The following is a 72,089-nucleotide window of genomic DNA, read 5'->3' on the forward strand; positions in this document are numbered from 1 at the left end:
AATGATCTCATGAGCTGCCTTACATGATTGAGATTCATATGAGTTTTGTATCACTATTCATCTATGTGCTACTCTAGTGATGTTATTAAAGTACTCTATTCCTCCTCCATGATGTAATGGTAACAGTGTGTGCATCATGTAGTACTTGGCGTAGTTTGTGATTATGATCTCTTGTAGATTATGAAGTTAACTATTACTATGATGGTATTGATGTGATCTATTCCTCCTTTCATAGTATGAAGGTGACAGTGTTCATGCTATGTTAGTACTTGGTATAGTTGCAATGATCTATCATGCACTCTAAGGTTATTTAAATATGAATATCGAATATTGTGGAGCTTGTTAACTCCGGCATTGAGGTGCTCTTGTAGCCCTACACAATTAGTGGTGTTCATCATCCAACAATAGAGTGTAGAGTATAGCATTTATCTATTCAGTTATGTGATCAATGTTGAGAGTGTCCACTAGTGAAAGTATGATCCCTAGGCCTTGTTCCCAAAGACTGCAATCATCGCTTGTTTACTATTTTACTGCATCTCTACTTCCTGCAATATTCCCACCATCAACCACACGCCAGTTGTAGCATCAAGCTATTTTCTGGTGCCGTTACTACTGCTCATATACATTCATACCACTTGTATTTCACTATCTCTTCGCCGAAATAGTGCACCTATACATCTGACAAGTGTATTAGGTGTGTTGGGGACACAAGAGACTTCTTGCTTTGTGGTTGCAGGGTTGCATGAGAGGGATATCTTTGACCTCTTCCTCCCTGAATTCGATAAACCTTGGGTGATCCACTTAAGGGAAAACTTGCTGCTGTTCTACAAACCTCTGCTCTTGGAGGCCCAACACTGTCTACAGGAAAAGAAGCGTGAGTAGACATCAATTTCCAAAGCCTACAAGATGAGGCTTTTGTTGCTGCGGTAGACGATCACTTGCCGCTTGCAAAAGCGCGTAGAAGATCTTGATCATGGTGCCACAATCGGGCAGCACCTCCGTACTCGGTCACACGTTCGGTGTTGATGAAGACGACGTCCTTCTCCCCGTTCCAGCGGGCAGCGGAAGTAGTAGCTCCTCCTTGAATCCGGCAGCACGACGGCGTGGTGGCGGTGGTGATGGAGAACTCCGGCGGAGCTTCGCTAAGCGTTGCGGGAGAGGTGGAGGAGAGGGGGGCGGCTAGGGTTTGGGAGAGGGGATGTCCGACCTCCTTGGGTGCGGCCAAGGTGGTGTGGTTGTGGTGGCCGGCCCCCTCCCCTATGCCCCTCATTATATAGGTGGAACCCCCAAGTGTTGGAATACAAGTCTTCGAATAAGACCCCAACCCAAAACCTTCCATGTAGTAGGGAAACCTACCCAAGGTGGGACTCCCACCCAAGTGGGATTCCCACCCTTCCATGAGGGGGGTGGCCGGCCCCCTTAGGTGGAGTCCACCTTGGACTCCCCCCTCTAGGGTTGGCCGGCCATGGGAGGTGGAGTCCCTCCAGGACTCCTTCTTCCTTAGTGATTTCTTCCGGACTTTTCTAGAACCTTCTAGAACCTTCCATAAAATCACCGGATCATTTTCAAACTTATAAAATGACTTCCTATATATGAATCTTATTCTCCGGACCATTCCGGAACTCCTCGTGATGTCCGGGATCCCACCCGAGACTTCGAACAATACTTCGAACTCCATTCCATATTCAAGTTCTACTATTACAACATCAAACTTTAAGTGTGTCACCCTACGGTTCGCGAACTATGTGGACATGGGTGAGAACTCTCTCCGGCCAATAACCAATAGCGGGATCTGGAGATCCATAATGGCTCCCACATATTCAACAATGACTTAGTGATCGAATGAACCATTCACATACGATACCAATTCCCTTTGTCACGCGATATTTTACTTGTCCGAGGTTTGATCATCGGTATCACTCTATACCTTGTTCAACCTCGTCTCCTGACAAGTACTCTTTACTCGTACTGTGGTATGTGGTCTCTTATGAACTTATTCATATGCTTGCAAGACATTAGACGACATTCCACCGAGAGGGCCCAGAGTATATCTATCCGTCATCGGGATGGACAAATCCCACTGTTGATCCATATGCCTCAACTCATACTTTCCAGATACTTAATCCCACCTTTATAACCACCCATTTACGCAGTGGAGTTTGATGTAATCAAAGTACCTTTCCGGTATAAGTGATTTATATGATCTCATGGTAGAAAAGGACTAGGTAACTATGTATCGAAAGGTTATAGCAAATAACTTAATGACGTGATCTTATGCTACGCTTAATTGGGTGTGTCCATTACATCATTCATACAATGATATAACCTTGTTATTAATAACATCCAATGTTCATGATTATGAAACTAATCATCCATTAATCAACAAGCTAGTTAAGAGGCATACTAGGGACTCTTTGTTGTTTACATATCACACATGTATCAATGTTTCGGTTAACACAATTATAGCATGGTATATAAACATTTATCATAAACATAAAGATATATAATAACCACTTTTATTATTGCCTCTTGGGCATAGCTCCAACAAGAAGGAGAGAATAAATATTTTGTTTTAGAAACCCTTCTTAAAGAATTTGGTGATGTAGCTAGAGAAGCTAGAAAAGTCTTTATTCAACATAAGATGCTTGGCTTTTGTACTAATTTTTCAAGTACCCTTGAAAAGATGGAAAAATATAGGCTAAAGTACACTAATGAAGCCAATTGTGAGAGGAAGACTAAAGTACCAATACCTTATAAGCTCATAGGAATGCATGAGGCACTAGAAAAGAATTTTGATTGGATTGTTCCTGAAAATTTATTTGAGGAGGAGAGTAAGCCTAAAAGTAACGAAAGAGGAGCTTCTGAAACTTACATAGATAAGATACAATGCATTGTTGAGAAAACCCCCAACTCCTCTGTTGATGCTTCTTCTCTTGATGTTACTTGATTTACACTTTCTGCGCCTAGCTGAAAGGCGTTAAAGAAAAGCGCTTATGGGAGACAACCCATTATTTTATTTCTGCAATTTTTGTTTTATATTAGAGTCAAGGTGCTTGTTACTACTGTAGCAATACCTTTGTATCTTTACTTTATTGCATTGTTCTGCCAAGTAAAGTCTTTGATAGAGAGTTGATACTAGATTTGAATTTCTGCGCAGAAACAGATTTTTAGCCGTCACGAATTTGAGCTTTTCTCTTTGTAGGAGAATCTAAAAATGATGTAAAATTTCATGAGTAATCCTCAGATATGTACGCAACTTTCATTCAATTTGAGCTTCTTCATCTGAGCATGTTAAGTGCCTCGAAAAAATTCGTCTTTACGGACTGTTCTGTTTTGACAGATTCTGCCTTTTATTTCACATTGCCTCCTTTACTGTGTTTGAGTGGATTCTTTGCTCCATTAAATTTCAGTAGCCTTGGGTAATGTCCAGAAGTGTTGGGAATGATTGTGTCCTCTCTGAACATGTGAATTTTTGATTATGCACTAACCCTCTAATGAGATTGTTTTGAGTCTGATATGGAGGAAGTTTTCAAGGATCAAGAGAGGAGGATGATATAATAAGATCAAGAAGAGTGAAAAGTCTAAGCTTGGGGATGCCCCCATGGTTCATCCCTGCATATTTCAAGAAGACTCAAGCATCTAAGCTTGGGGATGCCCAAGGCATCCCCTTCTTCATCAACAACTTATCAGGTCACCTCTAGTGAAACTATATTTTTATTCCGTCACATCTTATGTGCTTTACTTGGAGCGTTTGTGTGCTTTTATTTTTGTTTATGTTTGAATAAATTCGGATCCTAGCATTCCTTGTGTGGGAGAAAGACACGCTCCGCTGTTTCATATGAACACTAGTGTTCTTAGTTTTACTTTTAATGTTCATGGCGAAGGTTGAAAGCCGCTTCATTGCTATTTGGTTGGAAACAGAAAATGCTTCATGTGGTAATTGGTATATTGTCTTTAATAATTTGATACTTAGCAATTGTTTTGAGTTCTCAAGTAGATCATGTTTAAGCTCTTGCATCATGTAGTTTAAACCTATTAGTGGAGAACTACCGTAGAGCTTGTTGAAATTTGGTTTGCATGATTGGTCTCTCTAAAGTCTAGATATTTTCTGGTAAAAGTGTTTGAGCAACAAGGAAGACAGTGTAGAGTCTTATAATGCTTGCAATATGTTCTTATGTAAGTTTTGCTGTACCGGTTCATACTTGTGTTTGCTTCAAACAACCTTGCTAACCAAAGCCTTGTACTGAGAGGGAATGCTTCTCGTGCATCCAAAACCTTGAGCCAAAACCTATGCCATTTGTGTCCACCATAACTACCTACTATGTGGTATTTTTCTGCCATTAATTCCAAAGTAAATTTCTTGCGTGCTACCTTTAAAAATTTCATTCCTTGTCTTTGCAATACATAGCTCATGGGAAAGTAGCCTAATAAACTATTGTGGTAATGAATATGTCGCTTATGTATCTTATTTCTTATAAGTTGCTTGTTGAGCGGTAACCATGTTTCTGGGGACGCCATCAACCTGTTACACCTTTGTAGAATATAATGTGAGTTGCTATGCATGTTCGTCTTGTCTGAAGTAAAGGAGATTTGCCATGAGTTAAATGGTTTGAGTATGCATATTGTTAGAGAAGAACTTTGGGCCGCCAACCAAAGCCATGTATCATGGTGGAAGTTTCAGCTTGGACATTAATCATCAAATCTCTTATGAGAATATTATCTGTTGTTGAATGCTTAAAGCATTAAGGAGGAGTCCATTATCTGTTTTCTATGTTGTCCCGGTATGGATGTCCTCAAGTTGAGACCTATCAAAATCGAGAAATCAAATGCGATTTATCTCCTTGGGCCTTTGTACAGGTGGCATAGAGGTACCCCTTTGTGACACTTGGTTGAAACATATGTAATGCAATGATAATCCATGGAAATCCGAGCTAATTAGGACAAGGAGCGGGCACTATTAGTATTCGATGCATGAGGCTTGCAACTTATAGGAGGTTTTATGCATAACACATATGAATTATTACTACCGTTGACAAAATTGTTTCCATGTTTTCAAAATAAAAAGCTCTAGCACATGAGTAATCCCTGCTTCCCTCTACGAATGGCCTTTCTTTTACTTTATGTTGAGTCAGTTTACCTACTTCTTTCTATCTTAGAAGCAAACACTTGTGTCAACTGTGTGCATTGATTCTTACATACTTGCTTATCTGCACTCATCATATTACTTTGTGTTGACAATTATCCATGAGATATACATTTTGAAAGTTGAAAGCAACTGCTGAAACTTAAATCTTCCTTTGTGTTGTTTCAAAACCTTCTATTAAGAATCTATTGCTTTATGAGTTAACTCTTATGCAAGACTTGTTGATGCTTGTCTTGGAAGTACTATTCATGAAAAGTCTTTGCTATATGATTCAGTTATTTAGTCATTATCTTTACCATTGCTTTGAATCACTTCATTCATCTCATATGCTTTACAATAGTATTGATCAAGATTATGATAGTAGCATGTCACTTCAGAAATTATCCTTGTTATCGTTTATCTACTCGAGGGCGAGTAGGAACTAAGCTTGGGGATTCTTGATACATCTCAAACGTATCTATAATTTCTTATGTTCCATGCTAGTTTTATGACAATACTCACATGTTTTATATACATTTTATATCATTTTGATGCATTTTCCGGCACTAACCTATTAACAAGATGCCGAAGCGCCAGTTCCTGTTTTCTGCTATTTTTGGTTTCAGAAAACCTACACAGAAAATATTCTCAGAATTGGACGAAACAAAAGCCCACGGTCTTATTTTCCATGGAGCCTTCCAGAACACCAAAGAGGAGAAGAAGAGGGGCGACGAGGCGGCCACACCATAGGGGGGCGCGGTCCCACCCCTGGCCGCGCCGCCTTATGGGGTGGGCCCCTCGAGCGTCCCCCGACTCTGCCCCTTCGCCTATATAATCCTTCCGTCGCAAAAACCCTAGTACCGAGAGCCACGATATGAGAAAAGTTCCAGAGACGCCGCCGTCGTCAACCCCATCTCGGGGGGTTCTGAAGATCGCCTCCGGCACCCTTCCGTAGAGGGGAATCATCACCGGAGGGCTCTACATCACCATGCCCGCCTCCGGACTGATGCGTGAGTAGTTCATCCTTGGACTATGGGTCCATAGCAATAGCTAGATGGTTGTCTTCTCCTCTTGTGCTATCATGTTTAGATCTTGTGAGCTGCCTATCATGATCAAGATCATCTATTTGTAATGCTACATGTTGTGTTTGTTGGGATCCGATGAATATGGAATACTATGTCAAGTTGATTATGGATCTATCATATATGTGTTGTTTATGATCTTGCATGCTCTCCGTTGCTAGTAGAGGCTCTGGCCAAGTTGATACTTGTAACTCCAAGAGGGAGTATTTATGCTCGATAGTGGGTTCATATCTCCATTGAATCTGGGACAGTGACAGAAAGTTCTAAGGTTATGGATGTGATGTTGCCACTAGGGATAAAACATCAATGCTTTGTCTAAGGATATTTGTATTGTTTACATTACGCACAGTACTTAATGCAATTGTCTGTTGTTTGCAACTTAATACTGGAAGGGGTGCGGATGCTAACCCGAAGGTGGACTTTTTAGGCATAGATGCATGCTGGATAGCGGTCTATGTTCTTTGTCGTAATATCCTAAGTAAAACTCATAGTAGTCATCATGATATGTATGTGCATTGTTATGCCCTCTTTATTTGTCAATTGCCCAACTGTAATTTGTTCACCCAACATGCTATTTATCTTATTGGAGAGACACCACTAGTGAACTGTGGACCCCGGTCCATTCTTTTACATCTGAAATACAACCTAATGCAATCATTGTTCTCTGTTGTTCTTTGCAAGCAAACATCATTCTCCACACCATACGTTTAATCCTTTGTTTACAGCAAGCCGGTGAGATTGACAACCTCACTGTTAAGTTGGGGCAAAGTAGTTTGATTGTGTTGTGCAGGTTCCACGTTGGCATCGGAATCCCTGGTGTTGCGCCGCACTACACTCCTTCACCAACAACCTTCACGTGGCCTTCATCTCCTACTGGTTCGATAACCTTGGTTTCTTACTGAGGTAAAAACTTTCTGCTGTGCGCATCACACCTTCCTCTTGGGGTTCCCAACGGACGTGTGCATCACGCGCCATCAGAGGTCGGCAGACGGCAGCGGAGGGCGATCTCTAGATCGAGGGGATCCTGTCGCGCATGACCGAAAACATCTGCATGTGCGGCTTTGAGGAGTTGCGTTGCGAAGCCCCGCTTCGTTGACCTTGGCACCATCCATCATAATACCGAGATGACAAAGCTAGGAATATCCATGAGGTTATGTTTGGAAGGCTCGAAGGTTTTGATGGCTCATGTTGAGTTCGAGACATGGTGGAGGAGGGGTTTTGGATGCGATGAAGAAATTTCTTCACAGCTATTCTGCGATTATGGTTTCTCTTGCGGGGCAATGTTCACATAAAAAATTTGCACCTGATGGTGCTGAGCCTAATGATTGGTGATTTGCAACAGTATCCTTATTGGGTCTACTGATGTGAGTGCTTGATCACTTGGCGGGATCTTTTTTCTTTATCTTTTTTTTGTTCTGTGCATCTTGATGTATCAGCTACTTCTTTGCATTATGATGACGAGGTGGCAGGTTGTAATTAATATTTTCCAGATATAAATATATTCACTTCATCAATAAAAAACCTAGCATGCTCGTTGAGGGCTTGAGGCAGACGCATATGAAGTAGATGTAGTCAATCTAGAGAACCTCTCAATCCCCTCCGGCCTCACCTGCACTAGCGTAGAATGGCAATGGTGAGGCTTGGTCTTCCCATTGATTTAGCACACACTCGGATTGGACTAGGTTTTCGGGGACTCTTATAGGAAGCTATATGAATCGTTTGTGAACGCATCATGGTAGGTAACTACGCCCTGCACTTTACGTGTGCTCGTTGGAAACGAGGGACCAAAACTATCCCACCAATCAGGGGTTCTGTTAGGATTGAAGGTCACGAATATTGGCTAATGCCCCCTTCCACTTAATGCTACATTTTATACGATCAATGCCGAGATGAACCTACCATAATTACTCCTTTCGATCCATAATAAAATTTTAAATGAGAGGCCTTATCCTGGATTTATATATAAGGCCCCGATCGGCAACACAAAGGTTCTCATATAACTCGAACACACACCAAACAACATCAGTTTGATCACCCTGGTCAACGATAAGATAAGCCACGTCCGACAGAGGTAGCTAAGCGTACATCACAACACACACCCACACACACAGAGAGTAGCCAGATAGACTCTCAAGATGAAGTTGAAGCTCTAGTATGTGTGGGAAACCTCCTCACCGCGCTCAGTGCCTCGTCCAGCCGGTCCATGTCCCTCGATTCGATCAGAACCCTAAAATACTTCATATGAATCAACATTTGATAGAAAGTTTATTCACCAGCTTCCCCTCACCAGTCGGCTTATTGTGAATATTCCACAGTAACCAGCACTGGGACGCTAAAGTGAACCAAACTATCCTATGGAGAGCTTCCGAAAGATCTTGTGCCAGCGCAATGAAACCCCCAATCCTAGAAGGGTTCCTGATGTGAGCATTACCCTTCGGGTACTCGACATTGGCCTACCTCATCTGGCCCAACAGGGGCCCATCTAGAGTGTCGCAGCCCAAGGAGGTCCAAGACGTCAGTTGCACGGTGATTAGATGGAAAGTAACGATTTCTTGAAGCACGAGATGAGGAAACGTTCGAGTATGGAAGGATTAGATAGAATATGTTTGTATTGTAACTGAATCCGGGCAGGACTCTCGGGACCTAGCCTCTTATATAAAGGCTAGGAGAGGGCTGCCGGATCTCTCTCTCTCAACCTTTCACGGATACAACAAACTCTAGCCACCTTGGCTCTCGGTGAGAACACATCCACACAGTCTATCGTCTGCCCCATTGTAATCATTTCTAAACCATAATCAAGATCAGATAGGCAGGACGTATGGGTAGTAACTCTACGAGGGTCCCGAACCTGGGTAAATCTCGCCTCCCGTTTGTTTGGTATCTGACGTTTAGTGCTAACATGCAGGCCTCCACTAACCCTAAGCCTCTCATGGTGGGCATTACCGAGGAGCCATCTCATCAGTTCCAATCGCACTTTAAGATCTTCCTAGCTCCCACCAGAGAAAATCTAGCAAGGGGGCACATGAAAAACATGTGGTTACAATCTTAAATTTCCCCACAAAACGAGCAAGCACCCGTACAAGGTCCATGCCATATTGCCACCTGCTCACTAGATGGTAGTTGGCCCCTAATCAGCTGCCAGATGGATAACTTAATATTGGGAGCTACTCTAGAGCACCACGCATCCCTAATGTGTGTGGTTGTCCCCCCTTGCAAGTGCGGTAAATTGACTGCGTAGAGAAAGAGCCAGATGCCTCGAGGGCCCAAGACACAACGTCCTTGCTCAAGTCATCCGGAAGAGGATGTACTTCATAGGATATAAAAGGTTCTAAAACAAAAATGTCCACGATTTTTTAGAAAAATCATTGAAAAATCACGGTTTTGAAAAATAAAAGAAAAAAGAAGGAAAAAATGAAAAGATGAAAAATATGAAAATATGAAGAAAAAAAAGGAAAACGAAGAAAATCATGCTGACGTTCGCGTCAACCACAAAGAAAATCAAGAAACCAAAAAAAAAACAAATGCGTTCCTGCTAATACTTCCCGTCAGCGGAAAAAAAAATGAAACCAGGGGTTAACGACTGGAAGCGCGCAAACAAGAGCGGCCCATCAAAGAACTTTACGCAGGCGACCAGTATAACAGGGCGGCCCTAGCTGGCGCTCGACCGCAAAGGGCTTAGGGAGCGATCTGTTTCTGACAACCTGATTTTGGAAAAACGCGTTTTCCCTTTCCTGGTAAGCTACGTGCGGGAAATCATTAGCATGTTGTGGACCACGCGCAGGTTACGTCTCGTACGTCTCCATGCATGCATGTAAAAATGAACAAATCTGATGACGTGAACGAGTATCTTTCCAAAATTCGAAAATTCAAAATGTTTTATCTCACAAACGATAACTCCGATTTAAGATTTGTTTTCACCAATAAATCCGTCTCGACGAGATCTTCAAAACTAGCACCCATGTTGATATATTTCGAGAAACTTTTTTTCGGGCTAAAAGTTATCAACCCTCTCTATCTGAATAATCAACCCCTCCGTACTTGAGTGATCAACGGTAAATGTATAAAATTATCAACCTGGTGCAGGCTATTGAGGGAAAGTTCTGCATGCATGCACAAATAGACGAATCTGCTGATGTCAGCAGAATCTTTACCAAATTTGTAAATTCAAAACGTTTTAACTTTCAAACGACAACTCCAAATTAAGATTCGCTTTCACCAATAAATCCGTCTCGACGAGATCTTCAAAACTAGCACCCATGTTGATATGTTTCGAGAAACTTTTTTCGGGCAAAAAGTTATCAACCCTCTCTATCTGAATAATCAACCCCTCCGTACTTGAGTGATCAACGGTAAATGTATAAAATTATCAACCTGATGCAGGCTATTTAGAAAAAGTTCTACAAAATAGACGAATTTGCTGATGTGAGCGGAATCTTTTCCAAATTTGAGAATTCAATACGTTTTAACTTTCAAACGACAACTCCAAATTAAGATCCGCTTTCACCAATAAATTCGTCTCGACGAGATCTTCAAAACTAGCACTCATGTTAATATGTTTCGACAAACTTTTTTTGTGCCTAAAAGTTATCAACCATTTCTATTTGAATAATCAATCCCTCCGTATTTGAGTGATCAACGGTAAATGTATAAAATTATCAACCTGGTGCAGACTATTGAAAAAAAGTTATGCATGCATGCACAAAATAGACGAATTTGCTGATGTCAGTGGAATCTTTTCCAAATTCGAAAATTCAAAATGTTTTATCTCACAAACGACAACTCCGATTTAAGATCTGTTTTCACCAATAAATCCGTCTCGATGAGATCTTCAAAACTAGCACCCATGTTGATATGTTTCGAGAAACTTCTTTTCGGGCTAAAAGTTATCAAGCCTCTCTATTTGAATAATCAACCCCTCCGTACTTGAGTGATCAACGGTAAATGTATAAAATTATCAACCTGGTGCAGCGTATTAAGGAAAAGTTCTGCATGAATGCACAAATAGACGAATCTGCTGATGTCAGCGAAATTTTTTCCAAACTTGAAAATTTAAAACGTTTTAACTTTCAAACAACAATTCCAAATTAACATTCGCTTTCACCAATAAATTGAGATGGGCTTAGAGGATATACACGTAAAATATTTCTGAATCGGCCTTGTACGAGAGTTTGGGCTAGATTGCCCGTGTATCTGTACATTATGGTAGATCACGTTTAAGTTTAGAATAAAGAGATAGAGTTCAGCTCGTACACAGTTAGGTTTATTTCTAAAGATAGAAAGTCCACGGACTATAAATATGTACCTAGGGTTATTGAGAAAGGAGGACGATCACGTTCACAACAAACCAATCTAGGCGCATCGCCACCCCTTGTTTCGAGGGTTTCTTCCGGGTAAGCGCCATGCTGCCCAGATCGCATCTTGCGATCTGAGCAGTATCTGTTTACTCGTTGTTTTGTGTGTTGCTCGTACTGAAGCCTTGTTGATGGCGAGTAGCACTGTTATCATAGGTGTTTGGGGTTAGCATCGATGCTTTCTTGATATGTTTACCTAGTTATGCTACCCCTAGATATCTAGCTGCCCTTGCACCTATTTTAGGTGTAAGGGCAGCACCTTGCTTAGTCTTTATTTAGTAGATTTGATCTGTTATGGTTGTTCCTTGTTCTTCAAGGATTAGTTTGATATCCGCATGGTTAGGCCTTGCAAACGGGTTGAACGTTCCAGTAGTGCGTGAGGTAGGGTTTGCCGATCCTAGAGGAGTTGTTCCGGGAATCAACCCCATGTTGATTTTTAGGCCTTTTCTAGGACTAGCTTTCCGTTGTCTTTCGTATCTGCCAGGCTCAATTACGTGTAAGATGTTCCAGTTATGCGGTGAAAACCCTAGATCATCGTAGATCATTTTAACTTAATATTGATCAAGCAGGACCACCATGTTATCGTAGATCCAATACGAGCCATGGGTGGATCGGCTCCTTGAGCCGATTCACAGGATAACCTGAGAGCCGATCGAGGCTCGTATTTAATGTTTACGTGTCTGCCATGCAGGAAACTAATCGAAGCAATCCATCACCTTCCTGACCAGGTATAGGTCAGGTGGCACGCCCTCGCACCAGCCAGGACGTGTGCCGGAGTTTTGCGGGCCGTCGCCCGAGGGACCAGGGCCCACCAGCAGTTCTGGGAGCCTCCCGGCTCTTCGTGTTGCTCGTCGCTGCTCGCCGGTGGGTTTTGGCAGGCAACAGTTGTAGCCTTCACTTGCAAACCTCTGCCGCGAATCCCAAAACACCAAGCAAGTTCTTCATCGCTGCAAAGATTCATACCACCATTACTAGTCCTCATATCTCGGTTTTCATGCCATTTTCCGACTCTGACTTCACCATGGAATGAAAAAAACATGGTCCATGATGACAATATATAGCAGAGCTTCGCGCCGCTCTCTTCAGAAACCAAACGGTCGAAAACAACATGTGTGCGCATGACTGAAAAAACGTGGGTCGAAAAAAATATCCAGCAATCTTCAGGCATGATCGCCCAAGGGAGTTTGCCGACGGAGCAACAGTCATCCTCGGCCGCCCGACCTACCAAAAAAGACCAGCAGATCGATGGCGGCACGCGTACCAGATCTTCACCGCCGGAGATCGATGTGGGATCTGTTATCACCAGAATTTAACCGGATCAGAGGTGGGCCGTGATTAAGATGGGCTTGGAGAATATACACGGAAAATATGCATGGATCGGCCTTGTAAAAGAAGTTTGGGCTAGTTTGCCCGTGTATCTGTAATTATTGTAGGATACGTGTCGGTTAGGAGTAAAGGAGTTTAGCTCGTGCACGGTTGGGATTATTCCCATGTTAGAAAGTCTACGGACTATAAATATGTATCTAGGGTTATTGAGAAAGAGGAAAACCACGTTCACAACAAATCAATCTAGGCGCATCGCCACCCCTTGTTTCGAGGGTTTCTTCCGGGTAAGCATCATGCTGCCTAGATCGCGTCTCGCGATCTAGGCAGTATCGAGTTTATTCGTTGTACATGCGTTGCTCGTGCTGAAACCTTGATGATGGCGAGCAACGTAGTTATCATAGATATGTTAGGGTTAGCATCAGTACTTTCTTGATGTATTTGTCTAGCCATGCTACCTCTAGATATCTAGCCACCCTTGTACCGATCTGAGGTGCAAGGGTGGCACCTTGCTTAATCATTGTTCAGTAGATCCGATCCGTTACGATCGCTCCTTGTTCTTCAAGGATTAGTTTAATACTCCCTCTGTTCCATTCTATAGTGCCTATTGTTTTTTGGCACGGAAATTAGCGCAAGAGTATTTTTTACACAAGACCCCTAGCTGAACGATTTGAGATCAACGTAAAATTTGGGAAATCCATATCTTCCTAACTTACCATAACAATTTTGGGAGCTGAACGATTTGGAAGCTGAATGGGGAGGGGGTAATTGAAAAAAAGCTAAGCTAAAACCTTATATTCTGAAACAAATGCCAAAAATCTATAGGCACTATAGAAAGAAACGGAGGGAGTATCTACATAGTTAGGCCTTGCAAACGGGTTGAAGGATCCAGTAGTACGTAGGGTGTAGTTTGCTAGCACTAGACAAGATGTTCCGGGAATCAACTCCATGTTGGTTTTTTGGCCTTATCTAGGGCTGGTTTATTATCATCTTGCGTGGCTGCCAGGCTCAATTACGTGTAGGACATTCCGGTTATGTGGTGAAAACCCTAGATCATCGTAGATCGTTTTAAATTAATATTGATCAAGCAGGATCACCATGTTATCGTAGACCTCATACGAATCATGGGTGATTCGGCTCCTTGAGCCGATTCACAGGACAACCTGAGAGCCGATCGAGGCTCGTATTTAATGTTTACGTGTATGCCATGCAGGAAACTAAGCGAAGCGAATCATCACCTTCCTGACCAGGTATAGGTCAGGTGGCACGCCCTTGCACCAGCATCGGACGTGCGTGCCGGAGCTTTGCGGGCCGTCGCTCGAGGGACCAGGGCCAGCCGCAGTCCTGGGAGCCTCCCGGCTCTACATGTTGCCCGTCGCTACTCGCCGGTGGGTTTTGGTGGCCAACACATTCTGGCACGCCCGGTGGGACCATCTTCGACATCAACTGCATCATCATCCGCATCAGAGATGGCGGAAGATCCAGTCACGTACGAGGTTGGGCACGATCTCAGCATCGGACCCATTACGTGTGAGGTTCTTCGCACAGTCCCTCACAGGATCAGCTTTCGGGTGGTACACCTCGCTGCCACCAGATTCAATCCGGACTTGGAAGCAGATGGAAGAGCAGTTCCACATGCAGTATCACTCAGAGGCTTCCGAGGCTGGCATTGCCGATCTATTACAAGTACGGCAGAAGCGCGGAGAAACAGTGTCAGAATACATTCAGCGCTTCAGGACCATCAGGAACCGATGCTATTCGGCTCGTTTGACTGAAAAAGAAGCAGTCGAGCTAGCGGTGGTGGGTCTCGCATCGCCGATCAAGGATATGGCTTCCCAAGCAGAGTACGCTTCACTGGCGCATATGGTTCAGAAACTGTCATTATATGAACAGCGCCACCCAGAGTTGTACCAGGACAAGTTCAAGCGCGCAGTAGTCCTGGTTGAGACAGAGGAAGGTGAAGACTCTGCTGGAGATCAGGAGGTAGCAGTAGCTGAATGGGCTCGGGGGACAAGCCCCGTGTCCTGCAAGTGGGTTAAGCCACAAGGTCCTCCAAGAGGGTTTGACTTCGACGTAAGCAAAGCTGAGCAGATTTTTGACCTCTTGCTCAAGGAGAAGAACCTGAAGTTACCCGAAGGCCATAAAATCCCTACGGCGCAAGAGCTGAACGGAAAGCCATATTGCAAGTGGCATAACACGTTCACCCATACCACCAACGACTGCAGGGTGTGGCGTCAGCAGGTCCAAATGGCGATAGAACAAGGGCGTCTAATTTTCAGCCAGTACGCCATGAAAGTCGACACGCACCCCTTTCCCGCCGTTAACATGGTGGAGTGCACTTACCCCGGGAGGTGCCAGCCAGGTTTCTCGTTCAGTATTAACATGGTCGGGCCTGTGCACCACCCTGGTAAGGACAGAGACGAGGGCAGCCGCTCTCGTGACAAGGACAAGGAGGAGGCCGTTCCGCGCGACCGGCCCCGACACGATGGCAAGCGCTACATCACAGAGGGGGAAGTGAAGAATGTGCGATATCAGCGACCTCTCTCTGATCATCTCCTCAACAAATATGAGCGTCAGTACGACCAACGCCGGCGGTACAACGACGACGACGAAAGAGATCGTCGGGCTAGCAGGGACGCCAGGAAATATCGTCAGCGTGATTAGGACGATGAAAGATATGAGCGCCATGCCAAGGAAAAGTCAAGAGAGCAGGATGACGTGGACAGGCACTGGGATTGTCCCTTCTTCAAACACTGCTGGGATTCAGGAATGAGCCGATTGCCCACAATCGGCAACTGCCCAGAATGTAGACAGAAGAAGAAGGGCACAGGAGACGTGTCAGTGTTCAAGCGTCTAGGACCTCTCCCATCTCGGAACAAGCAAGCTGAGTCCTCTCGAGTGGAAGATCTCGAGGAGTTAGAAGACAAAGAAGAAGAAGAAGAAGAAGAAGAAGATAAATACCACCGTCCAAGGTGGTGCCCTGATGGACTCTGCCACACCCAAAAACGTAGGGTTCAGCGACTACGTTGCTTGGAGGAAGCCGAAAGGTTATACCTGCATACGTTGAGGAAAGCGCGGCCTGATCTAGCCGCGAAAATTCAGCGAACTCTGGACGAGGAGGGTCGACCACAGAAGAAAGAGTGGCGCCCCAAACACAAGAAAGCCGATGATGAGACATCGGCTGGCACCAACATGGTGTTCATTCTTCCGGCAGAGTTTTGTGCTCCTGGAACCGAAGAGGCACCTGTGGCACAACTTGACTGCGGCCCAAGGCCGGTTATCTTTGAGAAGCCACGAGAAAGAAGTTACAGACACCTGAAGGCCCTGTACTTACGAGGTTATATCAATGGGCAGCCGGTCAACAAGATGCTGGTCGACACAGGAGCGGCAGTCAACATCATGCCATACTCCATGCCACGTCATCTGGGACGCTCTAGCCCGGATCTGATCAAGACCAATGTCACATTGAGCGATTTCAACGGCCAAGCATCAGAAGCACAAGGTGTTCTGAACGTGGATCTGACCGTAGGAAGGAAGACCATCCCTACGACATTCTTCATTGTCGATAGCAAGAGCACCTACGCTGTCCTGCTAGGGAGAGATTGGATTCACGCCAACTGCTGCATTCCATCCACGATGCATCAATGCTTAATACAGTGGGATGGAGATGAAGTAGAGGTCGTCCACGCAGATGACTCAGCCGAGATCTCAACGGCTGGCATGAACGTTTGGGAGACGGCAGGCCAAGAGCCACTCTCCGGAATCACTTTGGACGACTGTGAGCGCATTGACGTGACAAAAAACGGGGTGAGGCTGGTCTTATCCACCGGCCTGACCGTGTAACAAGAGCAAAGACTATGGACGTACGTGGCAAGGCCGATCCATGCGATCGGCCCCAAAAAATAAAAAGTGATGATCTTGTCTCAAGCATGTCACGTAGTCGTAATGAAGCACGAACAAGATGTAAACCTTCATTGAGCAATGCAATCAAAGTGGGGGCCGATTCCAGCAATCGGCCCATATTATCCTCGCCATACGTTTTGCCTGTGTTGAGAATCGATCTAACAGGAGACGGAAAGCTAGGGTATAGGTTTACATCGGCTGATGAGCTAGAAGAGGTTGATATCGGTCCTGGGGATAAGCCACGACCAACTTTTATCAGCAAAAAGTTGGATCCACATCTCAGGAGCCAGATGATAGCTCTGTTGAAAGAATACCCAGATTGCTTTGCATGGGATTACACAGAGATGCCTGGGTTAGACAGGAGCATTATTGAGCATCGGCTCCCGCTCAAGAAAGGATTTCGGCCATTCCAACAACGTGCACGTCAGATGAAGGCCGAAATTCTCGAAGAAGTCAAGAAAGAGATCGAGAAATGTTGGCCGCCGGGTTCATCAGGCCATGCAGGTATGCTGAATGGATTTCCAGTATCGTACCGGTAGAGACAAAGGACGGCCGATGGCGTGTGGCCATAGATTTCCGAGATCTCAACAGAGCCACTCCAAAGGATGAATATCCAATGCCTGTGGCAGAAACATTGATCAATGCAGCTGCTGGCCACAAGGTGTTAAGTTTCATGGATGGCAATGCCGGCTACAACCAAATTTTCATGGCTCCAGAAGATATACACAAGACTGCATTCAGAGTACCAGGATCAGTAGGCTTGTTTGAATATGTGGTCATGACTTTTGGGCTGAAGAATGCCAGTGCAACATACCAAAGAGCCATGAATTACATTTTTCATGATCTGATTGGCAAATTGGTAGAAATTTACATCGATGATGTGGTGGTCAAGTCTGTCTCCGTAGAAGGGCACTTGGATGATTTGTGACGTGTCAACACCCGGATTTTTAAGTCCGAATGCCTATTATGTCATACATCGCAATCCCGGGAATATTGTTGTTGCGAGGCATAATAGTTAAGTATCACAGTCATCATTCATTACAAACCATAAGTCTTACAAATTGGAATCACATGATCCATATTACACGAATAGTTGATCTATTGATCAACGAACAAACACAAGTTCATAGTTCAACATAGCGGAAGCGTAAGATACAAGGACTCTCTAGTCCACAGGCCAACGCTTGACGTCGGAAGGCGCTTAGTTGTCGTAGGCGTCCTGCTGGTCATCTCCTTGGTCATCTTCATACTCTGGCCATTTGAATAGCCAGGGACAAAGCCGTGAGTACGTTGAGTACTCGCAAACTAATACTAATGTAAGTGCTAGACATTCTAGTATGGTTTGCTAAGCTCTAGTTTATTTGCATAAAGCTAGTTTTAGTTCACAAAGTTTTGAGAAAAACTTATTCAAGTGCTAACTAACTCAAGTGGGAACATTAGTGTCATTCCCACCATTCAAGTGGTGATTTCAATTCAGTTCACCACAAGTCATTTCACCATCATCACTCAACATCATTTTCAAAGATATGACATTGGAAACTGTATGGCCTTTCCAACCGTCCGTAACCGTGGACGCGGCTATTCGAATAGGTTTACACTCTGCAGAGGTTGCACACTTGTGCCATAACATTTGATTTCATCCGTCGGGATTACCCCGAATCATCGTAACACAGTACGCGGATCATCAACCATAACCTTTCACTTACAAATCCTAGTATGAGCACCTCTCCCCATGAGCTTGGCCTCCCAGTGAAGACCAACTGTCAACCTGGGAACTGCACAGGGCTTGGGCCGGACATTCACCTCATTTCGCATCATATCATATCATTTCTTTTGTGGTAGAGGCAGCTTTCGGCCTAACCCCGATGACGCTTGTTTAGAGGGAACCCATACTAAGACGCATAAACTTCCAGTTAAGCCCTACCCATAATCAGGTATTGTGGGGGTACTTAATAATTGGAAAGGTATCGCATTCAAACCAACACCATTGTTTTGTCAAAAATCACCATCTTCTCTTGTTCATTTTCACCTTCAAAAATCATTCAATGGAATGCATCTTCATTCCAAGGTTTCAAAATCACTTCAAATTCACATTGTTCCCATCTAGAGTAGTCAAGTTTTAATTCATTAGCACTAGCTCTAATTCATGAGGGGTGCTATCTTGCTTTGCTTGGAGAGACTAACTCACTACTCTAGAAATCAACTTGTACTTTGACCAAAGTTAACTATAAAAGTAACTCATTTAGAAAACAAGTAAAAACTTGTAAAGTAAAAAACTTGGGATGGGTTCATATAAGAAAAGATAAGAAACATGGTGCTTTGCCCCAAGGGGCTTTGCACTTTGAAAGAATATTAGCTTGCATTGGTAGTAGCTTGCCTTGGTAGTTCTCAAACTGTTCCTCCTCCTCCTCTTGGTAGCAACCTTCTTCTTCGGCGTACTCTCCGGTGCTACCGTCTAAATTTGAATACGAGTATAATTACTCACTAATTCAATGGCTATTCCATACATCACATATAACACACAAACTACTCTATGCACACAAATAAATTAACTAGGGTGCATGGGTTGTGGGGTTTAAATAGAATTCACTTCTTTGTGTTTAATATGTAAATGATAGTTTCCATAGAGTTCTTGAGAAATAATTTCCTCTCATTGAAATCTTCTTAAGATTTAATTTCTCACACAATCATGCATGAACTCATATTGACCTAAGTCAAATGTTCATCATCATCATTGGTGAAAATGATTTAAATGAGGTAGGTCACCTCATACCATTTAAATAACACTACATTTGATTTAAATCTCAAGTAATTCATATAAGAGAGTTTGGAACCAGGGGTCCAAACATCCCATGAATTCATGTGAGACAAGTTTTAAATGGAGTGTAAGACTCCACATAATTTACTTTAATAGTTTTGGACAATATCAACTAGTTAAACTAGCCATAATATCCATTCCTTAAACTATGGCATGATCATACAAAGTGACCACACCATTTTATTGCATAAACAATTAGTGTAAGTCAAATGTGAGCTATTAGAGTTGGAATTAACTTAATATCTTTTTTGGTTGATTTTTAAGAATTATTTGAATAGGGAAAAGTCCCTGTCTTGTTATTTTTATCACATTTATTCTACAAAGAATCTGGCCATGAGGCCAGTGGCATTGGCTAGATAATTTCAGTAGCTTTCCAACCATATAAAGTTCACTAAATTTGGTTTAGCCAATTTGAATCTATTGATTTTCAAAGTGGAGGCAGTATTGAAATTCATTTGTAAATATTTAAATCAGATTTGAATAAAAGGGCCGGCGGGAAAACTAAACGGGCCAGATTCCATTTGAACGGCCCAAGGCCAGCCCAGCCACGGTCCAGTGCCGCGCGGGCTGCCTGACAGGGTGGGGTCCGCCTGTCAGCGAGTCTTAAAACCCGAAGCGGTATGGATGAATAAGATGTGTTGGATTAGATGGCAGATCGACGGTCGTGGTTCATCGTCGTCTCCGACGAGAACCCGACGTGTTGGCGGCGAGCCTAGGGGGTCGGAGGGCTTACGGCGGCTCCAGCTAGGGTTGGCAAGGTGCACGATGAAGGTGTGGACGACGGCGGAGCTCCAGGTACTGGCGGCTCGTCCTGAGGTGGCTCCAATCGATGGCGGCGTCCACCAGGTACTGGCGGCTCCGAGCTTCAAATTGGGGCGGCTCCGGCGACGATCGAGTGGGTGGAGTGGTGGTGGAGAAGCAGTGAGAGGTGGGGAGTGAGCTGGTGTCGTTGGTTTGGTCCAGGGAACCTCCTATTTATAGAATCGAGAGAGGGTTGCGGGGCAGTGAGGTGGGCGACATGGGCGCGGCTGTTCCGGCGAGCTATCGAGCTAGGCGAGGGCGCAGGTGTGTTCGTGGCGTCGCCACGGTCCTCTGAGTGGCGACAGCTTGGTCGGGGAGGGCCTGGCGGTGTCGCGTTTCTTCCATGTCCGTCGCGTCCGCGGCGGACCAGGGTTGGCTTCTCCGGCGACGGTGGGTGCGGGTCGTGGTCGAGAGCGTGTCCAACGGCGTCGCGGTGTCGAGTGCGTGCTCAAGGTGAAGAAAGGGGGGCCCAGGGCGTGGGCGAGGTGGCTACACGGCGCGTGGCCAGTGCGCGTCCATGGCGCGCATGGTCGCGACGCGAGCGGCATGCCGGGCGATTTTGGGCGCGCGATCTCCGGCGAGCTACAGCGTCTACCTCGACCATGGCCGGTGCTAGGTGGCGTAGGGGATGCGGTGGCACACGGTGGCGAGGTGGCCAGGGCAGGGGTGCAAGGATGAGAGGGAGAGAAGAACATGGCCGGCATGGGGTGTGCATGGCCATGGCTTGGTCTCCCTAGGGTTCTTCCTAGGTTTACTATGATGGTGTTAGTGAGAGAGGGAACCAGGGGACCAATTGGGGTAGGTTGGGGTAGATTAGTTAGGGTAGAACCACTATTTGCAATAGTGTGCAAATAGTGCCATATTTGGAAATTGTGAAAAATGTTTAAATTTGAAATAATTCAAAAGGTGAATGTGTTTGAGAAGTGAGTGTTGATATTAGTTGTAATTGACCAGAGGTGATTTGAGGTGGTGGTGGAATTGCTAGAATTCAAAAATTTGCAAAATTGGCTAAGTGGGGAATGTTGCATATGTTAAAAAGTTGGGATTTTGGGTGAGCCTTGCTCTTGATCCAAGATGATTTTGGCAGGGTGATCTTCATCAAAGTTGTTCACCTTGATGTTGACTTTGAAATGGTGCAAAGAGTTAGCAAGAATTGGTTTGGGAAAAATGAATGGCAAGGGCTCAAAGTGGTGATCAGACTATAAATTTCAGTTTTGACCATTATCATATGTGAGTGGGATTTGTGTTTGGATTTCATTTGAATTGTGAAACTTTGATTCCAAAAGTTGTAATAAGTGTTTAATAACATTACTCAACTAATGGTGAAGACCAAATAGGTCTAGGGTCAAAATTTATAAAAAATGCCATAGGGCATATGTGAGGGTTTTTAGGGTTTTGCATTTTATGGAATTTCTTCCTCTTTGATTTATTTGATTGGTGATCTTCATATGATCACTCTAGGGTTTTAGAGCATATCCAATACAAGTAATAACAATCATCATGGCATATCACTCAAATGCACAAGTCCTATGCATGGTACTATATGCAAACAGAAAAGTTTTTGTTGGTTTGAAATTTTGTTTTCTGGAATTCTCTAACTTTCTTTTTATTGAAATTTGGGGTGTTACAAACCCTTCCCCCTTACAAAAGATCTCGTCCCGAGATCGAAAAGAAAGTTAGGTACTAAAGAGATCTGGGTACTCCTTCTTCATGAAGTCTTCGCGTTCCCATGTGGCTTCATCCTCGGTATGATTGCTCCATTGTATCTTCAGAAACTTGATGCTTCGGGTGCGGGTGGTTCGGTAAGCTTCTTCCAAGATGCGAATCGGCACTTCGCGGTAAGTCAGATCCTTGTTGATATCCACCGATCTGTGATCGATGTTCTTAAACACTTCGGTCTTCTCCGGGACTTCAAGGCACTTCCGGAGAAGTGAGATGTGAAACACGTCGTGCACAGCCGACATTTCTTCAGGCAACTCCAGTTGATAAGATACTTCACCTCGGCGACTGAGGACTTGGAAAGGTCCGACATAGCGGGGTGCAAGCTTTCCTTTCAGTTGGAACCTTTGCATTCCTTTCAAGGGGGATACCTTGAGATAGACGAAGTCTCCGATCTCAAAGGTCATCTCCCGACGTCTCTTGTCGGCGTAGCTCTTCTGTCTGGATTGCGCAGTCTTGAGGTACTCGCGGATCTTGTGGACTTCCTCTTCGGCTTCACGAAGAACGTCTGGGCCGAAAACTTGGCTCTCTCCGACTTCTGACCAGTTCAGGGGGGTACGGCACTTCCTTCCGTATAAGGCTTCAAAGGGGGCCATCTGTAGGCTGGCTTGATAGCTATTGTTGTATGAGAATTCTGCGTAAGGTAGGCAGTCTTCCCACTTGGATCCGTATTCCAGTACGCATGCTCTAAGCATGTCTTCCAATATCTGGTTTACTCTCTCAGTCTGTCCGTCGGTCTGAGGGTGATAGGCGGTGCTGAAATTTAGGCGAGTGCCTAGTCCTTCATGCACTTTCTGCCAGAACCTTGAGGTGAACTGTGATCCTCTATCTGACACTATCGATTTGGGGGTTCCGTGCAGAGCAACTATTCTGGAGATATAAAGTTCAGCTAACTTGGGGCCTTGATAGGTGGTTTTGACGGCGATGAAATGGGCGACTTTGGTCAATCTATCGACAACTACCCATATTGAATCATTGCCTTTGCTAGATTTGGGCAGTCCGGTGATAAAGTCCATTCCTACGGAGTCCCATTTCCATTCTGGAATCTGGAGGGGTTGTAACAGTCCGGCGGGTCGTTGATGTTCTGCCTTGACTCTCTGACAGATGTCACACTTAGCGATATAGCTACCGATCTCTCTCTTCATTCCGTGCCACCAAAATTGTTCTTTTAGGTCCTGGTACATCTTGGTACCTCCGGGGTGGATTGAATAAAGGGTGTCATGGGCTTCTTGCAGAATGACTTGTTTCAAGTCAGAGTCCGATGGTACGCAGAGACGTTCTTTGTACCAAAGAACTCCGGCTTCGTCTACGGTGAATCCGGGGGCTTTTCCTGCGGCTATCTGTTTCTTGATTCCGTCAATGCTAGCGTTGTCCTTCTGGGCTTCCTTGATCTGACTAACCAAGGTGGGTTGCAGTTCTATGCTGGCTAGGAAACCTTCACTAACAAGTTCAAGTCTGAACTGTTCAAACTCTTGATGCAAGCTGGGCTGTTCGGTTGCGAGCATGGAGTTCAACTGGCACGGCAGTCGACTCAAAGCATCCGCTACCACATTGGCCTTGCCGGGGTGGTAGTGAATCTCCATGTCGTAATCCTTGATCAATTCGATCCATCAGCGTTGTCTCATGTTTAGCTCTTTCTGGGTGAAAATGTATTTGAGGCTTTTGTGGTCGGAGTAGATCTCGCATCGATTACCCATGAGGTAATGACGCCAAACTTTCAAGGCTAAGACCACGGCTGCAAGCTCGAGGTCATGGGTTGGGTAGTTCTGTTCATGTTGCTTGAGTTGTCTTGAAAGGTAGGACACAACCTTGCCTTCTTGCATAAGCACGCATCCAAGTCCAGTCTTGGAGGCGTCGCAATATACGTCAAAGGGCTTGGCGATATCTGGCATGATCAGGATTGGGGCTGTTGTCAGTCTACTCTTGAGCTGTTGAAAGCTCTCTTCGCATTTGTCGGTCCACTCAAACTTTCTGTCCTTTTTCAGCAGTCGGGTCATTGGTCGAGCGATGCTCGAAAAACCTTCTACAAATCTGCGGTAGTATCCGGCTAATCCAAGAAAAGCGTGAACCTCGGTTTGTGTGGTTGGGGCTTGCCATTCCATAACAGTTTTGATTTTGGCGGGATCTACGGCAATTCCTCCTGCAGACAAGATGTGTCCCAGGAATCCAACTTCTTCCAGCCAAAACTCACACTTGCTAAACTTGGCATATAACTTGTGTTGTCTAAGGGTTTCTAGAACAATCTCCAAATGCTGTTCATGTTCCTCTTCGGACTTGGAGTAGACGAGGATGTCGTCGATGAAAACAACGACAAATTTGTCCAAAAAGTTCATGAAGATCTTATTCATGAGGTTCATGAAATAAGCGGGGGCATTGGTCAGTCCAAACGACATGACGTTGTACTCATATAACCCATATCTGGTGGTAAAGGCAGTTTTTGGAATGTCGGTGGCTCGGATCTTCAGTTGATGGTATCCAGTTCTAAGGTCAATCTTGGAGAAATCTCGGGATCCAGTGAGTTGGTCAAACAAGTCTTCGATCTTGGGTAAGGGGTATTTGTTTTTGATGGTGACATCGTTAAGCTTACGATAGTCCGTGCATAAACGATTTGCACCATCCTTCTTGTCGACAAACAAGATGGGGGATCTCCAGGGGGATGCACTTGGTCTAATCAAACCTTTGGCGAGCATGTCATCTATTTGCTTCTTCAGCTCCACAAGCTCGGCTGCGTTCATGCTGTAGGCTCTCTGGGCTATGGGTCCAGTTCCGGGGATTAACTCGATGATAAACTCGATATCCCGATCCGGGGGCATACCGGGTAGATCATCCGGAAACACATCAGGGTAGCGACAAACGACCCTGATTTGATCCAGAGTTGGCTTGGATACACTTTGGTTGCAGGTAAATTTTCTGGGTAGTTTTTCAGAGACGTGCTCAACTACGATACCGGTGCTGCTAGTCATGGTTATGGCTTTCTTGGCGCAGTCTATCAATCCATTGTGCTTGGACATCCAGTCCATTCCTAGGACAACTTCCAAACCTTTGGTTCCAAGTATGATTAGATTTGCAAAGAAATCTACATCATGGATTTTGATTGGCACATTTTTGCAAAATTTTCTGGCTTTGGTGGTTGATCCGGGGATTTGGACTATCATAACATGTTTCAAACTGAGAGGTTGAATTTTACTTGTTGATGCAAAGTCTTCGGTGACAAAGGAATGAGATGCTCCGGAATCAAACAACACTCTGGCAGGGATGTGGTTGACAGAAAACATACCCAGTACAACATCTGGTGCTTCCTGGGCTTCTTCGGCGTTCATGTGGTAGAGGCGGCCGTTGCGGTTGTTGGGGTTGTTGGGGGCGAACTTCTTGCCGGTGGAGACACGGCGTTGTTGCTGAGCAGGTGCAGCGGTGTTGCCGGCGAGCTTAGCAAGACGCTTGGGACACTCGTTGGAGTAGTGCCCCACTACACCACACTCATAACAAGTGATAGTGGTCTTGTCCTGCTTGTTCGCAACGGGAACGGCATTGCTTCCGGTTCTGGGAGCGGTGTTGGTGTTGGTGTTGTTGTTGTTAGGGGCTCGGGGTGGAGCGCGGTTGTAGTTGTTGTTGTTGTAGTTGTTGTTGTAGCCTCCTGGCTTGGAGTTTCCTCCACTCCGGTTCTGATAACCGGGGCGAGAGTTCTGCATCTGTGGCTTGTTGTTTCTCGGAGTGAAACCTCCGTTTGAGCTAGGGCGAAACTTTTGGGGGTGGCTTGATCCACTTTGATTTGCCATGCGGTGCTTGCGGTTCTCATTGGCTTGGTTTAACTTGCCCTCCATCTGGATGGCGGAGTCAACAAGGGCTTCGAGGTCGGCGAAGGGGATGTTGACGAGGACAGTCTGCATCTCATCATGCAGTCCGTTCAGGAATCTCTCCTTCCTCTTCTCAACAGTGTCGGTCTCATCAGGGGCATACCTCGACAAAGTGAGAAACTTGTCGCGGTATTCAACCACCGTCATGCGACCCTGTTTCAGCTCACGGAATTCATCCCTCATCTTCTTGATAAGACCCGGGGGTACATGGTACTTGTTGAACTTGAGTTTGAAATCCTCCCAAGTCATGAATTGACCTCCATTCATGGCACGGGTGCTTGTCCACCAAGCGCGGGCTGGTCCAGCGAGATAGTGAGTGGCGAACAGGACTTTCTCGTTGGCTTCTACTCCGGCTACCTCCAGATTGTTCTCCATAGTCTGGAGCCAATCGTCGGCATCGAGGGGCTCCTCGGTCTTGCTAAACACCGGAGGGTTGGTGTTTTGGAAGTTCTTGAGCTTGGATCCGGGGTGGTCATGATTTCCATGGCCTTGGTTGGCGATGTTCTGCAAGGCGATGAGGTTGGCTTGGCGTTCGGCTCTTTCGGTTTCCCGGTCTGCAAGCATGGTTTGCAGCAGTTGCAGCATCGCGTCGTTGGTGCGATTCGGAGGGGCCATCTGAAGATGTAGAAGATTATGAGATAAGAGGGAACATTCTATGGTTCATTTTGGTTAAGTTTGAAAAACATTTGGAAACTTGTAATCTTTTCATGACAAACATAACATTCATTCATGCAACACATAGTACAAACTACACACATTCTCCAATGGTTTTAAGAACCATTCTCATGCTACGATACAAGGGACGGGATACAACTCACACCTACTATAAGTGAACTAGTGCAACTACTCCTCATCATTGACATCGATCGGGACGTAGTCGTCGGGTCCTGCCTCCAGGAACTCGTAGTCCTCCTCCTCTGTGTTCTCATCCTCCTCAAAGTCGTCGTCGTCGCTCAGAAAGGCGTCTCCTCCCTGAATGTTTATGCCTCCATCATCATCCTCCAGCTGACGAATCTGATCCTCCTGGGCCTTGACAGTGGCCTCAAGTGACGCGATCCGGGCGCGAAGGCGACGAATCGTAGCGTCCTTCTTGGCACGCTGCTGGCGAAGGCTCTTGCGGTCGTTGTTGAGTAGCTTGATCGCCTCACCCTGCTCGGTGATGTGAGCATGGGTCTGGTTCGCGTAAGCGCGAGTGGCGTCGAGGTCCCTCTGAGTCTGGTAGAGCATGAAGTCCAGGTGCTCAGCATGGTGCCTCAACTCCGGGTGCGGTTGCAGCTCCATGGGCACTCCCGCGGCATCACGCCTCACAAGGTGGGCGTAGCGAGAGGCAAGGATGCTCACCACGTTCTGTCCACAGAGGCGCGCAAGTGCCTCCTGAAGGCCACGTGCGAGTCCGTCGAGCCAGTTGCTCTCGCGGAAGGAGAAGAGGATCCTCTCAGAAGTGGGAGGCTCCATCTTGCCCCTCAGGTCGGCCGTGATCACCCACTGCAACTCTCCTCCGGGCGTGTCGTCCAGCTGAACCCCGTGAAACTCGGGGTGTGGGCGCCCAAGGAAGTCAGAGAGGGCGTTGAGGTCGTGCTCGAAGATCAAGCTTCCTCCGTTCCCAAGCTGGTAAAACTTGGTGTTGATGGCTTCATTCAGCGCCATCTGAAAGAGAATTGGATGAGTAAGTTAGAGAGTGCAAAGTGTGGCAAAGTTTTAAGTTGATTCAAATAAGATAGAACATGATTCATCAAATTTTGGCAAAGTCTCAAAGACAAGAATGTAGTAAATTTTCACAAATAGTTTCTTTCATTTGTTTTCAAAGTTAAGTTTTTCAGAACGCCCATTCTAACTAAGGTCTTCTAAGGTCAAACAATGGCTCTGATACCAACTTGTCAACACCCGGATTTTTAAGTCCAAATGCCTATTATGTCATACATCGCAATCCCAGGAATATTGTTGTTGCGAGGCATAATAGTTAAGTATCACAGTCATCATTCATTACAAACCATAAGTCTTACAAATTGGAATCACATGATCCATATTACACGAATAGTTGATCTATTGATCAACAAACAAACACAAGTTCATAGTTCAACATAGCGGAAGCGTAAGATACAAGGACTCTCTAGTCCACAGGCCAACGCTTGACGTCGGAAGGCGCTTAGTTGTCGTAGGCGTCCTGCTGGTCATCTCCTTGGTCATCTTCATACTCTGGCCATTTGAATAGCCAGGGACAAAGCCGTGAGTACGTTGAGTACTCGCAAACTAATACTAATGTAAGTGCTAGACATTCTAGTATGGTTTGCTAAGCTCTAGTTTATTTGCATAAAGCTAGTTTTAGTTCACAAAGTTTTGAGAAAAACTTATTCAAGTGCTAACTAACTCAAGTGGGAACATTAGTGTCATTCCCACCATTCAAGTGGTGATTTCAATTCAGTTCACCACAAGTCATTTCACCATCATCACTCAACATCATTTTCAAAGATATGACATTGGAAACTGTATGGCCTTTCCAACCGTCCGTAACCGTGGACGCGGCTATTCGAATAGGTTTACACTCTGCAGAGGTTGCACACTTGTGCCACAACATTTGATTTCATCCGTCGGGATTACCCCGAATCATCGTAACACAGTACGCGGATCATCAACCATAACCTTTCACTTACAAATCCTAGTATGAGCACCTCTCCCCATGAGCTTGGCCTCCCAGTGAAGACCAACTGTCAACACAGGGAATCGCCTGACAGGCTTGGGCCGGACATTCACCTCATTTCGCATCATATCATATCATTTCTTTTGTGGTAGAGGCAGCTTTCGGCCTAACCCCGATGACGCTTGTTTAGAGGGAACCCATACTAAGACGCATAAACTTCCAGTTAAGCCCTACCCATAATCAGGTATTGTGGGGGTACTTAATAATTGGAAAGGTATCGCATTCAAACCAACACCATTGTTTTGTCAAAAATCACCATCTTATCTTGTTCATTTTCACCTTCAAAAATCATTCAATGGAATGCATCTTCATTCCAAGGTTTCAAAATCACTTCAAATTCACATTGTTCCCATCTAGAGTAGTCAAGTTTTAATTCATTAGCACTAGCTGTAATTCATGAGGGGTGCTATCTTGCTTTGCTTGGAGAGACTAACTCACTACTCTAGAAATCAACTTGTACTTTGACCAAAGTTAACTATAAAAGTAACTCATTTAGAAAACAAGTAAAAACTTGTAAAGTAAAAACTTGGGATGGGTTCATATAAGAAAAGATAAGAAACATGGTGCTTTGCCCCAAGGGGCTTTGCACTTTGAAAGAATATTAGCTTGCATTGGTAGTAGCTTGCCTTGGTAGTTCTCAAACTGTTCCTCCTCCTCCTCTTGGTAGCAACCTTCTTCTTCGGCGTACTCTCCGGTGCTACCGTCTAAATTTGAATACGAGTATAATTACTCACTAATTCAATGGCTATTCCATACATCACATATAACACACAAACTACTCTATGCACACAAATAAATTAACTAGGGTGCATGGGTTGTGGGGTTTAAATAGAATTCACTTCTTTGTGTTTAATATGTAAATGATAGTTTCCATAGAGTTCTTGAGAAATAATTTCCTCTCATTGAAATCTTCTTAAGATTTAATTTCTCACACAATCATGCATGAACTCATATTGACCTAAGTCAAATGTTCATCATCATCATTGGTGAAAATGATTTAAATGAGGTAGGTCACCTCATACCATTTAAATAACACTACATTTGATTTAAATCTCAAGTAATTCATATAAGAGAGTTTGGAACCAGGGGTCCAAACATCCCATGAATTCATGTGAGACAAGTTTTAAATGGAGTGTAAGACTCCACATAATTTACTTTAATAGTTTTGGACAATATCAACTAGTTAAACTAGCCATAATATCCATTCCTTAAACTATGGCATGATCATACAAAGTGACCACACCATTTTATTGCATAAACAATTAGTGTAAGTCAAATGTGAGCTATTAGAGTTGGAATTAACTTAATATCTATTTTGGTTGATTTTTAAGAATTATTTGAATAGGGAAAAGTCCCTGTCTTGTTATTTTTATCACATTTATTCTACAAAGAATCTGGCCATGAGGCCACTGGCATTGGCTAGATAATTTCAGTAGCTTTCCAACCATATAAAGTTCACTAAATTTGGTTTAGCCAATTTGAATCTATTGATTTTCAAAGTGGAGGCAGTATTGAAATTCATTTGTAAATATTTAAATCAGATTTGAATAAAAGGGCCGGCGGGAAAACTAAACGGGCCAGATTCCATTTGAACGGCCCAAGGCCAGCCCAGCCACGGTCCAGTGCCGCGCGGGCTGCCTGACAGGGTGGGGTCCGCCTGTCAGCGAGTCTTAAAACCCGAAGCGGTATGGATGAATAAGATGCGTTGGATTAGATGGCAGATCGACGGTCGTGGTTCATCGTCGTCTCCGACGAGAACCCGACGTGCTGGCGGCGAGCCTAGGGGGTCGGAGGGCTTACGGCGGCTCCAGCTAGGGTTGGCAAGGTGCGCGATGAAGGTGTGGACGACGGCGGAGCTCCAGGTACTGGCGGCTCGTCCTGAGGTGGCTCCAATCGACGGCGGCGTCCACCAGGTACTGGCGGCTCCGAGCTTCAAATTGGGGCGGCTCCGGCGACGATCGAGTGGGTGGAGTGGTGGTGGCGAAGCAGTGAGAGGTGGGGAGTGAGCTGGTGTCGTTGGTTTGGTCCAGGGAACCTCCTATTTATAGAATCGAGAGAGGGTTGCGGGGCAGTGAGGTGGGCGACATTGGCGCGGCTGTTCCGGCGAGCTATCGAGCTAGGCGAGGGCGCAGGTGTGTTCGTGGCATCGCCACGGTCCTCTGAGTGGCGACAGCTTGGTCGGGGAGGGCCTGGCGGTGTCGCATTTCTTCCATGTCCGTCGCGTCCGCGGTGGACCAGGGTTGGCTTCTCCAGCGACGGCGGGTGCGGGTCGTGGTCGAGAGCGTGTCCAACGGTGTCGCGGTGTCGAGTGCGTGCTCAAGGTGAAGAAAGGGGGGCCCAGGGCGTGGGCGAGGTGGCTACACGGCGCGTGGCCAGTGCGCGTCCATGGCGCGCATGGTCGCGACGCGAGCGGCATGCCGGGCGATTTTGGGCGCGCGATCTCCGGCGAGCTACGGCGTCTACCTCGACCATGGCCGGTGCTAGGTGGCGTAGGGGATGCGGTGGCACACGGTGGCGAGGTGGCCAGGGCAGGGGTGCAAGGATGAGAGGGGGAGAAGAACATGGCCGGCATGGGGTGTGCATGGCCATGGCTTGGTCTCCCTAGGGTTCTTCCTAGGTTTACTATGATGGTGTTAGTGAGAGAGGGAACCAGGGGACCAATTGGTGTAGGTTGGGGTAGATTAGTTAGGGTAGAACCACTATTTGCAATAGTGTGCAAATAGTGCCATATTTGGAAATTGTGAAAAATGTTTAAATTTGAAATAATTCAAAAGGTGAATGTGTTTGAGAAGTGAGTGTTGATATTAGTTGTAATTGACCAGAGGTGATTTGAGGTGGTGGTGGAATTGTTAGAATTCAAAATTTTGCAAAATTGGCTAAGTGGGGAATGTTGCATATGTTAAAAAGTTGGGATTTTGGGTGAGCCTTGCTCTTGATCCAAGATGATTTTGGCAGGGTGATCTTCATCAAAGTTGTTCACCTTGATGTTGACTTTGAAATGGTGCAAAGAGTTAGCAAGAATTGGTTTGGGAAAAATGAATGGCAAGGGCTCAAAGTGGTGATCAGACTATAAATTTCAGTTTTGACCATTATCATATGTGAGTGGGATTTGTGTTTGCATTTCATTTGAATTGTGAAACTTTGATTCCAAAAGTTGTAATAAGTGTTTAATAACATTACTCAACTAATGGTGAAGACCAAATAGGTCTAGGGTCAAAATTTATAAAAAATGACATAGGGCATATGTGAGGGTTTTTAGGGTTTTGCATTTTATGGAATTTCTTCCTCTTTGATTTATTTGATTGGTGATCTTCATATGATCACTCTAGGGTTTTAGAGCATATCCAATACAAGTAATAACAATCATCATGGCATATCACTCAAATGCACAAGTCCTATGCATGGTACTATATGCAAACAGAAAAGTTTTTGTTGGTTTGAAATTTTATTTTCTGGAATTCTCTAACTTTCTTTTTATTGAAATTTGGGGTGTTACACGACGCATCCTAGACCGAACTAGAAAATTCGGGCTGAGAATGAATCCAAAGAAGTGTGCCTTTGGTGTGACGGCCGGTCAGTTCCTAGGTTTTTTGGTTCATGAACGTGGAATTGAGATCGGCCTGAAAAGTCAGGAGGCAGTACGTACCATGCAGCCACCTACCACGAAGAAGGAACTCCAATGTCTTATCGGCAAGATCAACTTCGTCCGACGGTTCATCTCTAATCTGTCAGGGCGAATTGAGCCATTTATGGCATTAGTAAAGATTAAATCTGATGACGAGTTTCACTGGGGGGCAGAGCAGCAGCGAGCGTTTGACGAAATTAAACAGTACCTCATGACGCCACCTGTGTTAGTTCCACCTCAGCAAGACAGGCCGTTCTATATCTACTTATCAGTAGCTGACACGTCCATTGCTTCAGTAGTGGTGCAACTTTATGAGGGTGTAGAAAGAGTCGCATTCTACCTCAGCAGAAGGATGCTGGATGCAGAGACAAGGTATCCTGAGATCGAGAAGTTATGCCTCTGCCTATTCTTCACCTGCACCAAGCTTCGTCACATCTTTTTGACGGCAGAAATCATCATCATATGCAAGTCAGACGTTGTCAAGCACATGCTGTCGGCTCCTGTTTTGAAAGGCCGACTTGGTAAGTGGATGTTTGCGTTATCGGAATTCGATCTCCGGTATCAGCCTGCGAAAGCAGTCAAGGGACAAGCGTTGGCCGATCTTATAGCTGAACGGATCAATACTAATATAGCAGCACTATCCGTAGGTGCATGGGCTATGTTCTTCAATGGATCGGCTTGTGACGATGGTTGTGGCATCGGCATTCTGCTCGTGTCGCCTCGGGGGGCAACATATTCCTTCTCCATCAGGCTATCTACCCCTTGCACCAACAATGTCGCTGAGTATGAGGCAATACGCAAGGGAATGGAGTTGCTTTTGGAAGCCGGGGCAGAGGCGGTGGAGCTTTTTGGAGACTCGAAGTTGGTGATCTCCCAGCTCACGGATGAATACAAGTGCGAGAGTGAGTCACTCTTCCCATATTGGATGGAATGCCGCGAGCTGATGGCACAATTTCGGTACATCAACTTCAATTGGGTCCCAAGATCTCAAAATACCGAGGCCAACGATCTCGCACAAATGGCGTCAGGCTACAAGGACATACCAGACGGGTCAGAAGTTCAGGTGCAGTTCCTGGAACAGGATGACTGGAGAGCCGATATCTTCAATTACTTGAAGGATCTGGCTCGGGGGGCACCTAAACGGATAAGGTACAAGGCCATGAAATATGTCCTTATAGGAGATGACATGTTCTACAGGACGTTGGAAGGGTTACTGCTCAAGTGCCTGGGACCAACTGAGTAAAATCGGCTCTTACACGAGGTGCATGAAGGCGCCTGTGGAACTCACCAATCGGCTCATAAGATGAAGTGGCTGATCAGGCGATCAGGGTTTTACTGGCCCACCATGCTTGAGGACTGCTCCAACTACTACAAAGGGTGCCAAGCGTGTCAGATGTTCGGGAAGATTCAGATGGTACCCGCATCGGCAATGAATCCCATCATCAAGCCTTGGCCATTTCAAGGTTGGGGCATGGATATGATCGGTAAAATCCATCCTGCATCGAGCAAAGGCCACGAGTGGATCTTGGCCATTACCGATTACTTCACTAAATGGGTGGAGGCCATCCCTATGAATAAGGTAAAATCGGAAGATGTTATCAAATTTGTGAAAGAGCACGTCATTCATAGATTCGGGATTCCCCAAACCATCACGACCGATGGAGGTTCGGTCTTCACTTCTAAAGAATTCAGAAAGTTCTGCGATGACATGGGAATTAAGCTGATCCGATCATCTCCATATTATGCTCAAGCCAACGGGCAAGCTGAAGCGTCCAACCAGAGCCTTATCAAGCTGATTAAGAGGAAAATTGACGAGAACCCTAGGGGTTGGCATGAGGTTTTGTCGGAAGCTTTGTGGGCCTATCGCATGTCATGCCATGGAACTATAAAGACTTCGCCATATCAGCTGGTCTATGGGCAGGAAGCCGTATTACCTTGGGAAATTACGGCTGGATCGAGACGTGTCACGTTTCAGAACGATCTAACAGCTGAAGAATATGCAGCCCTGATGAGTGATACTATTGAGGATGCAACGGAACTCAGACTTTGGTCGTTGGAAAAGATTAAAGAGAACAAGGCCAAGGTAGCTCGCGCATACAATAAGAAGGTGAGACCAAAGGAGTTTCAGGTTGGTGATCTAGTATGGGAAGCTGTGTTGCCATTAGGAACTAAGGATAAAGCATATGGCAAATGGTCTCCTAATTGGCACGGTCCGTACAAAGTTGACCAGGTATTGAAGGGCAATGCATACATGCTCGAGCAGCTGGACGGTGTTAAATTCCCAGTAGCCGTCAATGGTCAACACCTCAAGAAATATTTCCCAAGCATGTGGGATGACGGACAGTGAAACATGGGGGCCGATGCATAAAATCGGCCAGTAAAAAAAAAATTATATGCAAACCACAGCCGATGCACAGACATCGACTTTAGAAACATGGATACCAGTACAGCCGATGCTCGGACATCGACTTTAGAATAATAAAAAGCCGATGCCTAGTCATCAACTCTAGAGGAACAAGCTCAGTTGAGCGTGGTAACAGATCAGCTTCAGGCCAGAGACCGTGGCATTTGGGATGATTCTCCCATTGGATTTGCTGAGGAGTTAGATCTGTGCGTTTGAGGTTGGAGGATGGCGTGGGCACGGACTGGACTTGTCTAACCGTGTGAATAGGAAACTGATTTGACCTTAAATCGCGTTTTATGGTAAAAGCCGATGCCCTGCCATCGGCTCTTTGCGCGTTGACTTCGTTTGGCAATCGGCAAATTTGACGAGAAAGCAAAGTCAATGGAGGAATATTTTCTTCATAAATAAAGGGGATTTCTTACAAAGAACGAGTCGATTGCTCAAGGGAGGGAGAACAAAAGAAAGGTCTATTGACCAATCTGCTACTACTACTAGACCTATACTAGTAGATGCTACCCTACGGGCCGTCGCTGCCCTCGTCGTCGCCATCGGAGCTCTCATCGGCGCTGCTGCCGGCGGGCTCCTCGTCGCTGCTCCCGTAGCCCTCATTGGGAGCCTCCTCCTCCTCCTCGTCGTCGTCGTCGTCATCTGATCCGGCGCGGAAGCGCTTCGTCGGCGGATAATCTTCAAGGGAGTCGTCGTCCTCCTCTTCTTCCTCCTCCTCGGAGGAAGTGTAGCCGTCCCAGGAGAACGAGTCGTCCTCGCTTGTCGCCTCCAGTTCCCCATCGGCAAGGAACTGGAGGTCATCGTCGCCGCTGGTCAAGGACTTGTCGTCCTCGGACCAGACGAAGGGGTCGTGGTCCTCCTTGTCCCACTCCGGTGGGGCGAGGATGTCGTGCGCCGCCAGCGAGCCCCACTCCGGCGTTGGCTCACGAGATGAAGAGGATTGGGAGGAAAGATCCGACGAGGCGGAGGAGGAGGAAGAGGACGACATTGCTACAGGAGATGGGGGTTTTCTGGTGCCGATGGCTAGAACAGAGCAAGGGGATGAAGAGGCGAACTGTTCGGCGCGGTTAAATAAAAGGGGAGATAGTGGGTTTAATGCCACAGCAGTTTCCGAGGAAGTGGTGCCAAAAGAAAAAAAAACAACTGTCAGATCACGCGGAGAAGTGGAGAAGGCAATGCATCATGATGAAGGATACTGCGACGGTTTTGCCCTGCCACGACGTGACCCAACGGAGAAAAGGCAGAGTGGTTTTGGAATTATCATTACCAAAACCAGGGGGGCATGTGTTATCACCAGAATTTAACCGGATCAGAGGTGGGCCGTGATTAAGATGGGCTTGGAGAATATACACGGAAAATATGCATGGATCGGCCTTGTAAAAGAAGTTTGGGCTAGTTTGCCCGTGTATCTGTAATTATAGTAGGATACGTGTCGGTTAGGAGTAAAGGAGTTTAGCTCGTGCACGGTTGGGATTATTCCCACGTTAGAAAGTCTACGGACTATAAATATGTATCTAGGGTTATTGAGAAAGAGGACAACCACGTTCACAACAAATCAATCTAGGCGCATCGCCACCCCTTGTTTCGAGGGTTTCTTCCGGGTAAGCATCATGCTGCCTAGATCGCGTCTCGCGATCTAGGCAGTATCGAGTTTATTCGTTGTACATGCGTTGCTCGTGCTGAAGCCTTGTTGATGGCGAGCAACGTAGTTATCATAGATATGTTAGGGTTAGCATCAGTACTTTCTTGATGTATTTGTCTAGCCATGCTACCACTAGATATCTAGCCACCCTTGTACCGATCTGAGGTGCAAGGGTGGCACCTTGCTTAATCATTGTTCAGTAGATCCGATCCGTTACGATCGCTCCTTGTTCTTCAAGGATTAGTTTAATATCTACATAGTTAGGCCTTGCAAACGGGTTGAAGGATCCAGTAGTACGTAGGGTGTAGTTTGCTAGCCCTAGACAAGATGTTCCGGGAATCAACTCCATGTTGGTTTTTTGGCCTTAACTAGGGCTGGTTTATTATCATCTTGCGTGGCTGCCAGGCTCAATTACGTGTAGGACGTTCCGGTTATGTGGTGAAAACCCTAGATCGTCGTAGATCGTTTTAACTTAATATTGATCAAGCAGGATCACCATGTTATCGTAGACCTCATACGAATCATGGGTGATTCGGCTCCTTGAGCCGATTCACAGGACAACCTGAGAGCCGATCGAGGCTCGTATTTAATGTTTACATGTATGCCATGCAGGAAACTAAGCGAAGCGAATCATCACCTTCCTGACCAGGTATAGGTCAGGTGGCACGCCCTTGCACCAGCATCGGACGTGCGTGCCGGAGCTTTGCGGGCCGTCGCTCGAGGGACCAGGGCCAGCCGCAGTCCTGGGAGCCTCCCGGCTCTACGTGTTGCCCGTCGCTACTCGCCGGTGGGTTTTGGTGGCCAACAGGATCCCAAGATTCCTAACCCCAGATCCCATTGAGGTCGTCCACCTTGGAGAGAAGGTCGCTACCACCATGCCCAAGGCTGCCGCCCCTGCTCATAGGTGATGCGTACAGTGCCACCTTCCTTGCCACGCCCGGGAGCTAGCAGTATGCAAGATCGGGGCCCTCACTAGCTTTCCCTGCCGCCGCCATCCATTCGCAGCGTCATGCCTCTGGTCGCCGTCGCACACCACAACAGCTGAAGGAGGGAGAGTGGGTGTCGCCGCTGCCGCATCCACATCGCGCGGGCTTTGCCCGGCGCTGGCGGAGGGGGGGGGGGGGGGGGCGAGGTTATGGGAGGAGGCGAGGGGACCGACAGGGGGAGCCCGGTGCGGGGGTCGCGGGAGGAGGAGAGGGGATACAACTAGACGAAGGCAGTACATGGTTTGAACAAAAACTTAAGTGTCCACAGTTACTCTACAACATATACACCAGGATGGAATGTCATGTACCACCATTTTATTTCTGACGACACCCTACCATTGCTCTTCTTATGCCCACTCCAACAATGCGGAATACAGTCTCACTGGTCGATGGTCACAAGACATGATCACAGTCTGGCCGCGGGACACGACTGCAGATAGCTTGTTAGCTGCCTTCTCAAGATCTTTCCGGCCGGCGATTTGGGAATGGAGTCGACGAAGACCACCTTGCGGATCTTCTTGTACGGCGCCACCTGCTTCGCGACGTGCTCCATGACCTGTGCCTCCGTGACCTTGCTTCCCGGTTGCCTTACCACCAGCGCCATCGGTATCTGCCCCGCCTCTTCGTGAGGATACCTGCAAATTCGTCAGAACAGTAGTGGTGTTTACAAGTTCTTACAGTATCATTCATTCCGGCTGAGACTTGAGAGTACACAGCTCGAAATTATTCAACCATGAGCAGCGCTTTAGTGGGCTTACGGCATAACTGCAGCATCAACAATCTCTGGCAGCGATTGCAGCACAAGCTCCAGCTCTGCAGGCGGAACCTGCAGTGTTCAGTTTACAGAGCAAAAGGATCAACCCATGACAGACAGATGCAATCAAATTGTAGAATATAACGCTGTGTTCAGAAACTAAGAGCTCACCTGATAGGCCTTGTACTTGATCAGCTCCTTCAGCCTATCTACCACGAACACAAACCCATCCTGGTCTATGTAGGAAAGGTCACCGGTCTTCAGCCAGCCATCCGAATCGAAGGCGGCCGCGTTAGCCTCGTCGTCGCCGACATAACCTGCAAACCTCATGGGCACAGAACCGTAAGTAATCTAATCTCAGTGCAGCGTTAGTCTGACGGAAATAACCCAGGGCACTGCATGTGCATTGCACGAGGATTTTCTCGGGGTCACTTCACCTGTCATGATGGAAGGGCCTCTCAAGCGCAGCTCCCCTTTCTGCCCAACCGACAAGGGCTCGCCGGTGACGATGTCGACGATCTTCACCTCCACGTTACTGGAAATCCGTCCGGCGGAGCCTACGTGGGAGCATTCGTCCCGGTGGACCATAATTGATATGCCCCCACCCTCTGTTGAGCCATAACCCTGAAGCAGATTGACGGCACTAACTTTAGAAAAAGCGACTGAGCATTTCCTACTTCAAGAGGAAAATACCGAAGATCTCCTATACTTGAACAAATTTGACACGGTGAGTAAATTTTTTTTTTCAAAACAGAGGCAAAATCATTGCCCAGATCTCTATTTTTTAAGAAGGTGTTTGACAAAATTTTGAAAGAAAACATATTATGACCGACTAGTCCCCCGGCATGAATTCACTCAAAAGCTTTGCGTCCGTGGTAACTTCATTTTGAAGATATTTTGTTGGCCAATTGTCTAAGTCGAGGTAGTAAAGCCCAAGCCAATCCTTGAGGAGACCCCAAATCCTAATGATGAAATGGCAATATGTGAAAAGATGTGCCGCTTATACTGTGACTCTTTTGCATAAAGGACAAAGACCTCAATTTTACCATCCTCTCTTTTCAAGGCAGCTAGCCATCCATAGTCTTATCTTTGAGAACAAGTCACGCGAAGACCTTGATTTTTTTAAAGGCATCCAAATTTCCACACCGTTCTATTCATGTTGGTTGAGATTGCAAAAATTGTGCTTTGCAAGTGAGGTTGCCAAGTGTTACCACTTGGGGTCAATGTCCACAAGCTGCCATCCTCAGTTCCTTCATCGGGATGGATGTTTTGAAGCTGAATCCAAAGACCGATGAATTTTCCGACACTGAATAGATCCTATGGCTACAATTTGCAGTAGACGATGTTCTGTGTGAAGCCACTTCACACAATTTCTCAAACTCTATAAATTTTGTGTCTCGTGCCTCGGTCTCCTCCGTTGACTAGTGGTGGCAATGTATACAGATATTTTAAGCATGCTCAATAAGGAGATAAAATAAAATAAATATATGTGGAGTCTCGCTGTTTCGTGTAAATGACACAGGGTGACATGTCATTGTAGGTTGTTTGTGTTGCTGACTGTTGACATCAACGATTAACCCGTGATCCGTCAGTGTGGATTAACTGGGCAACGGGGTACACGACTTATCTGTGGCTAAATTGAATGACCAAGATGTATATATGACCTACACAGCAACATATAATATTGCGGTAGCCAACGAGATTCAGATCTGCTGGACGGATTCATATCCGACATGCTCCTCATCACTGGCCAAATTTCCAGGGATGCTGCAAATTTTGTAACGATGCAACACAAGTAGGCATGCAGTGATATACAAGCAAAGCAAGCAAAAGCGTCCAAGACCTTTTGTGCGATCCCAGTTCCAGTCACATGGTTTTAAATCCATCATCGACTCCAGCGAGTGCTGAAGGCTGAAGCAACATCATCATATTCACAGGCGATCGGCATGAGATCGACACAGAGAAATTCGGGCCTGAATTGTAGGCCTTGGTACTAGTTGTCTGATAGTAACACATGAGTTGAAGTGCAGTCATAACCTGGTCCGCAAAACTCCAGATAGAGATGGATTAGACTTGGTTGCCCTGTCTACATCGACAAATGTCACACTAGTTGTACTTAGTTTATATCATTGGAAGGTCTATTGTCAGCTCCGTCGCCGTCACACTCGAAAATTATAGACGCCGTGCCTTTCATTTGGAGATCTTATCTCTCTGGGGATCTTATTACTACCAAACTTCCAAGTCAAATCTCAGTTTTACTACCGCCTAAAGAAAGTTCCCAGCTTTACTTTGCAGTTCTAATACTGTTGTATAAGTCACATGGGTCTTGGTGTTTCAATTTCCAGCCAACTCAACGCACTGATACATGGTGATTTTCCTAACATGGTTGGCTATTCGAAATATAATAGGCTTTGGACAGCCGACCAGCTTGAGAAAAGAGGATGGAATAATTGTGGTATTTGCCCGCTTTGCAAGCAAATTCAAGAGATGGCGGCACACTTATACTCCCATTGTAGGGTCAAAGATTGGCTTGGGCTTGCCTCTGTCTTGACTCAAGATTGGACTTTGAACCTCACAACCCCTCTCACTTCCTCTTAATGCCATTCTCCCTCCGGCCATCACTTGCGGCCCGCCCTTCCTTTGTTTTTTAAGCTCAGTTGCCTCCCAACCCCCTTTGGTGTCTGCCCCTCACCTCTCCGTTATCATGCATCGAGCTTCAGCCACCCCCAAACTCGTGTGGTAGGATAGATGTCCACAGGTGGTCAGTGGATTTCTGTTCCCTCACCTAAGGGCCTTCCGCACGCCACCACGTGGCCATATACATCAACCTTGATTGGGAGACGAGGATGTAAGGGGAGCTAAGATTAAGTTTTTCGGTACAAATCTATGCCGATAAATTTAGAAGTCCGCATGTATGAGTTGCAAGATTGGATTGGACCTTCAAATTCGAGATTGTATTATTTGACTCGGATCAAAGTAGAAAGTCTATGGAGAAACGGTGTGGGATATTCAAGAACTCATAGGCTATATAGGGGATCATGATTTTGTACTGAAACCACCGATGAATTAGGGTAAGTCCGTGATTTAATGTTTATGTTATAACTTTAGTTTTCTTTTCTTTTGGCAAAGTAGTTCAAAGTTCATCTGAATAAAAGCTGAAAGCTTTTAGAACTTTAGGTTGTTTTGTAGCGAGATGCTCTTGTGAAGAGATTGGGAAGCCAAAGATGTAACTAAAAGAAACGACAAGGTGTGAGAGAATGCTAGCTACTCCGACAGAAGCACGGGCACATGGACATGTGTGTGTGAAAAGTTCATTCCACGAAGCTGACGTGAGGGGTGTACACGTCCTGGGGTCTTGGCCACTTGGCTTGTATTCCAACATTGCAATGTTGAGGGATATGTTTAGACAAAAACTATGTACAGAGTTTTTGTCGCCGAGTCACATGAACATAACACACATGTTACATGTTACATTTTGTTATTCTGCTGCCTTGGAACTATAAGTTTCTCCACGTTACTGCACATGCGTGCTCCACGCAACTCGTAAGACCACCTCTATCAGAAGCCCCATCCATATTTTTTTTATTTACAGCGCGATGTTTTGCGTTTTACACATTGTGAAATCAACTGCAGCCGTTCCAGATCCCAAAAAGGACAGCCCATTTAGGCAGTTTTTTAGACGTCCAATTATACGGCACCACAAACATGTGTTGGTACATGATCGGAGGATGCCGATGGAGTCGGATTAATTGGGCAGGAAGAGAGAAGAAAATAGGTGGAAAACGTGGAATGGGCACGGAACAGCTGAGGGCGCCGGTGCGAGACCATGTGGTACCCACTCCCGCAGGATACTGATGATGCACTTTCCGTAATAAAAGCAAGTTTGAAATAATAAAAGCAAGTTTGAAAATGGATTTCGTTTTAAATGGGCATTGCTTGATAAACCTTGAAAATATCACCAAATAACCTTCGGTATCTCATGCGAAAAAAAACTAGAATAAATTCCTTTTACAACGTTCTAAGCCTAGCCATAGCTGTAAGTATCATGTAGTAGTGATATTATCTCTGTACTGGCTAATATCGTGAAGTGGTATCATAGATATGCTATATTTATTGCTTTTGAAAATCTTAATGTAAATTTGTGTATACAAGACTTATTTGGCATTAACTTTTCTCGTGATACGCGACATGATCTGATACAGTATCAATCTATGTTACTCTAATCTCCTCTCACCTTCTTAATTACCTCATTTTTGTGAGATTAATATGCATAATACTAGCTGACATACTACCACTACGGGTAGGCTACCGATACAAAGGGGACAATCAGTCGGAAATTCAATTCCCCCCCCCCCCCCCCAACCCCATGCATATGCTCCCTCCACCTAAAGATATATATTTTTTAATTGTTAAAAATTCTAACAATTATTTTGCATGTACACCTCGATAATCTATATGAGTTCGTACAATTGTCGCGAAAAGACAATATTTTGTGTGTCTGAGACAAACCATGTCTCTTTATTTTTAGCATCAATTTTATTTTTTTACGTAGTTGAAATGACAAGTTGATTTTTTATGGACTTTGTACGCGTGCAGCATGTAAAGATGCACCCGTGAATTTTCTTTTTAATTTATTAACATTTTAAATGTATCAAAGATCTATTTCAAAATAAAGTAAGAACATATAAGCAACTAAAAGTAAAAAACCTCACTCCTATAATCCAGAAAATATTATCATCCTATAATGAATACTAGTAGTACTTGCTAGCGTCAGGTAAGATGCTGATATATGAGATGTCTCTGCAATTGTCATGTTCTAAGTCAGTTCCTGCGACTAGCTTTAGGTGGATTGGACTTGGTTAAGAGTATAATCCAGTGGTTAATGAATATTAATTAGTGTTGGTAGGAAATTTTTGTTGCCAAGTTAAGAGAGTACTATGGTACATTGTGGAAAATATATAGTCTAGTCTTAATTTCTAAGAGATCCTCCTTTAACTAACGGGAGATTTAGCATCTACCCTGTATCCCCCGACTAGTTTGGCCAATGTCTTTGGCAACTGATTTCAAGGTGTCGATTCAAGGTTTAAGTTGCTTCTTAGGGTGGGGGTGCTTGCAGTTATCTGGGCGCTTTGCCTAAGTAGAAATAACAAAAAAAAAATGATAAAAATTGTTCTTTGTTGCAGGTCATCTACAGATGTACAGGTATTCTCCGTTCGTGGTTACCTCTTCAGCGGGTGGAAAATCGAGACCTATTTTACGAAGGTCTGTACACGGTTGAAGGCTACGGCGAGGGATACTTTTTCCCTACATGGGTGGCAGCATAGTCTACGGATTGTAGTGCCATCCTCATCTTAGGCGTTATATGATTTATCGTTTCGATATGTATTTCGTCTAGTTTTTTATATACTTTGAATTCAGATACTTGAACGGTTATGTGCATCCTAATTATGCAGAGGCTGGATGTAATTGCTTCCCAAAAATAATAAAGCATCCTTTATCGGAAAAAAACTAATGGGAGATTTTATTTTTTTCTAAGAAAATTAGGGCGTACAAACAAGAGAAGGCTGACTAAGTACTTAAGATCACTTAGGTCAACACCATCCATGTCATGGTCGGTAAAGTCGTACCATTCTATCTTCCATTCACTTAGAGAACTCAAAATCAGCGGCGGAGACAGGGACTCGCAAGGACCGTGGCTACTCCACGATTTTGTATGTCATGGAACATTTTTCCACTATAGCCCCTCTTCTCCAAACTTCCGTGACTTCATAAGTTTAATTACGAAGAGGTACGGGACGATCTTAGTCTTTTGATGTGTTTAAATTTAACGGGAGGGGGACGCTGTCATGGAAAATGCCCGTGGTGTAAGCACCACCCCTCCTCATAAACGCATTACAATATCGAATTCTCATTGCAATACTGTAGTATATACTCGTAATGTACAGTTTTTTTCTGCCGGGTAAATATGGGGCGCATCAAATCTCAGCTGATGTTCATACAATTTTCGAGGAGTGAGAGAATTATGATATTTTATACAGATCATAACGTTGGATCAATACTTCTAGGCGCCGACAGACTGATCGAGGACTGCAAATTCTTGGACGATCTATATCTTGCCGAATCTGCTGACAGGTTGATGGGTCGCGTCTACACTAATTTACGGTGATCGGAGTAACGACAGATACGGTACGCATTTGAAAAAGAGGAAAACTGTGGCGTTTCCGAGGAACTGAAAACGACAGACAGGACAGTAACACCCTGGACAGGTGAGGAAAAAAGAAACTGAAAACGACGAACAGGGCGGCGGTGGAACGAAGCACTCACCATGCACAGGTCCACGTGCGGGAGCTGCCGCCGGAACCGCTCCGCCACCGATCCCGGCAGGGGCGCGCCGCCGCAGATCACCCGCCCCAGGCTCGCCAGGTGGCAGCAGCTGAGCCTCGTCATCCCCGACACCACGGGCGGCGCCGCCAGCATCTCCGTGACCCGCCACCGCTCCGCCGCGTCTAGGATCCCCTTTAGCCCCGCCCGCGCCGCCGCCTCCGTCACCAGCACCGAGGTGAACCCCAGCGCCAGCCCCTTGAGCGCGAAGCAGAACCCCATGGAGTGGAACATGGGCGCGCCCATCAGCGTCGTCTCGCGGGCCTTGCCTGATTGAACGTGCTGCGCGTGGTACCCCGCGACCATCGCGATGAAGCACCGGTGCGGCAGCGCCGCCGCCTTCACCCGCCCCGTCGTGCCGGACGAGAACTGGATCGCCGCCGTCTCCGACTGCCGCACCGCCGCGTCGAGGAGCGGCTCCCCTGGTGATCGGTGGTCGAGGAGGGAGCGGAAGCGCGGGGAGTCGAGGAGCACGACGGGGAGGGCGGCGGGGAGCTTGGCGGCGGTGGCGGAGACGGCGAAGGCGACGGAGGCGCCGGAGAGGGCGACGAGGCGCGCCACCTCGGCGGCGGTGTGGGCCGGGTTGGCCGGCGCCACTACGACGCCGACGGAGAGGAGCGCGAAGTAGAGGATGGGGACGTCGAGGCGCGCGGGGGCGAGGACGAAGGCCACGTCGCCGCGGCCGAGCGGGGGCAGTACTTCGCGGGAGGAGCGCAGGGCGCCGACGAGCGCGCGCGCCTGGGAGAGGAAGGCCGGGTAGGAGACGGCCTCGCCGGTAGCGGCGTCGAGGAGCGCCGGGTGGGCGGGGAGTGGGGAGGGAAGGAGGGACAGCGCGAAGGCCGGGAAGGTGAGCGGGACGTCCGGCGGCGGCAGCATGGGCGGCGGCGGGCGGAGGCTGCGGAAGGACCTGGTGGTGGCGCAGTAGCCGGTGCGGGGGTCGACGTCGCCTCCGGTGGACATTTTCGATCGGGGAGGGAGGTGGTGAGTATGGCGAGGAGGTGGGAGGCGCAGAGGTGGTGAGGCAACAGACAAGTCGAGCTGAGCTGAGCTGTTTCTTCTCCGGATGCAGAATGCGATCGATCACGCTAGTAGTAGAGTAGTACAGTACTGCATATATGGACAGATCAGGCGATCAAAACTGTCCCCACTTTTCTAAAAAACACCCTAGCAGAAAAAGAGAAAAGGCAATAGAGGACAAGAGCGCCTCTGCCACCATTCACCGTCGAACTCCAGGCGCTTCCGCCGAGCTTCGAGAGCAGCATGCTCGAAGGCTCTCCTCCGATGATGAAACTCAGTCGCTGGCCATTTCCAGGGTTCCGGGGACGAACCACTTGGCATCCTAGAAGCGTCGAGCTCCAGCGATGGATCGACGAATAGGCCTCCGCCATTGAGGTTGAAGAAGGGCCACCTTTTTGGCTGAAGGTCACGGCGACAACAACTGTCGCCATGTGTTGCGCTCGAGGAAATCCATCAGCTCCAGAATGCCGCTCCGCAGATCCGCCAAGAACAACACTTCCTGGAATCACCTCTTCTTCTCCACCACCACGGTGGCTTGAAACGGGAAAATCCAAGGCCGCGCTGCCAAAATCTTGAGACCACCATAAGAGCTTTATTGAGGGGGGATGTAGAAGCCCTGTCGCCACCGCCTCCGTCTCCCTCCATTGGAGCTCCACGAGAAGTTGCATTGTCACCACAAACAACTCGCACTCCACAACAGCCAAATCCCCAAGGGCATCACACCATTCTCCATATGGGTAAATCCTAGACCTAGACTCGATCAAATCCTAACCCTACAACTAGTGTTGTACATAGGAGGCCGGCTCCATCTCCCCCGTTGTCTTCGGCCGGCAGAGCCTCAGGAGGGTATGGGGGAGAGGAACTCGGGAAAAGACGGAGGCACTCAGGAAATGGAGGAGGAGAGATAGAGAAGGGGGAAATGTGAGTCCACTCGCGTCACTAGACCACTGTAAAAGAAACAACCACGTCACACTGAACCAGCCATTAGGTTTAGTTTTACAGGATGAACACTTGGTTTAGCTGCCAGCCGACGCCCTGATCCTGTGTCCTGGTAGTTGGAAGCATGTGTGCTTCGTTGCATGGTGGCCTGAACACGGTAATAGACATGGTCACGCATTAGGTCAACCTCAGTGTAAGTTTCCGAATTGCATTCTAGGAAGCAAAAAAATTGCTAGGAAGCAAAAAAGCCGAAGGAGCTAGTTGTTCAGATTCCTTCGAGATCCCAAGACAGCGATGTTCTTGAGGCGAATATGGGTCTTGCCCGGTAGCCACCAAATTTTGGTTATACCATCGTCCAACCTTTAGTCGTCCACTTCTCTCGAACGCAACGACAACTGGACCAGTCCCCACAATTCCTCCCCCCAGCGAAATTTCCTCCATCTCCCGTCAGTCGCTCCCCCACCCTCTCCCTCTCTCATCCGCAAGCGTCGGCTAGGGTTCCACCGCCGCCCACCGTCCCCGATGCCGATGCCGATGCCGCCCACCAACCCCATCTCGATCGTCGCTGGTGCCCCTCACCTCGAGCGCGGACACTGGCCGTCACAGCGTAGGCCGACACCAGCTACTCGAGCTTCGCCGTCACCGGAGCCCCTCACGTCTAGCGCGGACACCGACCATATAAGCACAGGATGACGCCACCCACAGTGCGTAGCTCGGCCTCCTCCGCCCCTCACAAGCGCGGCCACCCTCCAAGTTGCCGACCTCCATGATGCTGTGTTCCACAACGCCCTTTTCCTGGAAGACGCTATGCTCCCGAAGGTCGCCGCTACCCTACCCCTCACGAGGACGAGGATGCCGTCGCCCCTCATCCAGTTCGACGTTGTTTTCCAGGAAGCCTCCGTGTTCCAGGAGGCCTTCGCCGGCCTGCCAGTCACGAGGACGCCACCGCCCCTCACCCAGCTCGACGGCGCATTGCTACTACAACGCGGCGGGATAACATCACTACAAATGGAAGGTACCTGAAATTGGTTGCAATTGTGCACATTTTTTAACAGTTCTGCACACGGAAGATATAGATTTGGTGAGAATTGGAAACTGAAACATCTAAAATGTTAACAGTCCGATATTTGCAGTTTGTCAGTGAGTTTGATGCATATTTGTTGGCTTTTATTCTTTTCTGGGCAGCGCTTGATGATCTAACTTTCTATATATTATGTTTTCAGGTATCCAACTGACCAACTCATCTCAAATACTATGAAAAAATGAGTTTACAAGATCTAATATACTGTTGGAGAAATTACATGAATAATTCAATGTGAAACATCACAGCTTGCTCTGCAGGTTAGTAACTTAGAGACAGATCGAGAGGGTGTTTACCTATACATATAATTTATCCACGATCTGGTGAGATATATACTTTAGTTTCACAAATGTAATCAGCATCGGGATAGTAAATCGTGGTTTTCTGAAAATCATGTCCTACTGTATTTGAGCACAAACCTGGGGTTAACTCCTTGCCTACAGAAGGAATTATGTTCGTAATCATCCCCTACTCACATTTTTGTTTTTCTTTGCAGGATTATGTTTGTAATCAGGGATATATGTCTATGCTCTCTTAGGAATGGATTTCTTTGCTTTCATGAACGGGTCAGATACATGGAGAGCTCCCGAATTAGCTTCTTCTATACCAATGTCAATTTGTCTTGGGTAAATGAGAGTCAATGGGTTTCTGTAACACCAATTTTGGTAAGCCTACATAATGGTTAGAATGAGTTATGCAACTGATAAATCAAAATTCGCAAGCACTCCTATATTTTCATGTAGAACAAGATTTTTGTATATAAATATATAGGTACAAAAAGGAAGATCTATGGTTTCACCTGACAGAATATTAGTTTCATGTTGATCAGAGTTGTAGAGAAATAAGTTACAGTCCGTTTAATCCTTTTGTACCATGAATTGATATGGATATTGTGATTTATAATTTTATGGCCTTTTTTCTGCTATAATATTTGTTACTACATTTTGACCCGTACAGCTATTTATTTATCCGCATATCATAATTGCAACTTTTAAATTGGCTTAGCTACTTCCTCCAATGTTGCAGCTTCTACTCTTCCAAGTAGAAACAATGACAGAAACAGTGAAATTAATTTAAATCTAGGGATGACGGAAATATATATTCCTCATCTCGCCAACCCCTGAAAATGTCAGGCCTCAACTTTAGATAATGATTCTGAGTAGATTGGATGCAAGGCTATACTTCTAGATTTTTATGTGGACCATGATTGTATTTAGAGTTTGAGGCACTAATTTAGATGTTTACACCATCATATTTGATGGAGAATAAAAAAATTCGAAGTGGTGATAAATAAACAGAGCCATTTGGTTTTACTTGCAACTGTCGGTTCATCTGCACTCCGCAAAGCATGAGAAGGTGGTGAGTGTTTTAGTTGTTCAGCCAAGAGGAGTTTGGTGGGTTAATCATCTCACCCCAAGAGCATTAACATTTTTCACTATCACCTGGAATGTTAAGCATGAACATTTTCTCACTTTGTTATATCAATCAGTACTTTTGTTGTGGTCGTTCTTGGGAGCATGCATGTGCATTTTACAGTATTCATTTATAAAGGATGCATATGTGTGTGCTTTTGATCTCCGAAAATATCTCCCAGTTCTTGTAGTGCTTTGACATGAGAACAAGTGCAGAGTTCAGAGAGACCAGACCCCCTCTCAATCATGCATGCAATAAATCGCTATTATTTATTAAATGATGGATTTCTGCTCCTAATAAACTGAAATTGTGCTACTCCTGGTACAATCATTTACTAATAATCGTGTTTGCGAAATGAGTACAGTTTGGCCATGTACTTATCTAAGCCCATGGAGTTGCCAGCTTTCATTTTGTTTTGCAAGTTCCTTCCCGTACGATGTGGTTGTTTGAGACAAGGTTCGAGATTTATGTTTTGCAAGCTAATTTATAGGATCTGGGCATTGTTGTAACTATTTTTTTCAATCAAATCATAACTTATCCAACAATCATTGCGGAGTGTGGCGGTTGTATGCAGAACCATGCATGTTCTGAAATTATCCTTCCACATTATTATTAGCCATGTCTTTTTTTGGATGTTTCGTATTTTAGTGTGTCTTTGTCTTGATTTTAACAAAGACGCCTATTTACCGGCTGAGGCAAGAAGCGTGAATGCCTACCGTCAGGTTTTAGTGATGGTAATGAAAAAAAAGAATGTTTCCAGGTGCATGTTTGATAGAATTTCCTTCGATGTTATGTTCAGAATCTTATATCTATTTGCATGTCATGTATTTAGAATAGCATGTCATGTTATATTTTCATGTAATACTTTACTGCATATATGTTTTTGATAGATCATTGTTGATGTAGGACAATGGGAGCAATCTCTACAGATCTTTGGTGATATTTCAGAATGGTGTTTCCCTGTAAGAACATTTTGGAACATGCAACTTTAATTATGATGATACTGACACTTGATTAGTAGACGGGGTGAAAGGTGCTCTAGCAAGATCATGACATAAGGACAGGGATGACATATCATGATGGGGAAGATGGCATTTATTATTACTGTAGAGAAGTAGAAGGTCCAGGTAGGCGATCCGTGACCCAAATGACAAAAATATATTATTTTCAGTGTGTCATTTTAGACCCGCATCTCCATTTGTTAGCATCTTGGTTCTACAGCTCAATTTTCTCATGTGCATGATACTAAACTTCGTATTAATATTTGTTAAAGTTGTATATGATGTCTGTATAAGCCGAGTTTTGCGCGTATAATGCCTTGATCTAATTCATTAATCACACAGGTAATCCGTGAGAGGTACCAGATAAACAACTTGATGTTACAGTGATGAACAAGCTAAGAAGGTACCTGTGAAGGTACTCAAATGATATGAACTGAAGCTCTGTATTTTGATTGGTTGTCCAGTCTGCGTTGAATATTAAATTTCCGCACTTCTTCTGTCATACTCAGGCTTTTGCAGAGATATTGTCCGACTAAGTTATCGTGGGCTAGATAAAATTTTAAATCCTTGGGCAATTATAAAAGTGTGACAATTAATATTGAGAAACTAAGGGCTGGTTTACAAAGGTTTGTACCAAATTATATGAAACAAAATTTTGTGGAGCCGGCATGCTCATACATCATGGTGACATATAGCCTTGACATTCTACATTTTTCTTAATCTGTATTTGCATACTTGCCATGTTTCCACTATTATCGGTACCTTTCACCATGATTAGCATGAACCTCATAAAACATGGCTAGACAAATTACTCCAGCATGAATGACCATTGTGTTAGGCTTACGTGTACTTAACGTAACTCAAATTGAGGCGGATATGTAGTTATTTCATAGCCACCATCATCTTAGCCAGTGTTTCTATCAGTGCCAGCAACTCTAGCCACCCCCAGGCCAGCCAATCAAGATCTCCTAGAACCTTTTATATTGAAAATTGCAGAACATAAACTTCTCTGAATATTAACATGCATGTGCCTTTGACAAGGAAGACTAATTGAGTTGTGACAGTATCTATAAAATTTGTGCAAATGTTATTGAGCTTTGAGATGTGAAGTTGAGCTTCAAGCTGAGATTGCACGGCATGAAGTTTTTAGTCCTAAACATAATATTCAGGTAAGTCTTGCTGAACAATAACCGCTTGCTGGATGATAACCAAAGAGATTTTCCAAGTAAGTACATTCTTATGTCTATCCAAAATTACTAAATATATTAGTATTCTGTAGTCAATATTTTCTGAAATGCATTTGTTTCTTTTCCCCAGGTTCTTTATGTAATCAAGCGAAGAGGAAAGGGAGCATGCCGAGAAGCTAATGGAGTACCAGATATCATTGAATTCCTTGGCCCTTTAGTTGATGTAGCATTGTGCCGCGAGTGCTAGCTAGAAACTGACTAAATAATACGGAGTAATGTCATCTTCTTGTCTCATAAACTTTCTTGAGGTTGAGGTATATGAGTTTTATATGTGGATCACACTAATGCTTCAATGATACTTCCCGTTACTCAAATTCATAGAGGTGAGGAGCCATTTTATTTCCAATGGAATTATCAATACTACTGCTTTTCATTACCATATAAATAAACTTATTTGCTGGATAGTCCAAGTTGTAACTAATTCAGCCTCCTCTAGCCTTAGTATATGTATGAAAACCCAAAGCAACTCTCTATATATATTGATAGTTTTGAAAGAAGAAAATGTATAATAAGTGCATGGCAGATTCAATTGAAATTTGAGTTCCAGTTCGTTGATTTTTAGAAAACTGAATGGGCAGCCCTTCCTATTTTATTGGAGCATTACCTTCTTCAGAGAAAGAGCACCAGCAAACGACAAACCCATGGATGTGCTCACAGAGAAGGACACACTCACTATTGAGGAGTTTAGGACGAACTTGTCAAAGCATGTTCGATATTTCCCATCTCACTACATAGTTGCATATGCAAATTAGAGATCGTAGTATCAAGAAGGCACGCCAGCAAGGAGACATTGTCTAGCTCACTGCCTCACTACATAATTGCTGACACAAATTAATGAGATCATGTCATCGCCTAGCTCTTTCACTAGCAAGGAGCCAGATGGGTTTGTTTTCTTGGTCTAAAGCAAATGTATTTGTTTTTCTTGTACAAGCCAGTGGAAGAACCCTCTTTCTGTAAGCTAAGCCACTATTATTCAATATTCACTTTGGAGCTTCATAAGCCGAGATGCTAAGAGGGCATACAAGTTCGTGCATCGTTTTCTTGTTTGAATTTAGTATAATGTTTTCTTAGTAGAGGATGGTACAATGCTGATTGACATATACTTTAATTCTTCAAACCATGCGGGCAGTGGCGAAGCTTCAACAGAATCCATCGGCGGGCCAGAAAATACAAAAGGAAAATCATTATGTAATCTCTGGTGGCGTGAAGTATATTCCTCAATTTAACATAGGCCATCTTGTTTTAGTTTCAAAACAAAATACTCCTTAATTCTTTCCTTAAGTGGCCTTTCCCATTTTCCTTGCAATCTGTGCTAAATGCTACTGTATTAAATTGCTACTCCCATCCGGGAGTACTAAATTGCTATCAACGAGTTCGGGAAAGAAGTAAAATCACATGGGCAGGGTAATCGGACTGCTGGAACTCTGGGCGGTGCCCAACTGCATGTGGGCTGCGGCCAGGGCCATGCCTGCGGCAAACTCCCGGATTCCCTTTTGCCGTGGGAGGTGCGTAGCATTTCTGTTCCTTCCTTGCTCCACTCGTTCACCCGATTCCCACCTGTTTCTCTCTCTGTCTCAATCGCTAAACCTAGCGCGTCCTCCTCCATGATCATGGCTTCTATCAAAGAGATTTGACAGTAACAGATAGAGGCAGCTTAAAGGCTGTAACTGGGTTGGGCCTCCTACAGATAGGAAGTTTTGCAAAATATCTGGGCGGGCCACGGCCCAGTTCGGCCCCAGCTAAGCTCCGCAGTGCATGCGGGAGAAATGCATATATGTATTAAGAAGAGAAGAATGGCATAAAAATGGCTAAGTATATGGGATGGTAGAAAAACTGAATTGATTGACACATATACTGACAAGAAAGCATCAACATCATTGAAGATTTGCTAATGCCCTTTTATATGTTTGACACAAAAGGCTACGATTGAGGGTTGTTTTCGGATATTTATGAATATCGAAATGTTGTTTGACTGATCAGAAAAATATTCATTGAGACAATAATAAATCCAAAAGCAAAAGTTGTTGAGTTGACAAATATGACGGCAACACATGTGTACGACTTACCGCGGAAGATTACAAGAACATCAAGAACCTGGAACCACGCAGATGCACAACAATACTATCTTGTTATTGCGTTCGATATTATCATGCCGTACTATATTATGGCATCCTTAATTTGTTTTGAATTTTCATAGTAAATTATAAATTATATATGTGCATTGCGAACTAAAATTTAAAGACCCGTGGTAACGCACGGGCATTTGTACTAGTACTCTAGAAAAACGAGAAGAGAAGGGTGAGGAGTAAACCAGAGCGGCAGCCGAAGAAGCTAGCCCATGGATGGATCATGGAAATACTAAGGAGATTACCCGACTCCACATGACAGTCCATCCACTCTTTCAGCTTCACAAATTGACAGTCAATCCACTCTTTCAATAGATATCTTCTCGAGATTTTCAGGAATTTTTAAAATCTTAGAAAATGTACATGGATCCATCATTAATGCTTTCTCTATTTGGTCATGTAGTACTACTCATCAGCTCCAAAACTACACTGAAATGAATGATGACCTAATTAAATGTCGGATCATATATTCATGCAGTATACACATGGTCACCCGTCCTCATCAATGTATGATAGGCTTAATAATTGCGTAGGACCTATAAATAGGTATGGAGGGAATATACTATCAAAATTGTGCCGGTGAATGTAACAGTGCACCCTATGCTTGGAGTTTGGTGGATCGGGTGGTATCTATGCTTTTATTCTGATCATTTGTTCTGGAGAGAGCGACGCGGAGCTTCGTTCTTTCTTGTCATCAGGTAACATTTTGGTCCAAGGTGAAATCAGAGGTGGATAATATCATGAAGGTCAGATTGGAGGACTAGAAATGGATGTTCGAGTCTCTGTGTTGTTGAGAGATTTGCTTGGTGTTCTAGGTTTCGCAACAGTAGTATGCAAGTGGGGGCGGGATCACGGGTGAAGTTCGAAGTCTTATCTTTCAGGGGAAAAATCCAAGGTCTGGCCTTCACTGGTTGTGCCTAACAATGTCCTTGTAGAAGGCATTGTTTTGAGAACAGAGACTATCTTCAGGATAAAAACCTAAGATCTTTGATTTGGCGACGACATCGCGTGTACTGTTCCCTTCTAGGAGGTGTCGCTTTTGGAGAGACTGGAGTTCAGGTATTGTCTTGGTGGTAGATGGATTATTGCTGCTAGGGCTAGAGTACCGTAGCAGGTCTTTTATTTTCTTAGCTTCTTTTTTTTATGTTGTTGCAGAGGCTGGGTGTATTTGGTATCTCTCGATATTAATATATCATTTTATTAAAAATAAAAAATGGTTTAAGTATTCCGATTCTTCTTGAAATACATTTTTTCACTGCAATCTAATTGTTTGCAGTCAGCTTGTTAGACAACCAAGCGTGAGAAACGCAGTATCAGAATTATCACAAGATAGTCACGTTAGTATGGAAGATGGCCCTTCTCAAAATTCAAGAAGACCAGTGTGTGGCAGGGAGCTACCGGTAGTTTTGATCCATGTAGAGTGAACCATTGAATTCAAACAGAGCATACATGTAGTTTCTTTATAAAAGGGGATGTACCCTCGCTTCACTAAAGAAACAACAGGATTTTGCTACTACAGAAAGACTGAAATTAATACAACTGTTGCATTTTGACAGCTCTAACGAAGCCCATACTGGATCATCTGTGACGAACAGTATCCGCTTTCTATCCATAGACACGTCGGCGCCCATCCATGCGATCGATTCAAAATCTCTTTCCCGATCATCTTCAGTTTCTCAATGCCACGCCGCAACTCCTTTCGCACCTTTTTCTTTTGCAATTCACTCCAATATTCAAATCCAATGACAGATCTATAATAATACATTGCAGGGATCACTAGGCATAATATGCTTAAAACAAGCTTTATTCCGGGTCTTCTGCAATGCCCATAAAATTACAGCTGAAAATATTTTTAACCATGGTTTGATCAAAACCATGGAAGGATTCCACCCACACACCTAACTCTGCCACAGTTTTAGGGGTCTGTGGCATATTATATGGGACATATTGGGAAAAAAAACCCAAACAAATCTCGCTACCTACAGGACATTGGAAGAACATGTGACCTATGCTCTCATCCAAAGCACAGAACATACATTATGCTCTCCAATCCCACCTCCTTTTTCTTTTGACTATGTATACCGGTGGGTATACATTACTTGTATTCATAAAAGTAGCAATACAGAGATGGTTCAAATACAAGTAACAAAAAACAAGAAGAAAACAAATGGTTGTACAACTGTAAACCGTCCTCACCACAACTACCAATGACCCAAATCCTTCGCCGTCACCGGAGAAGAAGAGCACTAGCAGCCGGTTCATACTTTGTCACTGAAGAAACTCCTAGCCATAAGAAATTAACAAGCCTTGTTCAAAAAAAAAAGGAATTAACAAGCCACAATAACCGCCAGCCCCATAAGACTGGATCTAGCCCACTATAGAACATCATCCGGAGGAGCCCCCCTAGCATCTTCAACGCCGGATCAGGAGCCAACTGGTCGGATCCTCCCCGTCCATCACAAACCCGCAACAGTCAGCACCACCACTCTCCAAGGCTGCGAAGACAATATCGACGACGAGATCAACACCACACAAAGCAGGAGCGCGCGCCCAGTGAAAACACAATCCCACAGGCTTTTCGACGTCGTAAACGTCGCCAAGATGGGGTTGAAGCCGGGATACCATTATTCGGTGTAGGGATTAATATGTGCATTTTGTATCATCATAATAGCATCATATAGGAGTAGTTTACATTGTTATTTGCATTGATCATTCATTATTTATGTATTTTTAGATGATTTATGGGACTTTCCTACAAAGTCCCTTTTATTGGTATTTAATTTTTGGAAGGCAGAAAATTTATTTTTCGTATTTTGATGTTACGGAACTCAAAAGGAAAAGAGATTTTTACGGCGTCAATATTTTGCACGAGAAGCAGCTGGAGCACGAGAAACACACGAGGAGGCCCACAAGGCCAGAACGAGACCTGGTGGTGTGGGCCCCACCCTTGGGTACGCCACCTAAGCATGTTCCCTCGTTGAGCATCGCCTCGCATCCGTATTTTTATGTACGGCTCCGTCCCGGACGAAAACCTACGCCATATTTTCCCTTAAATTATCTGAGGCGGAGGCGGAACCCTTCTTCCACCTCCGGAGGGGTCTTATCCTGCCATCATGCAGCTGCCGCCATTGGGAAATCACCGCCATCTTCGCCACAAACTCCTCCTTGGCGTGGGGAGGATCATCTTCATCACCATCTTCACCATCACCACCATCTCGAGATCCGACGTCATCCCCCTCATAGTTTGTGGTAGATCAAACCCTGGATATTGTTTAAGTGATATGTGCATGCTTGTGCTTGGCATCTTGTCGAGGTTATACTTTTCACATTCTTGGTCTTTCACCGCGCAATGGCGGCAAGTGGCGGAGGGAGGCGGGCTTTGTACCCATTTCTCTCTGTTTCTTAGAGTGACAATTTCTCTATATTTGTCTTCTTTATTTGGCTAATTTTGATATGTTTTTCTGCAGGAAATTTGAATACTTCATATACTAAATCCTAATTTGATGTTTTCGTACTACGAAATTAAAAGTTGTGATAGATACATATTTGTGCATCATGTGTGGAAAATAATATATATTTATAATATACATATGCAATTTTTTTGTACATGTACCAAGTTATTATATAAACTCAACAAAACATCAGGTTAGTAAATCCAAGCTGGAAGTAGAATTGGGTACACCCTTTGATTCCAACAACAAATTTCAAGCACACTCAAACAAAATAATTCGAATTGGATCCCAATTCATTTCCATCTTGGATTTAGAATTCCCATGCCAATACACTTCCAAATCCAGTTCACTGCATCCAAACACAATGTAAGAGATTGAATAAACCCAAGCAATACTAATGCAAGCCTGCTCATCTAAGTAACCTTGCAATAATCAAGTAAACCTAGGAACACCACCAACATGAAGAAGCATCGAAGCGTGAGTATTACTAAAAACAACTTCAAAAGGCCAATCGATAAATAGTAGAAGATTCAGGTGTAAAACAACCCCTAAATTATGAACCAATCATATGGAAGAAGTACCAAACAATTGGTGTGCACAAACAAATATACTCTATGGAGAAATAACTAGATGCATATGACGGTGAAATCTAGACGAAGAAGTAGTGGACAAATCAATCAGCACTGAGCAATACCACGAGCCATCCTGCCCCGACCACCACCACCAGCACACGTGTATTGGGACAAGGTAAGTACCTTGTCAACCATTGGGGATTCAACATGCCATACACGAAAGGAGGAGCTCCGATGGCTTGGCCAGGGAAGAGATGCATCGATGTGACATTTTCCTCACCAAAGCCTCGCCGTGATGGGTCGAGCCGAAGTGGAGGGTAGCAGGCCTTGGCGTGGCATGGGAGACGGTGGCAACAACGGGCGCCCTGCATTACCATCCTTGTGGGCGATGGTATCGGGCCCACCATCACCACCACCGCAACCCTCCCTCCGCCTACACCTCCCTCGTCCTCATTGTCGGGAATCGTCGTCAGGATAGGAAAGAGACCTAGGAGAGCGTGGCCATGCGGGTGCCGAGATTATGTTGTGCGACAGCACACCGAAACTACCACGAACACGACTCCTCGATGGCCACTGTCCACCGTCATGCATAGAGACAGTGCGACCAGCGCACGAAGTTGGCCCACAAGTAGCGAAACAGAGTACAGAGGCCCATGCACCGGGCGGCATTTGGACTCAGCGCATAGAAATATCACCACGCTTACACTTGTAAATAATTACTATATTCTTCTTCTTTTTGGTGAAAATTTACTGTATTATTCTTGATAGTTTAGACAATTCTTGATATAGCTAATTACACCCGCGGTACACCATCTTGTCGCAGATGTGATAGTTTGGTCCAACATTTTGCAAACCGTGAGACCGCCGTCCAACAACTTTGGCAGTGCGTGATTGTTTGGTCCTGGCGAATGAGGGCGTGACATGTGGATGCCACGCTGGCCGATAGAAACACACGCTTGTGGGCCAGTGGGTTTTTGTCGCGCGGGTTGATTTGCACTTACCCCCCGGTCAGCCCGCACCATCGCAGATGAGCCCTCCCCTGAGCTGATTTAGCAAGCTTCCTTCTTCTTCCTTTCCCTTCTCTCAGTGGCGTCGTTGGTTTTGCTCCTGTCGCCTCCGCGCCGTCGTGAGAACCTGTCGCGCCGCCGTGAGAACCTGTCGCGCCGCCGTGATGCCGCCGGAGCTGAACGAGCGGATGTGGAACGAGGATCCACCTCCTTACGGTATGCTATTCCTCGAGTCCCTCCTCTCTCTATGTTCCTTTTTTTCTCCGCGTGTAGAGTAGCGCCCGTCGATGCCATGGATTCGGAGGTCTGTGGTTTCTTGTTGTGTCGTAATGGAAATGGAAGCACCATCGTGGACTTGTTCAAGAGCAGGTGATTGGAGTCAGATCTGTGGGTTGCAGTGGACATTTGAAGCAGTGTTTTTGCGGAAGAACATGGCATTGTTATCGTTCAATATGAGAATCAAAAGCACCATTGATGGATATTGTGTGTTTTATATCTTAGTTTAACCCCTGTGCATGGAATAGAATCAAAAAGTTGCAAGATTTTGTTCGTTTGTAGATTGCTTAACTCTGAATTTTTTGACTCGAAGTTGCATGCTCTGTCTGACTGTATACTTTGCAGAATCTTGAGTGTGCATGAGATAGTATTAATTTCTCCTTGTTTGATTTTCAGTGGTGCATAATGTGACTGGTTCAGGATACTTCTCTTTAGAAGTATGCCATAGTGGATTTTTCTGTGGATTGGGAGAAAGGTTGTAGTATGTTGATGATACAGTTTATGTGTTTGATTATCTCAGTGCTCATAGTTGGTCCAACTTAGTGCTTGATGTAATTCTGGGAATGCTTGGCTGTTTGAGGGATCATAAAGTACATGTGTATTGGTTGTCTCCTGGAAAAAATCTGAAAGATGGTTTACTACCTATTGTTAGTGATGCAAACATGAATGAGATGAGGAATGCAACAACAACAACTGATAACACGCTGATGATATTTGTGGATCACACAAATTTTCTTGGAACTATTAGAGCTGAGATTGTCAGAGCAGCTATGTCAATTGGTACACCAGCTCCACCAATCACAAGTCCAGCTCCATCAGTTGCTAGACCAGCTTCATCTTGTGCAAGACCTGCTCTATCAGAAGCATCAGTCGTTGTAGCTGTTGAGACAGTTTGAGAAAGAAACTCTGGCTGATTTGGATGATGACTCTGACAGTGGAAGTGACTTTGAGATATATGACCGTGACTATGATGCAGAGGATGGAAATGATGATCTGTTCATTGATAATGTGAACAACAGTGTGAATGACAACAATGAGAGAGCTGTGTTTGTAGAAACTGAAAATGAAGATGCACTAGTGTTGGGATACGTTGCATAGAAAACAAAAAATTTCCTACCGCGAGAACGCAATCCAAGCCAAGATGCAATCTAGAAGATGGGAGCAACGAGGGGATGAATGAGACTAACCCTTGAAGATTTCCAAAGCCTATAAGAGTAGGCTCTTATTGCTGCGGTAGACGATCACTTGCCGCTTGCAAAAGCGCGTAGAAGATCTTGATCACGGTGCCACGATCGGGCAGCACCTCCGTACTCGGTCACACGTTCGGTGTTGATGACGACGTCCTTCTCCCCGTTCCAGCGGGCAGCGGAAATAGTAGATCCTCCTCGGAATCCCGGCAGCACGACGGCGTGGTGGCGGTGTCGATGGAGATCTCCGGCGGAGCTTCGCTAAGCATATGCGGGAGAAGTAGTGGAGGAGGGGTGCTAGGGTTTGGGGAGAGGGGGTGCCATGGGCGCCGGCCTCAAGGGGGCAGGGGTGGTGCGGCCAAGCCATGGGCTGCCCCCTCCCTCTCCTCCTCGTTATATAGGTGGAACCCCAAGGGTTTGCCCAAAGTCTTCGAATAAGATCCCAACAGAAAAACTGCCTTATGGACGAAACCTAGAGGGACAGGGACTCTCCCCTTCCCCCTTTTCTTGGCCGGCCAAGGAGGTGGAGTCCACCATGGACTCCACCCTCCCACTTGGTTGGCTGGTTAGGGTTTGTGGAGTCCCTCCGGGACTCCTCCTTCCATAGTAATTTATTTCCGGATAATTCTAGAAACCACCTTCCATAAATTCACCGGATCATTTCCAAACTTGGAAAGTGACTTCCTATATATGAATCTTATTCTCCGGACCATTCCGGAACTCCTCGTGATGTCCTGGATCCCATCCGAGACTCCAAACAAAACTTCGAACTCCATTCCATATTCCATATCTACTTAAACGACATCAAACCTTAAGTGTGTCACCCTACGGTTCGCGAACTATGTAGACATGGTTGAGACTTCTCTCCGACCAATAACCAATAGCGGGATCTGGAGATCCATAATGGCTCCCACATATTCAACGATGACTTTAGTGATCGAATGAACCATTCACATACGATACCAATTCCCTTTGTCACGCGATATTTTACTTGTCCGAGGTTTGATCATCGGTATCACTCTATACCTTGTTCAACCTCGTCTCCTGACAAGTACTCTTTACTCGTACCGTGGTATGTGGTCTCTTATGAACTTATTCATATGCTTGCAAGACATTAGACGACATTCCACCAAGAGGGCCCAGAGTATATCTATCCGTCATCGGGATGGACAAATCCCACTGTTGATCGATATGCCTCAACTCATACTTTCCGGATACTTAATCCCACCTTTATAACCACCCATTTACGCAGTGGCGTTTGATGTAATCAAAGTACCTTTCCGGTATAAGTGATTTATATGATCTCATGGTCATAAGGACTAGGTAACTATGTATCGAAAGCTTATAGCAAATAACTTAATGACGTGATCTTATGCTACGCTTAATTGGGTGTGTCCATTATATCATTCACACAATGACATAACCTTGTTATTAATAACATCCAATGTTCATGATCATGAAACGATGATCATCTATTAATCAACAAGCTAGTTATACAAGAGGCTTACTAGGGACTCCTTGTTGTTCACATAACACACATGTATCAATGTTTCGGTTAATACAATTATAGCATGGTATGTAAACATTATCATAAACTCAAAGATATTATAATAACCATTTTATTATTGCCTCTTGGGCATATCTCCAACAGTCTCCCACTTGCACTCGAGTCAATAATCTAGTTTACATTTGTAAAGATGTAACACCTTGGCCTTCCGGTGCTTTATCATGTTTTGCTCACGGGAGAGGTTTTAGTCAACGGATCTGACATGCTCAGAACCGTATGTATTTTGTAATTCATTTGCGTCTCAACGCATCACTCATTTCCAAATGAGTCGGCATTAAATATGTTTGGTCTTCTGGTGGAACCTTAATTCCGCGGTCTGAAATATATCACTAATATTGTCACACACAATATAGCTTCAAAGTTCTGACTCTGTTGGAACTACACCAAGTTCTAAAAGAACCTCTTGACTTAACATCCTTTGTCATTGTCAAAACAATGACATACTCTGCCTTCTTTTGTAGAATCCATCACAATATTTAGAACTCTTCTAAATCTAGCATAGACAACTTCTAGCTCATTGTGCTACCTTTTAAACAACACTTAGTCTAATTTGAAATTGAAATTTTATTTTCATATGTGACAAAACAAATATCGGTGCAACACTTTACAGCGATTTGTTTGTCATTTCTTCATATAAAAACTGTATATATATTATTGGTTCTTCTTAAGTACTCAAGAATATTCTTACTGTTTTTCAATGATCATCACATGAATCATTCTGGTTTATGCTGCTAACCTTTTAGAGCACAAGATATCTGATTATGTACATATTATTCATGATCTAAAATCACTCATGTGTTTTTACTCATCGAGTGTCAGATACACTCAATTCTTGTTAAACCTTCACATGACAAGAACATTTTCTTAATATTTCTATATTGAACTACTTCAATATCCATTCTATGTACTTTGACTTAAACTTATTATGTGTTTCAATCTATCTTCATAGATCTTGACACTAAATTTGTTTCAGTCCATATCCTTTCATTGAAGTTAATTTCTCAATGAAACCTTTTTAATCAAGTATATAATTACATCATTTATAACCAACTATATGTTATCTACATAAAGTATTATAAATATGTCTCAGCGCTCCCACTTAATTTCTTGCAAATGCAAGCCTCTTCATCGTTTCTGATGAAATCAAAAACTCTTTGACTATTTCATCTGGTGAAGATTCCAACTCCGTGATACTCACTTCATCCAATTGAAGTTTGTATACCTATCTAGTATTCCACGGACTAGCAAAACAATTGGTTGTATCTTGTATACACCTTTAATACACACGTCTGATAAGTAATGTATTTTGCCATCCTACTAGCATATCTCATAAAAGAAATATGTAGTGATTACTAGAATAATCCACATAGACTATAAGCATTGCTATGGAAGATCTAATCTTATCGTAGTCAACTCTTTGAACTTTGTCGTAAACAACTTTTCGACAAGTCGAGCTTCTTCAAGGATATTTCATCCAAGTCCATCAATTTTATAGATCTATTTACTTTCAAAAAGTATTTATCTATCTTGGATTTCATGGCGTATAGCCATTTTAACGGAGTCAGGGCCCATCATAACTTCTTTGTTTGTAGTTGGTTTATCATTGTTCAAAATAAATCCTTTGTCCGCAAATCATTTATTTGATCACAAAGTAAACCATACCTACAAGGTTCAATATGTACTTCGATCTCCATGGCTAAAACACTTTGTAGTCATGGGAGCCATGATCGTCGTGGCCGCTTCCGGAACCAATTCCGATGCTGCGCTACTCTGATCATTATGCTCAGGTTCATAAACTTTATCAAGTTCTATTGTCCTCCCACTCAAAAATTTCGCTAGAAACAATTTCTTGGAAATAAGAAACATTGACAAACACTTTTGTCTTTGTCTCCATAGTGGGAAGAATTCCCAATCAATTCTCTGGGATAACCAACAAAGACATTCATCCGATTTTGGTTGTAAACTTATTTACTTATGCTATGCATACCAAAATTTAAGAAAGGACTATTAGGGTTCATACCCATGCCATAACTCGTATGGTGTCATTTCTACGGATCATGATGATGCTCTATTCAGTGTAAAAGCGGTAGTCACTAAAGCATAATCCACAAAAATATAATGGCGTCATAATATTTTATCTCATCATTAATCCAACAAGGTTTGGATACATCTCTCGGATACTATATCATCATTATGATACTCCAAGAAATGTGAGTAGTAGAATAATTTCATGACTCTCTTAGATGTTTGCTAAAACTCGTAATTCAAATATTTTCACCATGATCCAATCATAGATATTTGACTTTTCTATTACGATGATTTCCACTTCATGCTGAAATTTATTTGAATCCATTCAAATGTTTCAAACTTCTTCCTTATTGAATATATCCACATATATACTCGATTCATTGTTGAAAGTTTTCATGAAGTAGAAGAATCTCCCGCACACAACTATGCCCAGTGAACCACATATATCATTATGTATGTTTTCACTAAGTTAGTTGCCCGTTCAACTCTTGGCCTATGAACGGTATTTCAGTCATTACTTTTTAGAAAAGATTTTGCAAGCGCCAAACGATTCAACAAATCAAATGACTCCAAAAATCCATTTGCATGGATTTTCTTCATGCGTTCCTTTCTAATATGACCTAAATGGCGGTTCCACAAATAAGTGGAATTCAAATCATTTGCCTTATGGCATTTTAGCGTCAGTATTATGTGTGTGTGTTTCACCATTAAGATTTATAATAACTTATCCATCGTATATGGAGTAATGTCATAATTTGAACAACTCATTGTTTTCATTTGACCAGAGCAAAATAACAATTATTAAGTTCTTTATTATAAATTCTAAGGGCTAGATATAATGCCAACGATGAACATAATAACACTTTATTTTTGTTCCAGACGTGCATTCCTATCATATTCCTTGTCAGTCACTTAGGCCATTGTATTCTTGTATTGCGTTGTTTTGTATGTCACTTCATACCAACCAATATGGTACAAATACCCAAGAATTTCATTGTGAGACCTAACTAGGAATACAACCATAACATGTATATCATTTATATACACCTGAGCTAGACATTCTAGTCTTTTCTTTCTTTCTACCAATAATCTTTTGTAGTTTCTCTTTTAGCTTTCCTCATTATTCAGAAAAACACATCAACTTCAATAACTTCTTGGTTTGTTGGTCAAATACCAATAACCTTGAGGTTCTTACTTTGAAGTTGATCATCATATGTCAAGTGTTCCGGATTTCACTATTAGTAACCTTGTAATATGATGAACAATTTCACTCATAATTTTATCCATTGTATCATGATGACTTTCTGAGACCATGTCTGTACATGCTAGGCTCGTAAAGTTTTAACCTTAGTATTCGCATATGCAAATCTGGCTTGCACCCGTTGTATGCACACGTAGAATCTATAACACCCGATCATCACGTGATGCTTCGATACGACGAGTCTTAGCAATGGTGCATACTAAGGATGATAACTTCATGGATATGCGAATATTGTTAGTGCCCCAATAGTTGGAGGATTGGGACGCCTTGCGTCTTCAACCTTCGTACATTCCCATAAAACTTATGAGTTTATGTAGTCTCACCAAATTATATTCTATCATCTTGCAATAAGGTCTTAGATATCATATATATCTCATACCTTGATTATTTCTGAAAACTAAATTTTCAGCTCCTTACTTTTCAAACAGATTTGAACTTCGAGTTTCACGGAGACAAGATAACTTTATGTACTAATTGAAACCATAGCTCTTTGAATCAACAATGTGAGGTTTACTAAAAGTTTGCTATAGGACTTAATCACTTCTTGATTCTTTAACAATACGGTACCAGTCCGTAAAGTTTCTTGTCAGATTTTAACAGTATTTCTATCTCAATAACAAGACTAGCGCATGGTAGAAAAACGGATGCCAATACTACAAGATTAATTCAAAATACTACTCAGACTATGTTTATGATAATTAGTTCATGTTTTAATCTAATTACTAATGAACTCCCACTTAATACAACATCCCTCATAGTTGTTAAGTGGTACACGATCCAAATCCACTACACCAAAACCGATCATCACGTGAGATGATGTAGCTTCAATGGTGAACATCAACATGTTGATCATATCATCCATATGACTCGTGTTCAACCTTTCGGTTTCTATTGTCCCGAGGCCATGTCTGTACATGCTAGGATCGTCAAGCAAACCCAAGTATTCCGCGTGTGCAACATGGATTACACCCGTTGTATATGAACGTTGAATCTATCACATCCGATCATCACGAGATGCTTTGAAACGATGAACTTTGGCAACGGTGCATATGAGGGGAGAACACTTTATTATCTTGATATTAATGTGAGGGATCATCTTATAATGCTACCGTCGCGTTCTAAGCAAAATAAGATGCATAAAGGATTAACATCACATGCAATTCATATGTGATATGATATGGCCCTTTTGTCTTTGCGCCTTTGATCTTCATCTCCAAAGCACGGACATGATCTCCATCATCAACGGGCATGATCTCCATCATCGTCGGCGTAGCGTCAAGGTCCATGGTGCCGTCTTCATGGTTGTTCACCTCATGTAGCAACTATTACAACTACTTTGAAATACTACTGAACATGAAAATTAAAGACAACCAAAAGGCTCCTGCCGGTTGCCACAATACAATAATGATCATCTCATACATATTCATCATCACATTATGGCCATATCACATCACCAAACCCTGCAAAAACAAGTTAGACGTCTCTAATTTGGTTTGCATATTTTACGTGGTTTAGGGTTTTCGAGAGAGATCTAATCTACCTACGAACATGAACCACAACGGTGATACTAATGTTGTCAATAGAAGAGTAAATTGAATCTTCACTATAGTAGGAGAGACAGACACCCGCAAAGCCTCTTATGCAATACAAGTTGCATGTCGAACGAGGAACAAGTCTCATGAACGCGGTCATGTAAAGTTAGTCCGGGCCGCTTCATCCCACTATGCCACAAAGATGCAAAGTACTCAAACTAAAGACAACAAGAGCATCAACGCCCACAAAACCATTGTGTTCTACTCGTGCAACCATCTATGCATAGACACGGCTCTGATACCACTGTTGGGATACGTTGCATAGAAAACAAAAAATTTCCTACCGCGAGAACGCAATCCAAGCCAATATGCAATCTAGAAGATGGAAGAAACGAGGGGATGAATGAGACTAACCCTTGAAGATTTCCAAAGCCTATGAGAGTAGGCTCTTATTGCTGCGGTAGACGATCACTTGCCGCTTGCAAAAGCGCGTAGAAGATCTTGATCACGGTGCCACGATCGGGCAGCACCTCCGTACTCGGTCACACGTTCGGTGTTGATGACGACGTCCTTCTCCCCGTTCCAGCGGGCAGCGGAAGTAGTAGATCCTCCTCGGAATCTCGGCAGCATGACGGCGTGGTGGCGGTGTCGATGGAGATCTCCGGCGGAGCTTCGCTAAGCATATGCGGGAGAAGTAGTGGAGGAGGGGTGCTAGGGTTTGGGGAGAGGGGGTGCCATGGGCGCCGGCCTCAAGGGGGCAGGGGTGGTGCGGCCAAGCCATGGGCTGCCCCCTCCCTCTCCTCCTCATTATATAGGTGGAACCCCAAGGGTTTGCCCAAAGTCTTCGAATAAGATCCCAACAGAAAAACTGCCTTATGGACGAAACCTAGAGGGACAGGGACTCTCCCCTTCCCCCTTTTCTTGGCCGGCCAAGGAGGTGGAGTCCACCATGGACTCCACCCTCCCACTTGGTTGGCTGGTTAGGGTTTGTGGAGTCCCTCCGGGATTCCTCCTTCCATAGTAATTTATTTCCGGATAATTCTAGAAACCACCTTCCATAAATTCACCGGATCATTTCCAAACTTGGAAAGTGACTTCCTATATATGAATCTTATTCTCCGGACCATTCCGGAACTCCTCGTGATGTTCTGGATCCCATCCGAGACTCCGAACAAAACTTCGATCTCCATTCCATATTCGATATCTACTTAAACGACATCAAACCTTAAGTGTGTCACCCTACGGTTCGCGAACTATGTAGACATGGTTGAGACTTCTCTCTGACCAATAACCAATAGCGGGATCTGGAGATCCATAATGGCTCCCACATATTCAACGATGACTTTAGTGATCGAATGAACCATTCACATACGATACCAATTCCCTTTGTCACGCGATATTTTACTTGTCCGAGGTTTGATCATCGGTATCACTCTATACCTTGTTCAACCTCGTCTCCTGACAAGTACTCTTTACTCGTACCGTGGTATGTGGTCTCTTATGAACTTATTCATATGCTTGCAAGACATTAGACGACATTCCACCGAGAGGGCCCAGAGTATATCTATCCGTCATCGGGATGGACAAATCCCACTGTTGATCCATATGCCTCAACTCATACTTTCCGGATACTTAATCCCACCTTTATAACCACCCATTTACGCAGTGGCGTTTGATGTAATCAAAGTACCTTTCCGGTATAAGTGATTTATATGATCTCATGGTCATAAGGACTAGGTAACTATGTATCGAAAGCTTATAGCAAATAACTTAATGACGTGATTGATACGTCCAATTTGCATCACTATTTTATATCATAATTTGCTGTTATTCATTGATATATTTCATATTTGAACACAATACTTATGTTATTTCATCTATTTTGCATGTTTCATGATTATTGGAGGATCGAGCACCGGAGCCAGGATTCTGCTGGAAAAAGCGCCGTCAGAATGCAATATTTCGGAAGATCAACAGTTGATGGAAATTATATCAAAAATCCTATTTTTCCAGATGACGAAGTGAGCCAGAAGGGGGAGCTGAGGGGACTCGAGGTGGGCCCGCCCCATAGGCCGGCGCGGCCCAAGGCCTGGCCGCGCCGCCCTATGAGGAGGGGGCCCACAGCCCCCTCTCGCCTCCTTTTCTTCGCGTACGCCTTCGTCCCGAAAACCTAAGCTCCAGAGGGTACCTCACGAAGAGTTACAGCCGCCTCTGCGGGGCGGAGAACACCAGAGAGAAAAGAGCTCTCCGGCGGGCTGAGATCCACCGGGGAAATTCCCTCCCGGAGGGGGAAATCGACGCCATCGTCACCGCCATCAAGTTGGACATCATCTCCATCACCATCATCATCATCTTCATCATCATCATCGCCGTCTCCACCGCTGCACATCGTCATCGCTGTAGCAATTTGGGTTTGATCTTGATTGTTTGATAGGGGAAACTCTCCCGGTATTGATTTCTACTTGTTATTGATGCTATTGAGTGAAACCGTTGAACCAAGGTTTATGTTCAGATTGTTATTCATCATCATATCACATCTGATCATGTTCCATATGATGTCTCGTGAGTAGTTCGTTTAGTTCTTGAGGACATGGGTGAAGTCTAAATGTTAGTAGTGAAGTATGGTTGAGTAATATTCAATGTTATGATATTTAAGTTGTGGTGTTATTCTTCTAGTGGTGTCGTGTGAACGTCGACTACACGACACTTCACCTTTATGGGCCTAAGGGAATGCATCTTGTACTCGTTTGCCAATTGCGGGGTTGCTGAAGTGACAGAAACCTAAGCCCCTGTTGGTATATCGATGCAGGAGGGATAGCAGGATCTCAGAGTTTAAGGCTGTGGTTAGATTTATCTTAATTACTTTCTTGTAGTTGCGGATGCTTGCAAGGGGTATAATCACAATTATGTATTAGTCCTAGGAAGGGCGGTACATTAGCACAGGTTCACCCACACAACACTTATCAAAACAATGAAGATTAATTAGCCGTATGTAGCGAAAGCACTAGACTAAAAATCCCGTGTGTCCTCGAGAACGTTTGGTCATTATAAGTAAACAAACCGGCTTGTCCTTTGTGCTAAAAAGGATTGGGCCACTCGCTGCAATTGTTACTCTCGCACTTTACTTACTCGTACTTTATTCATCTGCTACATCAAAACCCCCTGAATACTTGTCTGTGAGCATTTACACTGAATCCTTCATCGAAACTGCTCGTCAACACCTTCTACTCCTCGTTGGGATCGACATTCTTACTTATCGAAGATACTACGATACAACCCCTATACTTGTGGGTCATCAAGACTATTTTCTGGCGCCGTTGCCGGGGAGTGAAGCGCTATTGGTAAGTGGAATTGGTAAGGGAAACTTCTACTGTTTGTGCTGATTTTATTTCTGCCTGCTGCCATAATTCATTATGGAGAGATCTTCTCTCGAGTGTTTATTTGGGAAATCTACTACTACTGCAAAGGTAGTGGATGAGGCGCCAGGTGAGGAAGAAATACCATACAAAATACCTATGAAAATTATTGAACGTGTAGTGGATAACCGTTATACAGGGGATGGAACTGTCCACCCTGGAGATCATTCTTGTTCTTGCATGAATTATGCGGTTTATTCAAGTGTGCAGGTATTGCTATGGATGAAGTGAGGAAGAAACTATTCTCTATATCGCTATGCAGTAAAGCGGCGCATTGGTATAAATTACTGGATAATGGGGATTCTCTTGAATGGAATGATATTGTGCCCCGGTTTTATTCTAAGTTCTATCCTCCAAGTGAAATTCATAAGGATCGGAACCGCATATATAATTTTTGGCCTCATGATGGAGAGAGTATTGCCCAAGCGTGGGGGAGATTGAAGTCTTTAATGCTCAAATGCCCCATTCATGAGCTTCATGGTAATGTTATTATTGATAATTTCTATGCAAGACTTTCTTTTGAAGACAAGACCTTGCTGGATACTTCTTGTTCTGGATCATTCACGCGCAACAAAGAAGAGTTTAAAAGGGACCTTCTCAATCGGATCCAGGAAAATACTGAAGGATGGGAGAACGACAAAGATAGAGAATCAGGTATAAATTATGATTATAAATGCATTGAAGCTTTTATGGATACTGATAAATTTCGTAATATGAGTGCTACTTATGGTCTTGATTCTCAAGTTGCTGCAAATATTTATAAAGCTTTTGCCTCTCATTATGAATTGCCTAAGAAGAATTTTGATAAGTATCATGAACCGTATAAAGATAAAATTGATTCATCTATTAATAAATGCGTTGTAGTTGAAACTGTTGATCATGTTATTCCTGAAGCTTATATTGAAAAAACTCCTTTCCCTGCTAAAATGTAGGAGTACTCTGTTATAAATAGTGCGGTTCATAAAAGTGAAAAGAAACCTATAGAACCTGAAGAACAAATAAAAGTTGAACCTGCTGTTGCAATAGTTAAAGATCTTGTGACTGAAAATGTGGAGGATGGTCACATTATTTTCTGTGAAGATGCTTCTAATATTGTTTCACATCCTAATAAGTCCAAGCAAGCTAGTGTTCCTATGCTATCTGTTAGAATTGGAGATCATTGTTATTATGGTTTATGTGATATTGGTGCAAGTATTAGTGCTATTCCTTATGAGCTTTACACGGAGATTATGCACGAAATTGGTTCTTGTGAACTTGAAGATATTGATGTGGTTATTCGGCTGGCTAATAGAGAAACTATTTCTCCAATTGGTATTGTTCGAGATGTGGAAGTTCTATGCGGTAAGATTAAATATCCTGCTGACTTTTTGGTACTTGGTTCTGCTGCTAGTAAATATTGTCCTATCATTTTTGGTAGACCTTTTCTAAATACTTGTGGAGCTATTATAGATTGCAAGAAAGAGAAAATTTTGACTAAATTTGCTGGTGAATCTTATGAGTTTAACTTCTCTAAATTTACCAAAACTCCTTATAAAGCTGATTTGCCTAATAATGATTTTAAAGTTGAACAATGTGCATCTATTGTTCTTGCTCCTAATAATCCCTTGCAGCAACATTTGGAGAATAGTGAAAGTGAAGTTTTTAGGGAAGAAAGAGATGAGCTTGATGAAAATTTTCTTTGCCAACCTATTCTTAAGCATGATTTACCGGTGGAAGATCTGGGTACAACACCGCCACCAAAGGAAGATCCTGTCTTTGATTTAAAACCATTGCCTGATAATCTTAAATATGCTCATATTGATGATAAGAAAATATATCCTGTTATTATTAGTTCTAAGCTTTCAGAGTTTGAAGAAGAAAGGCTATTGGAAATATTGAAGAAACACCGAGGTGCTATTGGCTACACTCTTGATGACTTGAAGGGGATTTCTCCCTCTATTTGCCAACACGCCATTAATATGGAAGATGATGCGAAGCTTTGTTGTTGAACCTCGGCGTCGTCTAATTCCTAAGATGAAGGATGTGGTAAGAAATGAGGTATTAAGACTTCTTGAAGCTGGTATTATATATCCTATTGCTGATAGTAGATGGGTTAGTCCTGTGCATTGTGTTCCTAAGAAAGGAGGAATGACTGTTGTGCCTAATGATAATGATGAGCTCATACCTCAAAGAGTAGTTGTAGGGTATAGAATGTGCATTGATTATCGAAAAGTTAATAAGGTTACTAAAAAAGATCATTACCCTTTGCCTTTTATTGATCAAATGTTAGAAAGGTTATCTAAAAATACTCATTTTTGCTTTCTTGATGGTTATTCTGGGTTTTCACAAATTGCTGTTAAAACTAAGGATCAAGAGAAAACCACTTTCACTTGTCCCTATGGAACTTATGCTTATAGACGTATGCCTTTTGGTTTATGTAATGCTCCTGCTACTTTTCAAAGATGCATGTCTGCTATTTTTCATGGCTTCTGTGAGAGTATTGTAGAGGTATTCATGGA

General features: G+C 44.3%; 1 protein-coding gene and 1 long non-coding RNA gene across 6 annotated transcripts; one reads left to right on the top strand and one right to left on the bottom strand.

The window, feature by feature from the left end:
* Positions 1 to 37,555: 37,555 nt before the first annotated feature.
* On the bottom strand, positions 37,556 to 45,554 carry LOC127293894 (4-coumarate--CoA ligase-like 7). Its single transcript, XM_051323602.1, has 5 exons — positions 44,413 to 45,554; positions 38,526 to 38,712; positions 38,260 to 38,405; positions 38,093 to 38,160; positions 37,556 to 37,969 (listed from the first exon to the last, which is right to left on the bottom strand). The coding sequence occupies exons 1-5, from the start codon at positions 45,427 to 45,429 to the stop codon at positions 37,741 to 37,743; spliced, it is 1,647 nt and encodes a 548-aa protein (XP_051179562.1). The 5' UTR covers positions 45,430 to 45,554; the 3' UTR covers positions 37,556 to 37,740.
* A 1,266-nt stretch (positions 45,555 to 46,820) lies between these two features.
* On the top strand, positions 46,821 to 51,485 carry LOC127293895 (uncharacterized). 5 transcript variants are annotated; one of them, XR_011742811.1, is made up of 6 exons: positions 46,821 to 47,506; positions 47,649 to 47,766; positions 48,003 to 50,046; positions 50,263 to 50,335; positions 51,090 to 51,145; positions 51,238 to 51,485. It is a non-coding gene; the product is annotated as an uncharacterized lncRNA (long non-coding RNA). The 5 variants fall into 5 exon arrangements; XR_007846220.1 differs by having other exon boundaries at positions 50,263 to 51,145; XR_011742810.1 differs by having other exon boundaries at positions 51,090 to 51,485.
* The last annotated feature ends 20,604 nt before the right edge of the window (positions 51,486 to 72,089 follow it).

Source organism: Lolium perenne, chromosome 4 (genome assembly GCF_019359855.2).
Source record: "Lolium perenne isolate Kyuss_39 chromosome 4, Kyuss_2.0, whole genome shotgun sequence".
NCBI classification, from domain to species: Eukaryota; Viridiplantae; Streptophyta; class Magnoliopsida; order Poales; family Poaceae; genus Lolium; species Lolium perenne.

Bases quoted from the DNA above. Each gene is read 5' to 3' on its own strand.
- LOC127293894 (XM_051323602.1), bottom strand. From the start codon at position 45,429: ATGTCCACCGGAGGCGACGTCGACCCCCGCACCGGCTACTGCGCCACC. The intron at 38,713-44,412 runs GTGAGTGCTTCG...AATCTGCTTCAG, and splicing joins CGCACGTGGACCTGTGCATG to GGTTATGGCTCAACAGAGGG. The intron at 38,161-38,259 runs GTGAGCTCTTAG...TGAACACTGCAG, and splicing joins TCAAGTACAAGGCCTATCAG to GTTCCGCCTGCAGAGCTGGA.